The sequence below is a fragment of the Danio aesculapii genome, chromosome 7 (genome assembly GCF_903798145.1).
Source record: "Danio aesculapii chromosome 7, fDanAes4.1, whole genome shotgun sequence".
In the NCBI taxonomy this organism is placed as follows: domain Eukaryota; kingdom Metazoa; phylum Chordata; class Actinopteri; order Cypriniformes; family Danionidae; genus Danio; species Danio aesculapii.
The window spans coordinates 3,201,830-3,273,918 of record NC_079441.1 but is presented as its reverse complement, the minus strand read 5'-3'; the positions used below and the strand labels follow the sequence as shown (position 1 = coordinate 3,273,918).

Genomic DNA, 72,089 nt, shown 5'->3' with positions numbered 1-72,089 from the left:
ATATGCTGTTTTTAAAGCTATATCTGAAGTAAATGTATGTTTTTGCTATCAGAGAGTTATGTTAATGTTAGCAGGAAGTTGCTAGGCAAAAAATGCGTGCATATTTAAAGTCACAGTGAAAAGTAGCAGACATGCATGCAGTCATTTTGACCAATATGCTAATTAAAGGTAGAAATGCTCAGTTCTTTACTGCTTTGTAATTTAAAAAATAATAATGTTAGAAAGAAATTCACAGATATTCAGGAAACGTCAGGGTGTTATAGATATGCTAATTTTATTTCAAAGAGTTATTAAATTACAGAAATTAAAAACTCTCTGTGCATCTCTCCACTCGAGCCTTGCAGATGAGCGATTGATCCGCTGATGCATCAGCTGACTGATGATGTTTTTAAATGCTTTCTTGAAAGCTTGAAACGCTGTCAGTGATGTCATCAGCACACAAGCAGCCAATAGTGTTCAGCTCTTTCTGACGGCTCCTCCCTCAACATTTCATTGGCTGTGGTTTGGTAGCTTGACTGAGCTGTCGGGGTACTAGTTGTTGTCAGATCTTGTAGTGTGTGACCTCCCTCTTGTGGATCATTTACATAGTGTCGCGTAGTGTGAACACCACAACGATTAAAAGACACAAAATCAAGTCATGTAGTGTGAACAGCACAGCGATCTGCCGATTTTTAAAATCCTGTAGTGTGAACTAGGCATTAGATGAATACAGAGAGCTCCCTCATCCTCCATAGACGGTAACGGTTCAGATCCGCAAACCAAAGTCCATATTATGTGACTTCTGAGGTTCAGCTGTATTCAAATGAAGCTCCAAGAACAGATTTGTACATCAAAAAAATAAAAAAGCTGTAAAAACAACTTGGTCTTTTCTCCTGTGTCAGGTCACCAGGGTGTGTGTTTACTATAGTCAGTGTGATGTATTGTAATCAGAGTCATATTGTCCATAGTAAGCGTGCAACTTGATCTGATGCAGAAGATTTAGTCAAATGAAGTAATTTTTTGTTATAAGATATGATATAATGTTATGATATCTCTCCATTGATGGCTGTTCAAACAAAGCTGTGTTTTTAATTGCGTTATTAAAGTTTCAACCAGTGAAATTGTTTAAGTTTTTATGAAATAACAACATTTAAGAATTTGCACTTATTTATTTTCATGTGTGAACATTGGACAGCGGCACGGTGGCTCAGTGTTGTCTCAACAGGAAGGTCGCTGGTTCGAGTCCCAGCCAGGCCAGTTAGCATTTCTGTGTGGAGTTTGCATGTTCTCTCCATGTTGGCGTGGGTTTCCTCCGGGTGCTCCGGTTTCCCCCACAGTCCAAAGACATGCGCTTTAGGGGAATTGAATAAGCTAAATTGGCCATGGTGTATGATGAGTGTGTGTGTGAATGAGTGGGTATGGGTGTTTCCCACCATCTGGAAGGGCATCTGCTGCATAAAACATATGCTGGAATAGTTGGAGGTTCATTCTGCTGTGGTTAAGACTCTCTGAAATAGAGGCTAAGCTGAAGGAAAATGGATGAAAAACCATTATACCTTAGACAGAGTAAATCCTAAAGAGCGTATATTTAAAATGAATTTCTCTAAAGATACATTTATTAAAATGTGCATGTTTACACCACAATCAAGCAAAAGAGTAATGTCTTTTATATGATTTGGACATTCCCTTGTGCAATATTAGAAAGTTTAGCATTGATTAATCGATCGTGAGTACTTGTGTTTGTGTGTATTTCCCCCAACGCAAGCAGGAAATCTGACCTCATGATCTAAATACTCCACATTATTAATCATTAACCAACAGTGCTATATACAAAAGCACAGCCTTCACTGTTCTGTTCAGCGCAGGAGAAGCGATCATCATGGCTTTATTTCAGATCTTCTTAATGTCAGTGTTGAGTTTCTGTGCAGCACAGGACGATGATATCATGACTCCTGTGGTGAATATCTACTCTGAGCTAAATGAGCTTAAAGCTTCAATTGCTGAGCTAAAAACAGACCTGATCGCTGCTAAAAATGAACTACAAGAACAGAAAAGCTTGGTTCAGGACCTGCGGAAACAAATTAAAGGTAAATTTCCTTGTTTGATTCACTTTTACAAACATTATTTACACAGTAATACCAGCCTGATCTCACGAGAAAACGTAAGTATATTACGTTTTGTCAGTTTAGTGGCTAATTCGTACGAGTTCTGTCGTACGAAATTGTACGATTTTAAAAAGGAGGCGTGGCACCTAACCCCACCCCTAAACCCAACCGTCATTGGGTGATGAGCAAATCGTACTAAATTGTAAGAATTAGATCGTATGAATTCATACGAATTAGCCACTAAATCAAAAAGTTACGAATTGCTGTGAGATTGTGTTGGTAATACTCATTGAAACCACCTTGCATTTAACTTTTCAGGAAAAAATATTTGGTCACACTTTATTTTGATGGTTGTTTGTTGAATATAAATTGCATTGCATCTACATGCCAACTAATTCTCATTAGATTATAAGTAGACTGTTAGGTTAGGGTTATGGTAAGTGTAATTTGACATGTACTTCTTATAGTCAGTTAAAAGTCTGTTGAAGGAGCAGTATCAACAGATATTAAGCAGACAGTCACTCAAATGGACCATCAAAATAAAGTGGTAGCAAAATTGAGCTAAGTTTTTGGGATTGCACAAATCAAACTAACCACTATTCCTTCACAGAGAGTCCTAAAGTGGCGTTCACTGTCTCCATGTCAGAGACGGAGAGTGCAAGCCGAGGGCCGTACACTACAGAGACCAAACTCATCTTTGATAAAGTCTTAACCAATGTTGGAGATGCGTACAATCCTGCCACAGGTTTGTGTTTATTCAGACTCAATTCAGGTTTATTTGTATAGTCTTTTTAAACTATAAATATGGTTAGAAATTATACAAAAGGTTCACATTATTGTGACATTACAGATATATAGATATAGTTGAAGACTATATATATATATATACATATATATATATATATATATATATATATATATACACATATATATATATATATATATATATATATATATATATATATATATATATATATATATATATATATATATATATATATATATATATATAATGTAATAGAGGGCAGCTAGTAAGTGCTGTGCAGGTAAACCTCACTCCTCTAACCTCTAAAGGTGCTCTAGCGACAGATGCTAGAGGCCATGGACTTTAGCCTCCTGGGTAGAGCACCTGACTCCCATGCAGAGGGACGCCGGTTCAATACCAGCTCGGAGCAAGTTGGGTGGCGTAGGACATTTGTGCCGTGACCCGGATGGGAGTAAGGTTTAGGGGGGTGAGTGTAACGGAGGCCAGCTAGTAAGTGCTGTACAGGTAAACCTCACTCCTCTGACCTCTAAAGGTGCTTTAGCGACAGTTGCTAGAGGCCATGGTCTTTAGCCTCCTTGGTAGAGCAACCGACTCCCATGCGGAAGGTCGCTGGTTCGATACCAGCTCGGAGCGGGTTGGGTGGCGTAGGACCGGCGGGGTTACATTAAGAACAATTTTTTTCAACACATTTCTAATCATAATAGCTTTAATAACTGATTTCTAATAACTGATTTATTTTCTCTTTGCCATGATGACAGTAAATAATATTTGACTAGATATTCTTCAAGATACTAGTATTCAGCTTAAAGTCACATTTAAAGGCTTAACTAGGTTAATTAGGGTAAAGTTATGGTAATTAGGCAAGTCATTGTATAGCAGTGGTTAGTTCTGTAGACAATCCAAAACTAATATTGCTTAAGGGGGCTAATAATATTGACTTGAAAATTGGTTTAAAACAATTAAGAACTGTTTTTAAAGAAAGAAAAAATACAGGACTGCAAATAATTTTGCCTCACCTGTATTTATATGTAAGAGGCTAAATTATTATTATATGCGTTTGTTTACATGACAAAACATGTCTTTTTGACTCAAGAAGGTCCATACTGGCTCCAAAGGCAGATACTGATAAGATCAGGGCCTGGTATGTGGACTTTGGGGGTTTTACGATGTGGTCACATGTTGATTGGTCAGTTTGAATGTCTCAGTATTTGGGCTTTAGTCACATGGTCAAGAAAGATACAAAATAGGTGGTAAAACGCTGCTCTGGCTCTTTTCTTTTCCTGGCCTGTCTTTCCTGGTCTGCTTTCCTCCTCTGCTCCTCTCCTCCTCTGAATCTTCTTTGACTCTACTGCAGTCAGGCTAACTTCTGGGCCTGCTCTCTTTGTCTCTCTCTCCCTCCCCCTGTGTCTCTCCTTCTACCTCTGGTAACTTTAATTTTACATTTAAGCTGGGTACAATTTATATCATATGTTTTATCATTTCATATTTGATCATTTTATACAGTTATTTTGTAATGAATTCAGTTGTAACCATAGAGAATTATTGTCATTAAATCATCTCATTTTTAGTATTTGTGAATTCCTTTTGATTTAACATCAACACTTAACTGTTCCATATTGCAATACAATACAATCACATAATATCAACGCTCTCCCACATTTATAGCTATTAATACTGATATAAGATTGCAGAAGAATGGTTTGACTAGAATGTACAGTTTTTTACCATCAATACTGATAACTTTTAGTCATTCGGCAGAACTACAGTTCGAACCGCTGTAGTTTAAAACCCAATCCTACATATATAACCTACAATTATACAGGACATCATTTACTTTTCAAACAGGGGATCTATTTGTGTATAATACATTGTTAATTAAGTGTATTTGTGTATTACTCAAGAGTCTGTGTTGTCCTCAAAGTTCTTGATTGTGTTTTTAAATATAAATGATGTAACTGTCCTCTTCGTTATTTTGTAAATTATTTAGTGAATCAATTACCTTAAACCTTCCCTGCCCCCTTGAAAGGACTTTTGCACTCTTTAAATTCTAGCTCACCTGGACACTTCTTGCCTGCTGTTTTTCAAATACTGTAAATTTGGACATACAATACCACTCAGCTTGCATAGTGTATTTCACATACTACATAAAAGGGGAGTATGAGATTTCAGATGCACTGAATACAGGGTATATACAAGAATCAGTAAATGAAATTCAACATTTTAAGACCTCATCGCCACTTTAGGGTTTCAACTGGTAACATTGTAACTTGCAGTTTATTTACTAAACATTAATTGCAAGAAACTAAAAAAAAACATTATTAATATTCTGAATACTAATGCTAAGCAGGTGCAAATTTTAGCATACAACTATGCATTGTATATTAAAAAATGATAGAATTGAATACTTTGTAAATTTGCATTTAAGATTTTTTAAATAATTCTTAAAGGCTCTAAATTTCTCTTAATTGATTTATCAGCTTTTAATACTTTTGAAGACACTGCGAACACCCTGGAATATTTTAATATTATGCGCTTTTTTCAATACAGGCTTATTGTGGATACGAACCCATGTCTACATTTCTGGAGAGCGCGAATTATGTAGCCAGAGTTATGTCTGGCTGCATTTTGTCGTTAAAAAGAATGCTACAGGGCAGTATGATGCCACCGATGGCTTCTGTTGCTTTAGTGCTACCGCTGACCGATTACAACCATGTAGGACGGCTTTTCCGGTGTTACCTGTTTGCCCAGTCGCTCGCCGCATACATTAGCCACAATGACAGGGTTCGAGTCCGGCGAAGAGCAGTTCCCGAAACCAGGTAAAGCAAAAAATAAGTAAAAAACAGGCTGAAAGTGTGGTGAAATCACCAACATAGGCTCATTCTGAAAACATAGCCCTATATACATTTCTGGAGATCGCAAATTATGTAGCCATAAAGACGTATGGCTGCATTTCGTTTCATAAAATTAACACTATGGGGTGGTATGATGCCGAGTCAATCGGTGCTTTTGAAAACACCATTGGTTGGGTTTATGGAAGGAGGAGGGTGGGTCAGTTGATCTGTCGGTCAGTCAGTCAGTCTGTCAGTCTGTCGACAGCGACCTCTGGTGGATTTACACAATAACAGCAGGTATAAATGACACTCGCGAGAGAAATTTGACATCTCAAAAAGCGTACACAGCAGCTTCTGGGCCATTCGCGAAAACAAAAACAGCAAAAAAGACGTAGCTCCTGGGATGTATTTGGCACTCTCCAGAAATGTACATGGGGGTAGGTTTTCAGAATGAGCCTCAGTTGGAAACCACGCGGCCGCAACGGCTTTTCTATTTCTTGATTGCTTTTGAAAACACTATCGGTTGTGTTTAGGGATGGGCATGGGTGGGCCAGTCGGTAAACTGTGAGCTGGCCTGGTCGGCTGAAGTGTATATTGCACCCTCTGGTGGATTTATGCAAGGATTTTGAAATCGTCAAAAAGCATACACAGCGACCTCTGGTGGATTTGCAGAAACAAAAACTGGGCAGACGTACCTTCAGTTACTCATTTCTCTGTCTCCAAAAAATTTAGACCTGGGTACGTATCCGCAATGAGCCTGGGTTGACTTTTTGATTACAGACAGATTACAATGAAGGACATATGGATGTCTGTACAAACTGCAAATAAGACATTTTAAATTGATTTACAATGTTTACAGTAGTGATTTTGCTCAGCGTGTTTTAAAATGTGTCCATGTGTGTTGCAGGAGTTTTCACAGCACCAGTTAAAGGTGTGTATTACTTCAGGTACTCCGGCTCTGCATTTTCTACTCATGATATGGGTCTGAGCATCTTCAAGGGCACCAAAAGATTTGTGTCTTCATACGAGTATAACTCTAGTGATCGCAACGACCAAATGTCCAACGGAGCAGTGATGGAGCTGGATGTCGGAGAGCAGGTTTACATGAACCTGTGGATCAGATCCTGGATCTTTGTAGACCGACGATACAACTACTCCACTTTTACAGGATACCTGCTTTACCCACTGGAAACTGCTTGATCTGTGAAATACTTTGTAAAACATCAAAAAACGGTTGAAGTTGAGATCAAATGTGCATTCTGAGATGCCATACCACAGAAAAAAAATGTTTTATTAAACAGCCAGATTAGTTTGAATGATAAAAAGCCACCAAGTAAATAAACATCAAAATATTGAAAAAAAAATGTTGTCTGCTTTTAAATGTTGGGGGCGTGTCCACTGAGTGTTTTAGCCACGCCCACTCTCAGAGGATCACTACAAAGCTCTAAAGTGGGTTGAAGTAAACAAACCTTCTGCATCTGATTCAAGCTCACCACTTGTTAAGCCTCATTCACACCACAAACGACTCACAGCGACAAGCGACGGAGAGTGAGCAACTGTAAGCGACCTCCATCTACATGAGCAACAGTGACCGTTAGTGACCAGATGGGCGTGTCTTTCTTGAACGACAGCCAATAGGAGCACCAGTAGAGCTCGTGTGATCCTCTCTCAGCTCCTACAGAGGGTGGTTGTATTCTCCGGGCTGTAGACCTAGACAGACCTGCGTTTGCAGAAGATCGCCAATCAGTGGTGCATTTCCGAAAACCATCGTTAGCCAACTAAGTTCGCAAGTTGCGTCGTTACAAACATAGTTTGTTGATTTGGCATTTCGCAATCTATTGTCCCAACGAACATTCACAAACTTGTATGCTTACAATTATACCTCTAGAGGTGTCGTTAGAAGCATAGTTCGTGGCTGTGTTCTATTCCCAATTATCCCCCCTATGCCCTATTTTTTAGAACGTTCTAAATTTTTAACTTGGAATGATTTAAAAACAAACATTAAGTTCCTCTCTCTTAGGTGTAGTTTGCTTACAAAGTATTTATTTTTTTATATTGACAATTGCGTTCTCTTTGCAGTGCACTTTGAAAACATTCATTCATTCATTTTCTTTTTGGCTTAGTCCCTTTATTAATCTGGTGTCGACACAGCGGAATGGACCGCCAACTTATCCAGCATTTGTTTTACGCAGCGGATGCCCTTCCAGCTGCAACCCATCTCTGGGAAACATCCACACACACTCAATCACACTCATACACTACGGACAATTTAGCCTACCCAATTCACCTGTACCACATGTCTTTAGACTGTGGGGGAAATCGGAGCGCCCGGAGGAAACCCATGCGAACGCAGGGAGAACATGCAAACTCCACACAGAAATACCAACTGACCCAGCCGAGGTTCAAACCAGCGACCTTCTTGCTTCTTGCGACAGCACTACCTACTGCGCCACTGCGTCACCCGCACTTTGAAAACATTAAATGCAATTTTGAATGCAGCCGTGGCTCATGACCAAAGCTATGAATCAATGATTAAAATTAATTAGTAGTTATTAATTTTACTTAATGAATTAATAAAATCTCTTATATACCAAGAGTCTCCAAAGCTTCTGAAAACAAAAATGTATAGCATACCTTAATGATTTTAATTGATAGTAGGTTGTTTATTAAGAAATGTGTCACGATATCACATGGGCCTGTTGGTTAGAGCATTTCTGCAGTGGTTTGAATGTGTCAAGATGTAGACTTTACAATAAATTAGATAAAAATAAATTAATAGCAATAATTCATAATAGTAATTACTATTATTATTATTATTATTAAGTGGGATTTTTTAATTTTTTAATAAATAGCCTACTGTCTTTTACAAACATTAATGATTTATATATGATATTAGAATACGTGTTAGCTAGCTCATGTTTTAGAATAGAATATATAATCGATATATATATATATATATATATATATATATATATATATATATATATATATATATATATATATATATATAATTAAAAAGAATTCATATAATTCAAGAATTCAATAAGAATATATAATTGAAAGAATTCAATAATCCTTATAAAGGAAGCACAGGCCCTATATGTGCTTTTTGCATATTTCAATTAATATTAAAAAGCAAGTGCATGTTTTTTACCAAAACTAATATTGGATTTTTTTAAAAAGCATGTGCGTGTAAACAATATATTTTGCACAAATAATTATGAGTTTTTCTCTAAAGAAGTTGTCACTCCACCCGTTCAGAGCATCATTATGAACGTTTTGCGTTATAACTAATGTGGTTCAAACGATGGATATGGGTTTTACGAAACACTCATCACTACAGTAAATCGTTCTTTTCCCGAATCATGCATCGTGCTATGATAGTTAAGCCGCGAGTTATGGCGTTGTTTGGGAAACGCACTCTAGATCGGCAGGTTGGAAAATATGTGTAATATGCAAAAGAATATGGTTTTTGTTTGTTAGGTTATTTATTTATTTATTTTGAATAATGTGTGGGGCAGCATGATGGCTTAGCGGTTAGCACTGTCGCCTCACAGCAAGAAGGTTGCTGGTTCGAGCCTCGGCTGGGTCAGTTGGCAGTTCTGTGTGGAGTTTTCATATTCTCCCCGTGTTGGAGTGGGTTTCCTCTGAGTGCTCCATTTTCCCCCACAGTCCAAACACATGCGCTATAGGGGAATTGGATCAACTAAACTGGCCGTAGTGTGTATGTGAATGTGAGAGTGTATGGGTGTTTCCCAGTACTGAGTTGCAGCTGAAAGGCCATCCACTGAATAAAACATATGCTGGATAAGTTGACGGTTTATTCCACTGTGGCAAACCCTGATGAATAAATGGACTAAGCCAAAGGAAAATGAATGAACGTGAATGAACATGTGTTTGTTTCACGTTAAGAATCATATGGGTTAGTAAACTCCTGGTACACACTCCAGTCCAGTTGGTGGCGGTAAAGCTCCAGAAGCTGGTTGCAAAATGCCATAAAATCACAAGAAGAAGAAGATCATTACAACTTGAATAGATTCTTCCTCATGGTAAATTCAGCCTCCAAAGACAATTTAGATAGCATGTATATGTGTATGTGTGTGTGTATGTGTATGTGTATGTATATATATATATATATATATATATATATATATATATATATATATATATATATATATATATATTTAAATTTACTTAATTAATTTATTATTATTATATTGATAATAATATTATGCTTTCCCCTATCTTCTACTATCTTTTTCTCTATCTTGGCTGTGAAGGACCTGAGCTGTAGATGGAGGAGCTAAAAACACGCAGCAACATCGAAGGCTCGGGTTTTGAAGAGTCTAGAGATAAAAAAAAAAAATTTAATAATAAAAAGAAAAAAAGAGTCTCTGATCCATAACCCACAGTAGGTGGCGGTAATGCTCTGTTAAGAATGCGAACCGCCAATAAACACCAAGAAGAAGAATTTAGATAGCATTACTACCTGAAGATCAGCCCTGCTCAGCAACAGAATGGTAATTTAGTTTTTTCTCTTTTATGCAGTTCAGTTCATGTAATGTGTAGCTAGCATAACTTAGCTTAGTTAGGCAACTGACAAATAATGATTATGTGTCAAAATAATTGTTGTTCCACGTTATTTTTATATACAGTAGCCTAACTATCAGGAGTTTTCCTTGCTAAATATGCAATGCAATGCTAAATCATCAGCTAACTAGTAAAATCAGTATGGCTGCAAGTTTGATCTGTGATTATAGTCAAAAATCAAGCTAGCAGCTATCCTGGTTTTACTTGTTAGCTGATGATTTAGCGTCGCCTAAAAACTCCTGATAGGGCAATTGTGACAAAACTGTAAACGTTTAAGCTTATTTGACAGAATTGACAACGTATAAAGTGCTGTAAAAATTAAGATGCCTTGATATTAAAGTATTGAAAAGAGTGATATGCTCTAAGTGCTCTAAGACATGATAGAATGTAGTATTGTACAAATAAAGTATGAATGCACTCAGTGTGTATGTGATATGACTTTATTTACTTTTCAAAAGCAAGCAACAAAACAAGTATAAAATCTCGCATAAAGCTTCAGATAAGGTCACAAATAAAGCGATCCACAAAATATCAAAATAGAGATGCTTGATGCCAATTCATTGATTTTTCTGTTCTTTTTTTCCAAAAGCTGTAAAGTCTCTGCATCTCTCTCACTGTGGACTCCTCCACCAGGTGGCGTGTCCGTGAGGTAACGTTTCCTATTTTTTCCTCCGCTGTTACACAGCCTGATCTCACGAGGAAACATTTATTTTACATTTTGTTCACTTAATGGCAAATTCATATGAGTTCAGTCATACGAAATGTTTTTAAAAGAATGCATGGCACCAACCCTAAACCCAACCATCATCGGGGATGAGCAAATCCTACCAAGATGTAAAAAAGGGATCGTACAAATTTATACAAATTAGCTAAATCAAAAAGGTATGAATTTCCGTTCAATAGTATTGGTTACAGCGATACTTCTGTATTTAGGTACAAGAGTGTCTGCAGAGCAGGTTTCTCAAATACATCTGTCACAGGATCTGTCAAGGATCAGATACGAACAGCTACTGATGGATCAGCTGATAGACGAGGCTTTTTTCGGTGTCTGTGTCACTCAGTGTTTAAGAACTTTATAGCACTCAAAAATCAAGCTTGTTATTATTTACTTTTGTGTATTTGCACTGAATGCTCCTGTTGTTTTATGTGCCTGTTTTTGAGATTTGTTTCATATATTCAAAAATAGAAATAATGTTTTCTTTGAGCAGGTAAAGTTGAAGGTTTACATAACTACTATGTAGATATTGTGTGTGTGTGTGTCTGCGTGTCTGAGCTAAGTGTGTATGTGTGTGTGTACATGTCAGCGCTACATTTGTGTGTGTGTTTGTGTGTGTATGTGTCTGTGCTATGTGTTTGTGTCCTTGCTGTGTATGTGCGTGAACTTTGTAATGACATTGTGTGTGACTCATTGTTGCAAATCTACAAAAAAATGCATCAAATACTGATTGTTAAAGTTCTTACTGTAGTATTTCTCACACACGTTACGTGAGATCTGCTTCCTGAGGCAGCCGAGGGCAGCGATTGCTGACAGGCACGTGGGAACGGTGGGCGGGGAGGACTAGTCTTAAAGGGCCAGTACAAAAAAACAGCAAAACCTTTTTTCCAGCTATAATATAGACACTTCAAACAGCTCTAATAAATAATCTGATGGGTGTTTTGAGCTGAAACTTTACAGACACATTCTGGGGACACAAAAGACTTATATTAAATATGAAAAAAGGGGTAACCTATGTGCCCTTTAAAGAGATTATCCAGACTCTTTTGAGCTTTACTATGGCAATGTGTGGGTGTTTTTCTTCAACAGTCCAAAAGAGGTTCAATAAAATAAATGTAGGATATATACGCAGCACATGTGCCACTGTGTTTGCCTCTATATCTATATTGCCTCTATCTCAAAGGCGGATCCACTATGCATATGTGCTACGTCATGTGCCAGAAAGATGTCTTTCACCTAAAGAGATAGTTCACCCAAAACTGACTATTTCCTCACAATTTACACACCCCCAAGGGGTTTTCAACCATTATGGCATTCTTTTTATCTCTTGAATACAAATAAGATATTGATAAATGCTGGAAACCTGTAGGTGATTCACTGATAATCAGGTACTAAGCCGAAGGGAAATGAATGAATGAATGAATCGATTGACTTTCATAGTAGAAAAAACAAATACTATGGAAGTTGATGTTTCTTGGTTTCGAGTGTTCTTCCAAATATTAAAAAAAACTCAGAGGTTTGAAATGAGTGGAAGGTGAATAAATGATGCCAGAATTTGTATTTTTGGGTAGACTGTCCCTTTAATACTGAACCTTTACATTGCTGTGTGCATTGACGATGCCATGCGATTAGGATTTTCCTCTCTTACTTTCTAAGGTGAGCAGGTATGGGCAGCACACAGGCAGCTATATATGTGTTTGGGCCTGGTGTCTGGCTCAAATTCTCCCAGCATTCTGTATTAGGATCATAGCGATGCACCGATCTGGTGTCACTGTAGTCCTCATGGGAATACCCTCCGATTACGTAGATCTTCCCCTCTAAGACTGCTGAAGCTGACCCAACATGAGGCACTGAGAATGGCATAATCGCACTCCAGGAGTTGGCCACAGGGTCATAGACCTCACAGGCTAATTGATCTTCCAGACTGCCTTGTGCATTGCTTGAAACTCCTCCAGCCACGTAAAGACGGTCACCCAGGGTTTCCATGCAGTGCAGGGCTCTGTCCTTACTCATTTCAGCTAAGTAAGAGGATCTGAACTCAGGGTTGTACAGGATCATAGTTGACAGACAGTGGTACTGGCTGTTGAGGCCTCCTGATATAAAGATTTTGCCATTCCATATAGTAGATGCATGACAACATAGAGTGTGGTCCAGTGGATGGACAAATCTGGAGAGAGTTAAAAACAAATACTTTGAAGAGTCATGTTTGCAAACAATGTTTTTTGCTTGGGCTTGATAAAGTGGTCTTGACAAACCACCTGTAGAAACACTCTCTCACACATTCACACTCAAAAACTCTAGCATTCGTACTCTTGCACTAAATTCTCTGAGAACAAACAAGATGCGTTATATTAATAGCACATCTTGGGTATATTACCCCTTCTTGTTGAATCAATGAATGTCTCAGGAAGTTATAAGTTGCTTTGGATAAAGGCGTCTGATAAATGACTAAAAGTAAATGCTTGTTGATCCAGTATCATGTAGAGAAGTGTTTTCTAATCCTGTTCCAGGAGGCACACCAAAATGTCCTATTTAGGATGTCTCCCATATCTCACCCCTTAAATTTAAGTATTGGAGTCTCGTATAATGTTACGCTGACTTGATTTGGCTATTTTTGATTAAGAAAAATCTGAAAACATGTAGTGCTTGTGTACCTCCAGGAATAGATTTGGAAAACCGATGTAGAGTTTGGCATAATTTATACCGTTATTTGTTTACTCTACTAACCTCCAAGAGTTTTTGTTGGGGCAGTAGACTTCTACACTCTCCATGTTGACCTCAGAGTCTCTCTCTCCGCCAATTGCATATATTTGATCATTTAGGACCACTAGAGCAAAGCTTCCTCTTTTCTCGTTCATATCAGCCAACCTTTGCCAAGTGTTTTGCACTGGATCATATCTGGATAAAAGAACAAGGGTTTATGCATGAGAAACTAATCCTGGATAAAGTCAGAGAAAATAAATCAGGTTAAATCTTACCTGTAGGTGCATTTCATGGTATCATCTTTGCCATAATAACACCGCCCTCCAACTATATAGAGCTTCCCCATCATTGCACCAACTCCATGATTGAATCTTGGTTTATCAGGTAAAGTTCCCAACTTTCGCCATTCTACTTTCTTCACCAATCCCACATGGTTCTGCAAGGAATTGCTAAACCATATTTCCCTGCAGGGAAGTCGTTTGTCAAGATTATCAGTGATTCTTTCACCACCAACAAGGACTAGACTGTGGTTAGGCATGTAGGCTCTGAAATTTGACCGGACATCTGGAGAACCTGAGCAGAACTCTTCAAGTAGAGAGTTGTAGAGGTGTTTGGCACCAATCCTAGGCCAAGATGTTATGGACTTCACTTCTTTGAACTCCTTATAGGTCATGAGATGGAACTGGATGGTTCCCATCAGCTCTCTGGCAAGTTTCACTCTTTGTCTGGGAAAGGCTTCAATCCAGGCCAGGACTGCTTTGAACACTGACAACTCCGAGGGAACGCATAGAGAATCACTTTGAAGGTATTTCTTCAGCTTCTCAACAGGAAGGTCTTGGAATTTTGGAGTGATCGACACATCTTGAAAGTGCCTTAAGACAAAGTCATTTGCAAATGCATGTAATTCCCGCATCCCGTAGGCCTCTGCGAAAGATGCAACATCCAGGCAGTTGTGAGCATCAGTTTCTTGATGCAGGAATTTAGTGCATAGTGAGAAGGCAGTCTGAAACTGTAATTGGAGGGATGTACAGGCCAGATCAAACACACAGCTCCATCCAAGAGCAAGAGCCCCATTGTAGCAGTAATGCAAGAGGACCTCAAACTTGCGAGCCCTGATCAACAACAGAGACACCAATTCCTGCCTGCTCTCCTTCATGCCGCTGGTAAACATGCCTCTGAAGTAGTCACTGCTGGCAGCCAGAATCACCCGGTGAGCTTCATAAAAGTGCCACAAAAACAAAAGTTTAGAAGTGGTTTTGCAAATTAACCCCTTGCGTCACTGCCCCCCAACTGAATCATCACAAACTATTTACCATAGTAAAGGTTTAAAACTCCTAACTTATTTACCACAGTTTTGTTATTTTCGTAGTGTAAAATTAAAACTTCCGTATTGTCACCATCCAACCTGTATTTAAAAACTAATAATGACTAACTTTAAAAATGATAAAATTTAAGTTTAAAAGTTTAAAACTTAAAAAGTGTCCCTGATTTTTGACATATTGCGACAAGGTTACCCATCTGTAGAACTGGTGTCCAGATTGCTGGTCAAGCTCACCAGCAATCTGGACACTCACACAGCTGAAACTCATGTTCAATGATTACGTAGACTATAAAGATACCTCATTTTCACACACTTTGCTGAGTCTTGTTGTTGAAACACTAGTAAGCGTATTCTTGTCTAGTCTTTCTGTGTTTTGATCCTTGCCTTGTTTCATCGTTAGTTTTGTTTAGCCACCTGTACTGACCATTTGCCTGTTTTTTGAGTACATATTTTGGATTATCTTTTATGCTTCTGTTTTGACATTTTCCTGCCTGTTTTGACCATTGTTCAGCGTCCATCCATTACAAGAACTAAGGCAAAAATTATTGGAGAACTTGGTTCTGCGTGGATTCTGAGATCGCTATGCTCTCTTGAATCAATTCTGGGCATAGTTTTTAACAGCAGATGGTGCTCAAGGCTAGTTTTTACAGGGGATGGTGCTGTTGGCAAGTTTTTAATTGGAAATGGTGCTGTAGAATAGTTTTTAACAGCAGATGACGCTCTAAGCTTTTTTTTTTTTTTTACAACGGACAGTGCTCTAGGCTAGTTTTTAACAGGTGATGTGCTGTAGGCTAGTTTTTAAAAGGAGATGATGCTCTAGACTAGTGTTTAAAAGCAGATAGTGCTCTAGGCTAGTTTTTAACCAAGGAAGAGTCATTGCGTGTTCGGCTGAGTCATTTAATCTGGCCCCTGATTCATGTAAGGTGTTTGCATTTGAGACTGCTCACCATCAGCTTTCAATCAATAATGCGCTCACTGAACAAATGACTTGAATGCAAGGACTCGAAATGGATGAAATAATCCTTTCTGTTATTGGACTGACTCAGCCTGCCTAACTTCAGTGACAAACGGATCAGTGCACTACTCAAGGTGAGATAAGCTATCTAAAAGTGCCTCAAGAAGACACCCAAATAAACAATGAATTTATCTTTACTCTTAGTATGTCGTTTTTCTACAATTGATTTACTCTTTACCTCGAGAGTGGAAAAGTTGAAAGAGAAATGGCATTGGTATTAAAAGGGTCAGTTATAAGTAAACCTTTCTAAAGGTCTTACCATGAAACACTTGTCCCTCTGCTTCGAGCTCCACATCACATCCCAGTCTCTGTGCCCACAGCTGTCCAATATGCCGTAAACGAACATTCAGATGTTCCTCAGCTGAAATCCATTTTCTTTGCTCATTCGTCCCTCTTGTCTTGTCATCTTCTCTCAGTTTCTCCTCTCTGCAGAGTTGCAGAACATCCAGAGCTTCCAGGCTAGAAGCAGCAGAGCAAACCGACTCAATATTGTATTTGTTCAGATTGGAGATCGTTCCAGTGTATGCAAACTCAACTACCGCTGCCAACCCTGAACTCTGAACTTCAGGACCCAAGCACAATACAGTATTCCTCTCTTGTCTAGGCTTCAATCTGAGCTTTGCCTGAATATAGAAGCTGACTGCCGACAAGACAATTGAATGAACCTGGAATTGATGCCCATTTTCTGTGCACAGAGTCAAATCAGTGAGGACCAGATTCAGCATCATGTTCTCCAGAGTCTGGAAGATCACACTTGCAAATGCAGGATCAGAGTACAGCTTCTTAGGATAAACATCCTCATCATCATCATCATCATCAGAATCTTTAAAACTGTAAATTCCACCATATTCATTATCATCAGATGTTTGATCCTGTTCAGTCCGTTGCTCTTCATCTTGAAATGTTAAGTCTTTTCCAGATCCTCCAGTCTCAATAGTACTCGTGGAAGCGGAAGCAAAGAAGTCATCTTCATAATTTCCATATTTGTCAAACTCCTTAACAGGTCCTTTACTTTTATGAGCACACACAGCAACTAAGTGGTCACCATTTCCAGAAGTAGTAGGTAAACTTCTAGTATATTCTTCATTTGCGTTGATGTTGACATATTTACAAACCAAACCGCCACTGGTTGCAGAAGTTGCAGGTAAATTCTCCTCTCCATCAATGGTTTTATCATTTTTCATTGCTGCACTTAAACCGTCAGCTGATGTAGCGGGAAACCTAACACTAAGTTCCTCATCAACATCATAGCCATTTTCGTTAATTTTGCAAGCAGACATCAAACTTTCACTCATTGCAGATGTATCATGAAAGCTAAAAGTAGATTCTTCTTCTTCATCTTGAGATTCGTTAACATTACCACTGCCATAACTTGCAAATGCATCACTGCTAGCAACAGGCAAAGGATCGATGCATACATCAACATTATCGTTGTTGTCATTTGCACACATCGCATCTACATGGTTGCTGTTTGCAGAAAAAGCAATGCTACACCCTTCATAATCTTCAGCCTTCTCACATTCCCATGCAACTTGCATCTCTGTTTCTTTCTCCTGCTCATTGTCCCCTTCTTGATTCTGCTGATCATCTCTTCGCACATCCATCCATTCGTTTTCCCCATTTACATTTTCATCCTCTCTGTCAGATCTCCATGAACTTCTCCACTCGCTCTGAAGACACTGCTGATTTATTGCCATTGTGCAGAAAGCTCGATTTCCGTCCAAATACCAACTAGATCCTCACTTCTGTTCAAACCCCAGGAAAAAGCTCCATCTCAACTGATGTGGGACCTGGTACTGTAGTCAGGTATGCAAGAAAAGATCAGTGTATCATGAGCTCAGACCAAACATAGCGCTATTTTTACCTCCAGCATTCTGTAACATCACATCTTGAGCCATCTAAGAATGATGTGCTGAATTTAGTGTGGTCATGCTGTATATTTACCAGTGTCTAAAGCTGACTGATGGGCTGGTAGTTGTAACATTGATTTCAGGATGTGCTTTGTGTAAAATCTGATCTCCCATGTGAAGAAGTACTAGTACAAGTAACCATACTATAGCAAAGTATATTATACTTTTATATATTGTAGTATCTACAACTCTTTGTTAATGAATGTTCCAGCATACTGTTGTATTGTATACTTTAAATTTACTACAGTAAACTGTGGTGTATTGTAGTATAATACACTCTGTAGTTTAGAAAACTACAGTATTGGGTCATTTGTTTATATTATTACAGTTATTGTGCTACCATAGCAACTGTAGTATCACCAAAACAGATTTATTACTGTAACTGTTGTTACCCAAGCAACTGTGGAATCACAACAGTTTAATTTCTTAAGTGGTGTTACAGTAGCAACTTTAGAAGTATCACAACAGATTGATTACTGTAGTTGTTGTTAGCATAGTGATTGTAGAATCAACACAACAATTTAATTACTGTAGTTGTTACCATAGCAACTATAGAACCACCACAACAGATTGATTACTGTAATTGTTCTGTTACCATAGCAACTGTAAAATAACCACAACAGATGAATTACTGTAGTTGTACTGTTACCATAGCAACTATGGATTCATCACATCTTATTAGTTACTGTAGTTGTTGTTACTTTAGCAACTGTAGAATCACCACAACAGAACAATTAGTGTAGTTTTTCTGTTACCACAGCAACTCTAGAATAACCACAACAAATCAATATCTATAGTGGTGTTACCATAGCAACTTTAGAATGACGCAACATATTAATTACTGTAGTTGTTGTTGCCATAGCAACTGTAAAATCACCACAACAGATCAATTACTGTAGTTGTTCTGTTACAATAGCAACTATAGAACCACCACAACAGATCAATTACCGTAGTTATTACCATAGCAACTGTAAAATCACCACAACAGATTAATTGTAGTTGTTCTGTTACTATAGCAACTATGGAATCACAACATCATATTTATTACTGTAGTTGTTGTTACTACAGCAACTGTAGAATCAGCACAACAGATTAACTACTATAGATGTTGTTACCTTAGCAACTGTAGAACCACCAAAACAGATTGATTACTATAGTTGTTGTGTTACCACAGCATTTGTAGAATCACCACAACAGATCAATTTCTACAGTTGTGTTACCATAGCAACTTTGGTAACACAAAAATGGCAATAATTATTATGTTGTGGTGATTCAACAGTTGCTATGGTAACACAACAACTACAAAAAATAATCTATTGTCGTACTTCTATAACAACTGTGGAATCACCAAAACAGATCAATTTCTATAGTGGTGTTACCATAGCAACTTTAGAATTACCACAACAGATTAATTACTAAAGTTGTTGTTACCACAGCAACTATAGAGCCACTACAACAGATTGATTACTGCAATTGTTCTGTTACCATAGCAACTATGGGATCACCACAGCAAATTACTGTAGTTGTTGTGTCACCACAGCAATTGTAGAATCACCACACAGCAACTACAGTAATATGTTGTGGTGATTTCTACAGTTGCTATGGTAACACAACAACTTCAGTAATTAATCTCTTGTAGTAATCTTGTGGCAACTGTAGAATCACCACAACAGACTGATTACTATAGTTGTGTTGTTACCATAGCAACTATAGAATCACCACAACAGATTAATTACTGAAGTTGTTTTTACCGTAGCAACTGTAAAATCACAAAAGATCAATAACTGTAGTTGTTGTTACCATAGCAACTGTAGAATCACCACAACAGATTCATTACTGTAGTTGTTTTTACCATAGCAACTGTAAAATCACAACAGATCAATAACTGTAGTTGTTGTTACCATAGCAACTGTAGAATCACCACAACAGATCAATTCTTATAGTGGTGTTACCATAGCAACTTTAGAATAATCACAACAGATTAATTACCATAGCTGTTGTTTTACCATAGCAACTGTAGAATCACCACACAGATTAATTCAAGTACTTATAGTATTTTTTTTTTTTTTTGCTTAAAGACATCCCGACATTAACACTGACATTTTGTACTTTTATTTTGAATGTTTCTGGTCTTTCTCACCTTTTTTTTAATGTTTTTTGGTTTGTTTGTTTTTTTTTCCAGAAAGCAGTCACTTCATCTACCATTGAATATCTTCAATGTCACCAATTCCTCTTATTTAAATATTAATAAAATTATATATAATATGCTGTGTTGAATTTAATAAGATCACCCTGCCTGAAAATGGATTACTGATCTACTTTTGAAAATATTTCCACTTACACTGTAAAAACAAAAACAAACGCAGGCTTCCACACAATTCATTCATGTTGTGCCAACACAAATTAAGTTAACTTAACACTTTTATCAAATTTATGTGGATTGAACATAAACAGTTAAGTAGTTCCAATAAAATCTCAAGAATTGTGTTGTTTCAGCTCATCTTAATTAAGTAGTTTGAACAAGTAAAAAAAAAATATATAATTTGAGTGTGTGTTCTCCTCAGCCTTAAACATCTTGAAAAAAAATCACTTGTTGCAATAATCTCAGACCTGTATCTTTTGCACAATTTTGTTTTTATTTAGATTTTTATTGGGTGGGTTGGTTCAGCTGTTCCGTGATCTTTCTCTTGCCGGTGTCTGACTGTTCTGGCTCATTCTGGGCCATTAAAATCTTTGGAGTGAGGCTTGGAGCATGTGACAGTGGCTCAGGGCATTAGATTCTGATCCCGTCAGTAGAATCATGTTTCTCCTCCACAGCCTGGGAATGTTATCTGGGTCAAGGAGGCCACAGCTGATGCAAACAAGCAATTTATAGACTTCAAGGCTCTTATGTTTTTCCTGCTCTCTCAGTTTTTAAAATTATTAATAACAAACAAATTTATATATATATATATATATATATATATATATATATATATCATTAGTAATATTATTAACAGTTTTCATTAAAATCGCATATTACAAAATATGATTTGGTTTTCATATATTAAGAACTATATTGGTGGCACAGTGGTGTCGCACTGTCGCCTCACAGCAAGAAGGTCGCTGTTCCCCGGCTGGATCAGTTGGCGTTTCTGTGTGGAGTTTGCTTGTTCTCCTCATGTTATCGTGGGTTTCCTCTGGATGCTCCGGTTTCCCCCACAGTCCAAACACATGCGCTATAGGTGAATTGATAACCTAAAGTGGGCGTAGTGTATGGGTATTTCCCAGTGCTAAGCTGTGGCTGAAAGGGCATCTATTGTGAAAAACGTACGCTGGAATAGGTGGCAGTTTATCCCGCTGTGGTGACCTCTGATAATCAGACTAAGCAGATGGAAAATGAATGAAGAACTATATTTGAATATATATTATAAATAAAAGAGACTCTGACAGGTTTATATATATATATATATATATATATATATATATATATATATATATATATATACACATACATACATACTGTGCATGCAAAAATATTTTTGTTAAACCATTTTTGAAGATATCATTTGAGAAAATGACCTAAACCTGACACTCTGACAACAGAATGATTCTTTTTGTGAACCTCTCAAACACCAGCAGGAGGCGCTACAATAAAACCATCATCCCTGCAAACACATTAATTCCAGGAAGCTGCAATTTCTATACTAAATCCGAGTCAAATAAATCAACATTTAAACACACTTTAATATATTCACTACATTAAACTTTCTGATTACTGTGATGCTGGAGAGACATTAGCAAATAAACAGGAGGCAAGAATACTGACTGTATATCAGTTTATTTCATCTGATGTTCTGTTTGGTTCAGGATTTAGGATCAATCACATTTTACACCCAAACTTCTCTTCTGCCTTCCTGAATAAAGCAGATTTGATTCAGCTGAGACACAAATCAGGATTTACTGAAGATCTGCTGCTCACAGAATCACATTCAGCCAGTCATTTATATGATCAGAGCAACACATAAAGAGACCAAACACCAGCAGATCTAGAAAACAGTTTCTGAAAACACACACACATCACGTCTAAAGAATCTCAAACAGAACAACCTTAAACCTTAATCTTAAACATTGGTGTTAAAACTTTGACAGCTCATTATATTATGATAGATAAATGCAGAAATAAATAGTAAATTCACTCAGAACCTATAAAAAAAAACAAATCAAACATATAAAACTAGAGAACAAAGTCAATGAAAGTAAACAAACAGACACATCTCGATTTACTCAGAGATAAGCATGACTTACAGTTGGAGCTCTGTTGGCATCATTTGGAGCGTGGAAAAGATAATAGATAAGTATGAATGAGCTTCAAAATCTAGATCTCTTCACTCTCATTATACACTACTTGACAAAAGTCTTGTCGCCAATCCAGGTTTAAGGAACAGCAAATAATATCTTGACCTCTAGTTGATCATTTGGTATCAGAAGTGTCTTATATGAAAGGTAAAGGCCTCTAGATGAGGCTTTTTTGAGCACAATAAAATCTGATCATGTCTTGATTATTAATGATTTGATTAGGACAGTAAGGTCTGACTCTGCTCAGACTAAAGTCTGGTCACTGAACCTTCAATAATGTCCGGTATAGAATATGTGGTCATGCTGCAGTGGAAACAGAATGAATATTGTGTCTGACTCCATCATGAGCTTGGAGGACTGCATCCATACATCTCTGCAATGACTCAAATCACTGATTAATAAAGTCATCTGGAATGGTGAAGAAAGCCTTCTTGCAGGACTCCCAGAGTTCATCAAGAGTCTTTGTGTTCATCTTCAACGCCTCCTGCTTCATCTTAGCCCAGACATGCTCAATAATGTTCATGTCTGGTGACTGGGCTGGCCAATCCTGGAGCACCTTCTTTGCTTTCAGGAGCTTTTGATGTGGAGGCTGAATTATGGGAAGGAGCGCTATCCTGCTGGAGAATTTGCCCTCTCCTATGGTTTGTAATGTAATTGGCAGCACAAATGTCTTGATACCTCAGGCTGTTGATGTTGATCATCCACTCTGCAGATCTCTCGCACGCCCCCATACTGAATGTAACCCCAAACCATGATTTCACCTTTATCAAACTTGACTGACTTCTATGAGAATCTTGGCTCCATGCTGATTCCAGTAGGTCTTCTGCAGTATTGGTGATGATTGGGATGCAGATCAACAGATGATTCATCAGAAAAATCGACCTTCTGCCACTTTTCCAATTGATCAACTAGAAGTCAAGTTATTGAATTTGTTAACTTACAACAAAGATCAATGACAAGACTTTTGTCAGGTAGTGTAGACCTTAGGAGAACAAGAATATTTATAATTTTGATTACACCTACAGACGACTTAAGGTTGAGTAAATCATGAGCTCATTATTTTTATATTTCTGTCTGAATCATCCCTTTAAACATTTGTAAAATAATAATAGTATGTCATAAAACAGGGAAAAACAGACTTCTGTCCACATTTAGACAGCTGTTTCTGCACACAAAAGCAAAATCCCTTAAACTTACTTAAAAAATCAAATGCTTAAAAGTAAATGAGGATAAAATAATGCAGTGTGAAAACAGTTAATGGAAGTAAACGCCAACAATCTCACGTCTTTTCTCTCAGTAGTTAGTGCAGATGAAGTTGAGTCTGTGAGATTCAGGAAGGCTGATCCAGGTCTGATTTTTTCCAGATTGAACTGCTCCTTTTATGTTCTCTAGTTTGCAGTTTTCCGGTGTGCTGCCATTCCCTGGAGCCCAGTTCTGATAGCACACCATGTCTCCATTCACCCAGAGCCACATGTTCATGCTGCAGTAGTTGTGTAAACCCAACCACACCGCCTCAGTAGACGCCAGTTTAACCACGTTCATCACACGACGCTGCATCTCCACTGACTGAACCGAGACCAGATCCACATGATTCTGTCTGCAGTATCTCAGAGCTTCAGACCACGACAGATTCTGCTGGATCACAATCAGTTTATCTGAACACAAAACAAAGCAGAAACTAGAGAGAGACTGATCAAAAACAACATGCAGAACAAACACTGTGGAGGAATTTGTCATGTCAGACATGTAGAGGCAACTTTAAGAGATCTGGAGCTGATGATGGATTGAGTGTGTTTGGAGGATCTGCTCACCTTCATGACACACAAAAGGAAACTGCCATCTACCATTACACAAGTAGTCATCCCATTGTCCCTGAGCACTCTTTTCAACAGCTGCACAGCGTTTATCATCTGAAGCTCGAGGTGCACCAGGTTTCCAGTATCTGAATGAGGAGTTGCTCTGATCTGACCACTGCCATGTGTCTCTGAACAGACCGATCCAGACTTCATGTCCAAATGTCTGACTGTCATTAATGAACTTCTCCAGCTGTTGATTCTCATTCTGGTTCCTCACACTGACCAGATCAATGTGATTCTGTCTGCAGTAACTCTGAGCATCTCTCCAGTTCATCGTCTGATTGACAAACACCAGTCCTCTGCTCACTTTAATGAATGAAAGAATGGAACAGAAGCTTCATCAGAAATACTTTTGTTACCAATGAAGTGAGTTTATATACATAATAATATCACTGAGGTCTGCCAAAACAGAACATCTGACATGAATATATACAGAACCATATAATGTGTTTATTCATCAGGGGTCACCACAGCGGAATGAACCGACAACTATTTTAGCATATGTTTTACGCAGTGGATGACCTTCCACCAGCAACCCATCACTAGGAAACACCCATACACACTCATTCACACACATACACTACGGACAATTTAGCTTACTCAATTCCCCTATAGCGCATGTGTTTGGACTGTGGGGGGGAAACCGGAGCACCTGGAGAAAACCCACACCAAAACAGAGGGAACAAACAAACTCCACACAGAAATGTCAACTGACCCTGCCAAAGCTCGAACCAGTGACCTTCTTGCTGTGAGGCGACAGCACTACCCATTGTGTCACCGCAGTGGGTTATTATTTATCATTTCAAGATTTTGACAATACATTTACACATGTATAATTATGTGATTTATTTTCAGTAATACATTAATTTATTACTGCATGGGATGACTTATGCTGCTTCTGTAGAATCTACTGAACATGTTCATACTCATGCAGTATACTTCAACAGGTGATTCTACTCTTTAATATTTAATGCCAAATATTTTCATCACATATTTGATGTTTTCAGAAATGCAGCTTGTTAATCAATAACACACGCAGTATGAGCATAATAATTATTATTTATTATTTTTTATTAGAAAAACAATATATAGACTTAAACATAGACTTATACTCTGCTCTTCAGTTCAACAGTAACATAAAAACTTAAGACATAACAGAAAACAAATTTCCTCTAGTTTTTCATAAAGGAAAATGTACTGTAATATAATATATATATATATATATATATATATATATATATATATATATATATATATATTTAATGTAATATATCACATTTTCTAGCATAATCTCATATATATTTTGTTTTATAGAGGTTTGTACTCACTGTTGTAGCAGATGAAAGTCCAGATGGCAGTACATGCCCCCACTAACCACTGTCCATTTTTTATAACAGTACAATTATCACCACTGTATGGTTGTCCAGATGCCCAGTTCACAAAGAGCACAGGATCACCTGAAGACCAATGCCATTTATAATCAATTGTACCCTGAAGACCAATCCAGACACCATCATTATTCACTTTCACACTCTTGTTCAGCTGGATCACGTCGTTCATGTTGTCAACAGTGGCCAGATCTGTGTATTTCTCTCTGCAGTATCTCTGAGCTTCAGCCCATTCCTTCTTCTCATTTATAAAGTGATACTGACGCTGAACACATTCAGATATGGAGCAGAGAGCTGTGAAAGAGACACTTTGCTTTAATGCTTTTCAGATCAGAGTCAAACCTAATGAAACTATAAACCATAAATAAAACTACAAACACACTCACCAATGAGGAGAAGAGGGAAATATAGAGTTTGAGCCATTTCTGTAGAGGAAAAAAATCATTTCCATTTAGCAATAAAGCATTTCAGTAAAAGAGAAGCATTAATCCAGAATACACAATCAATAAGAGCATCAGCAGATGTCAGAAGTGTGTTTGTGTGTATAATGTAGATGTGTGTGTTCTGACCGCGGAGCTGGTGTGTTTCTGTCCTCAGTCTGATGTTTCTGTCTGCAGCTTCAGACTGTGATTAATCTATATCTGCTCTCATCTGTCATTCAGCACGTCACATCATTTGTTTATTACTGTAAACAAAGGACTTTTTGTCCTTTGCCAGTTTTCTTCCTCATTCACATGTTTCTGTACTCCTGCAGCAGGATGTTCATTTGAATGTGGTCAAGAGTCTGTATGTCATTCATAATGCAGCATTTCCATACTGGCTACAGTGGAAAAACCCACCATAAACTTAGCATTTCCTTTTATTATCATTCTTATTGTAATATTCTATGAGGCAGTAGAATATGGAGGCCGATGGATGTTATTTGAAGCTGTTTATTTGACAGATGCTGCACACAAAATACATGAGGTGGATCCGACTAGAACAACAACACCCTGCTCACTCGAACTCTCAGCGGACGGCTTCTTATTAGCTAAGGACCCCCTCTAGCGATCACACTACCTCATGATCCGTTATTGCTAGTTCATTACATCCCCTTCCCCCTGATAACAATAGTCCCGTAACAACTTAATCAAATATACTAACAACATTATGATTTTTTATTTATTTATTTTTTTTTTACACAGTCTAAGCTAGGGACTTCGGGTAGACTGTCTCCATCCCAGTGAGTTCCAGGACGCATTCTTGCCCTGTGGCTGGGGAACTCACCACTACTCTAAGCATAGTCTTTTAAGTAACTGGGCAACTTCTTTGTCCACGCAGACCTTCTAAGTTCCGGCTGCTCCTCTGCCTTCACAGTCCCTGACACCGTAACATCGGGTGTCATTCCACTTGCCTGCTGTCCAACACTGTTCCCTGATGGTACAGGGTCTACTAATTCAGGCAATGGCCACTCCTCCAACTCTTGCAAGGAAGTATCCAACCCCACAGCTGTTTCAGCCGGAGATGCCACCTGTCTGGTCCTCACCTGATCAATGTGCCGACGCACTATCTGGCCATTACCAAGTGCGATGGTACGACAAGGGTCCCGTCCTTTTCTGCACTGTTCCTGGAATCCAGGTAGGTCCTAAACTGAAGTTCTTGGTATACACATTTTCACCAACACTCACATGTCTCTCTTTTGCATGCAGATCATGATACCACTTCTGCTTCAATTGCTTGTTTTGCACTTGACTTTTAAAGTCAGGATGAACAAGATCCAGGGTAGACCTCAGTTTGCGTCCACACAACAGCTCTGCAGGTGATTTTCCCGTAGTCGACTGTGGTGTAATTCGATAACTGAACAACACTCTAGCTAGCCTGGCCTCAATGGAATCTCCTGTGCTCTTTTTCATCAGCCTCTTGAACGTTTGCACAGCTCATTCAGCCAAACCATTAGAAGCTGCATGGTATGGTGCCGTGGTTATGTGCTTGATGCCATTACGACTCATGAATTCCTGAAATTCCTTACTCGTGAAACAACTGCCATTGTCCGACACCACTATTTCCGGTAACCCATGCTGGCTAAAACTTTGTCTCAGGCACTGGATGGTAACAGCAGATGTAGAATTATTCAAAGGAAACGCCTCTATCCATTTAGAGTACGCATCCACCAGAATCAGAAACATTTTTCCTTGCCACGGCCCAGCATAATCAATATGGATCCTTCTCCATGGCAGCTGTGGAATTTCCCAAGGGTGTAAGGGTGCACAAGGAGGGGTGTTCCTGCTCTCCTGACATCTGGTACATGCTTTTACCAGACCTTCCACAGCAGCATCCATCTGGGGCCACCATACATAGCTCCGTGCCAACCCTTTCATTCTGGTTATGCCTGGAAGGCCACTGTGTAACTGTCGGAGTATGGCTGCCCGGCCTTGGGGTGGAATTACTACGCGGGCACCCCACAATACACATCCTCCCTGGACACTCAGTTCATCCTGTTTTTTAAGGTATACTCCAAAAGCTGGATCCTCCACTGTCTTGGGCCATCCTCTAAGCACGTACTCCCTTACTCGAGCCAACACAGGATCTTTAACAGTTCATTTTTCCACCTGCTCTGCTTTAACCAATGAAACATCATTCTCGTCCAACAGTAGCACTCTCTCCTCCTCTGCTGGGGTTTCCACTCCTTTTTCCGACAGTGGCAACCGGCTCAGCCCATCAGCATTTTGATGCTCACGCCCTGCTCGATACACAATAGTGTACTCATACCCCCCTAAAGTCACAGCCCATCTTTGAATACGTGGAGAAGCCATCTGTGGCACTTCTCTGAGCTCATTAAACAGTGCTATCAGGGGCTTGTGATCAGTCACAATGGTAAAGGGTCTGCCATACACATATGTGTGGAATTTCTTTACCCCGAACAGGATGGCCAAACCCTCCTTATCCAATTGCGAGTAATTCTTTTCTGCTGCATTTAAGGTCCGTGATACAAATCCTATTGGTCTGTCAGTCCCGTCTTCCATCCTGTGAGACAAAACAGCCCCTACCCCATATGGCGAAGCATCACACGCCAAGATAAGAGATTTGGTAGGATCGTAGTGCACTAGTAAAGCAGATGACTGGAGAAGCTCTTTTGACTTCTCAAAAGATTCTTCCTGCTCAGAGCCCCATGTCCACTTTGTTTCCTTCTTCAACAACCTGTGCAAGGGTGCCAACATGGACAGACTGGGCAGAAACTTATGATAATAGTTTAACAAGCCTAGATAAGCCTTCAGTTCACTCACTATCTGTGGAATGGGGGCTTCCTGTATCGCTTTCACCTTTTCTGCGACTGGCTGCACGCCTGCAGCACTGATGCGGTGGCCCAGGAATACCACTTCCTCTCCCAGGAACTCACATTTGCTCCTTTTTAGTCTCAATCCACTCGATTTTAGTCTCCTCAGAACCTCCTCCAGATTCCTCAGATGCTCTTCATCATTAGCTCCTGTGACTAATATGTCATACCACAACGTGCTTCACGTTTTGGAGAATTCCCTCCATGGTGCAATGGAAAATGGCTGGACTTGATGCCACCCCAAAAGGTAGTCTACAGTATGTATACAGTCCCTTGTGTGTGTTAACAGTGACATATTTCTTTGCACTTTCATACAGCATAATTTGCTGATACGCATGGCTCATGTCCAGTTTGGAAAATTTCTGACCTCCAGCTAACTGAGTGAACAAATCTTCCACTTTTGGAATGGGATATTGTTCCACACTGGATGCTCTATTTACTGTGAGTTTATAATCTCCACAAATTCGAATAGAGCCATCTGGTTTCCTCACCGGCACGATAGGAGCTGCCCACTCCGCAAACTGCACTGGTTCAATAATTTTCTCCTCAACCAGTCTCTGGAGCTCAGCCTCCACCAAGGGCTTGACTGCAAAAGGAATAAGTCTGGGCTTAAAGAATCATGGTTGGGCCTCGGGGGTGACATGAATTTTAGCTGTGGTGCCTTTGAGCTGCCCCAGCTCTTCTTTAAACACCTCTGCGTGTCTATCTAACACATCTGCTATCTTCCATGTCGGCACTGCTGTTACTTGATTTACCAGTTGTGGCAACAGCCCAAAGTCTTTCAGCCAGCTTCGTCCCAACAAGTTAGGCCCTTCTTCATCTACCACGACCATTGTCATTTCTTTTTTTACATTTTGGATTTCCACCATTACTGTAGCTTGACCCAGCACTTCCATCCTTTCCCCTGTATAGGTCTTTAGTTTCATACTGCAGGGTCTCCATTCTGGCATGTCTGTTTTTTTCCACAACTTAGAATATTGCCCTCTGCTGATAATTGTCACTCCACAACCCGTGTCGACTTCAAAGTCCACTTCCGCCACCTCATCAAGATGGCGCCGCGGATGGCCGCTTCGGTGTGGGGCTCTCCAGTGTTTGCACTGTTTTTGTTAGTCTGTCCTGTTTTATGTTTATCAAACACGATCAGTTACACCAGGGACGAGCTGCTGGACATTTGGCAGTGCACACCAATTAATCAAGAACTGGATTTTGATTTTTGTGGCGTTTTGCGGAACATTGTGGTCGGCGGAGCAGCCGCATTGTGGAAACGCTACAAGACGCCCAAGCGTGGGAAGCGAGCCGGCGCGCTCGTCAGGCTAAGACAGCGCGGCTTCAGAACGGCGCTGCCCAGCATTCACTTGGCGAATCTCCGCTCTCTTCCTAACAAAATGGACGAACTACTTCTGCTCACATGCAAAAACAAGAACTTTAATAACTCTGCTGTCCTGTGTTTCACGGAAACCTGGCTAAACGAAGCCATTCCGGACAGCGCATTAAACCTACCGGACTTTCAGCTGTACAGAGCAGATCGCCTTTTATCATACTTGGGGACTTTAATCAGGCAAAACTCACACATGAGCTGCCTAAATTCAAACAGCACATTACATGCCCCACCAGAGACAATAACATTTTGGACCATTGTTACACCACAATAAAGGATGCATATCGCTCCGTCGCCAGAGCAGCTCTAGGACTCTCCGATCACTGCCTGGTTCATCTTATACCAACTTACAGGCAAAAACTTAAAACTACTAAGCCAGTATTAAGGACTGTCAAGAGATGGACCAACGACACAGAGCAGGTCTTACAAGCCTGTTTTGAATGCACTGACTGGAATGTTTTTGAAGCTGCAGCCACAGATCTGGACGAGCTCACAGAGACTGTAACATCATACATCAGTTTCTGTGAGGAGTTATGCATCCCTACCAGGACCTACTTGTCATTTAACAATGATAAACCATGGTTCACACCAAAACTCAGACAGCTTCGTCAGGCCAAAGAGGATGCTTACAGGAGTGGTGACAGGATCCTGTACAATCAGGCCAGGAACACATTGACAAAGGAGATTGGTGTGGCTAAGAAAAGCTATGCCAAAAAGCTGCAAAACCAGTTTTCAGCTAACGACCCTGCATCAGTGTGGAGAGGCTTAAAAGATTTCACTAATTACAAGACACCGTCCCCCAGAATCGACAGCAATGAACATATTGCAAACGAGCTGAATATGTTCTACTGTAGGTTTGACACCTATGACCAGACACCTCACACCCGCCCGGACCATCTCCCCACACAGCCATCAACACCACATCAACACAGCCCGGACCATCTCCCCACACAGCCATCAACACCACATCAACACAGCCTGGACCATCACCCTACACAGCCATCAACACCTCCAGCCATCTTCCTCTCCCCCCCCTGCTCTACAGATCAGTGAAGATAATGTGTGTCAGATCTTCAGTAAACAGAAGAGAAGGAAAGCACCAGGGCCAGATGGTGTCTCACCAGCCTGTCTGAGAACCTGCGCTGACCAGCTGGCTCCCATTTTCTCCCATATCTTCAATAGATCACTGGAACAGCGCAAAGTTCCATCCTGCTTTAAGCGCTCCACCATCATCCCAATCCCAAAGAAGCCAAAGATCACAGGACTCAATGACTACAGACCTGTTGCCTTAACATCTGTGGCCATGAAGTCATTCGAAAGAAAGGTGCTAGCATATCTGAAGGACATCACTGGACCCCTGCTGGACCCCCTGCAGTTCGCCTATAGAGCAAACCGGTCTGTGGATGATGCAGTCAACATGGGACTGCATTATACCCTACAACATCTGGACAAACCAGGGAACTACGCAAGGATTCTGTTTGTGGACTTCAGTTCTGCCTTTAACACCATCGTCCCATCACTGCTTGAGTACAAACTGGCCCAGCTCTCTGTTCCTAGCTCTGTCTGTCAATGGATCACCAGCTTTCTGACAGATAGACAGCAGCTAGTCAGAATGGGCAAAATCACATCCGACAGCCGCACCATCAGCACTGGTGCCCCCCAGGGATGTGTTCTTTCTCCACTGCTCTTCTCCCTGTACACCAACGACTGCACTGCAAAAGACCCCTCCATCAAACTCATTGAGTTTGCTGACGACACTACTGTTATCGGCCTCATCCAGAACGGTGACGAGTCTGCATACAGACAAGAGGTGGAGCGGCTGGCGTTATGGTGCAGATACAACAACCTGGAGCTGAACACGCTAAAAACAGTGGAGATGATAGTGGACTTCAGGAGAAACCCCCCTGCTCTCCCCCCAATCACCATCATGAACAGCACTGTGGCTGCAGTAGAGTCATTCAGGTTCCTGGGCACCACCATCTCTCAGGATCTGAAGTGGGACATTCATATAGACTCTATTGTGAAGAAAGCCCAGCAGAGACTGTACTTCCTTCGTCAGCTGAGGAAGTTCAACCTGCCACAGGAGCTACTCGTACAGTTCTACTCAGCTGTCATCCAATCCATCCTCTGCACTTCAATCACCGTCTGGTTTGGCTCAGCTGCCAAACCCGACCTCCGTAGACTACAGCGAATAGTCCGGACTGCTGAACGAATCACTGGCACAACCCTTCCTACACTTCAAGAACTGTACTCTTCCAGAGTGAGTAAAAGGGCTCGCAAAATCACTCTGGACGCCTCACACCCAGCACACTACCTGTTCGAACTGTTACCGTCTGGTCGGCGCTTCAGAGCACCGAGCACAAAAACAGCCAGACACAGGAAAAGTTTTTTCCTCAGACTGTCTACCTTATAAACAGTTAAATATTCCCCTACTGTGCAATAAATATGTGCAATACTTTCTCATACGCACTTGTACACAGCACCTTATATCAATATACAATGCAATACTTTCTACATTCGCACTTGTACACAGCACCTTATAACCTGTATATTTCTAACAATCTGTACATACAACTCAACATCCAGGTTTCTTCACTAACCGCATCTGTTTAATGTTCATCATTTTTTTATTATTATTATTTTATTTTTTTCAGATTTATTTTGTGTTGTCACTTGTCACTTTATGTACACTGGACGCTTCTGTAGCCAAAACAAATTCCTTGTGTGTGTGAAGCACACTTGGCAATAAAACTGATTCTGATTCTGATTCTGATTCTGATTTACACTCACTTCCTGTGTTATAGGGCCCACTTTTGGCTGGACTTGGGATACACTGTATATTGTGTTAATATCACTGGTGTCTTCCCTCTCGTTACTTTCCTCCTCTCTAACGAGATAAGTCCTCCTACCTTTCTCTTTTTTCTCTCCTTTTTGTCTTTGCCCCCCCCAGCAGCTTTTCTTGCCCTGCATGCGCGTTTTATGTGCCCCCGCTTTCCACATTCATGCCAGAGCTCATTCAAAAACTTGCATTCCTCTGGTGCATGTTGTCCTTTGCATCTGTAACACCGTGTCTTTTTGTCGACCCTTCTTCTCAAGTGTGTACACTCTATGCACTGCTGCCGGTCCTTTAAATGACTCCATGGTTTGTGCTGTGTCCTCCATTAACAATCCTTGCAAATCTTGTACATTCTTGTTTGCAGACTCCATTGCCTGGCAGATTGTCAGTGCCTTTTCAAAAGTTAACTCCACTTCCGATAGCAGCCTTCTCTGCATTCGGTCGTCGTTCACTCCACAGACGAGTCTGTCTCGCAGCATTTGTGGAAGTGTAGCCCCGTACTCACAGTGCTGTGCTAACTTTTTCAGTTCTGCCACAAAATCAGCAACAGTCTCACCATCTTTCCGTGTACGAGAGTTAAACTTAAACCTTTGCACTATCTCACTTGGCTTAGGATTGTAATGAGTCTTTAGCACCGTCACCAGCTCCTCATAGGTTTTGTCTCCTGGCTTTTCAGGGCAGATCAAACTTCTTAATAAACTATATGTCGATGCCCCAACACCATATAACAGCACCGCTTTCTTTTTCTTAGCACTGTCAATTCCATTGGCTTGGAAAAAATATTCGAGCATTTCGATATATTCATCCCATAACTGCGATGCATTATCAAAAGGACTTACCATCCCCACCAGTGAAGTCATTTTGTCTTGATAATCGCCGATATACTCTGCCAGTGATGTCGAGCGATCTGTTTACTCCAGCCTTTCTCAGCAATCACTCAATTATGTCCTCTGACACGCCACTCCTTAAATCCTCGTCGCCAATTATGTAATATTCTATGAGGCAGTAGAATATGGAGGCCGATGGATGTTATTTGAAGCTGTTTATTTGACAGATGCTGCACACAAAATACATGAGGTGGATCCGGCTAGAACAACAACACCCTGCTCACTCGAACTCTCAGCAGACGGCTTCTTATTAGCTAAGGACCCCCTCTACGGTCACACTACCTCATGATCTGTTATTGCTAGTTCACTACACTTATTTTCACTTTTTCTTGGGTACAGGGATGATAGTGGAACATTTAAAGCTGGCAGGGTCTTTGCAAAATTCCAGTGATCTGTTTCATGGTCAGGGTGAAGACTGATAAGAGCTGGAAATCTGGGCCTTCCCTTTCCTTGTCTTCTTGCAGTGAGGGAGGGGGTGAGTGTGTTAATAGTTGTGTAGGATGGAGGTCAGATTGGGTATGGGGTGTGAGACCGCGTAATAAAACTCATTCAGGTTTTCAGCCTGTTGTTGATTCGCAGCAGTGCTGGGGGATGATGGCTTGTAGCTGGTGATGGTTTTCAATCCACACCAAACAGCTGAAGAGTCATTTCAGCTTTTCAGAGTAGCTCTGCCACTCTGATCTCCTTTGTCGGTGTGTTTTTGTCATGTTTGTTCAAGGCTTTATCCTTGCATGCTCTCCCTGTGCTTGCGTGGGTTTCCCCCGGGTTTCCTGGTTTTCTCCCATCGTCCAAAGACATACACCATAAGTAAACTGACCACTCCAAAATAGCATCTTAATACAACTCTTAGCCAACTCTCACCTAGCCATATCCCAGCACGTTCACAAGCAGTGGAGTTCTCGAGACCTACCTGTGCTCAAACTCCCCTCTCACCTTTGAAATGAGAGGGACCCCCGCAAGGTTATTATAGTTAACGAAAACGAACGAAAAAATGAAAACTAAGATGTAAAATAATTGTCGTTTATTGAAATAAAAATAAAAACGAGTTAAAAAAAAACAAAGAACTAACTAAAACTGTATTGTGTACATACAAAACTAACTGAAACTAACTAAAACTATAATAAAAACCTCCTTCGTTTTCGTAACTGTTAATGTATTTAATACATAATTCTACTGTAAGCCTTTTAGAAGTAAATATAATCCGCGCTGCAGGTGTTTGACCCTTTCGGACCTCAGAGTCTGTAATCCTGCTGCCATTGGCCAGATCGAGCCAGTTCTCCTCCAGTCATTCTCGCTATTGTTGCTCCCGCGACAAAAACAACGAGTGGACATGACAGCAGCACGGTGACAGCATTAAATACAGACACTTTAAACTATAACTTTAACACATTTGTGTGGAAGCCTGTATGAATGCACTGATTACTGTACGGTTCTATACCACCTTAAAGGATATATTATCCAGTTGATGTCCAAAGAATAGGAGAAGAGTAAAGAGGTCAGACACATATTATTTTGTTCAAACAATGTATTAATTTAGTTATGATTAATGCATAAACATAATCATCAAAATACCAATCAAAGAAAATAAATAAATACCGTAGGCCCACGTAAATAACAACAATTATCATATAAGAATGACAATAATTACAATACTGAGAAGTTGTAATATAGTGGTGAAATAATTCCAATGAAATAAGTCCCAATAGGTTCAGAGAATAATGGTGAAATAAATTCCAATGAAATAAGTCCCAATAGGTTCAGAGAATAAGTCCACCTTATACACAGGAGGTCCAGTGATCACTTCAGCAGTCGATCCGTAGAAATGATGTCATCAGCCAGTATGCCACATTTTCCCGCGTCTTCTCTTCATAAGCCATAAATGTATAATGTATAATGGGGAGTGAGTGTGTTAAAACAGGTGATCAGATGAAGTTAAATGTTTCTGTATATGTTTATGTTGTTGTGTGTGATTGTGCATGTATGTGTGGTTCTATAATAAAGAAAAAAGGCTTAATTAGTTCTCAAACTATTCACGCAGAAAAATGCTGCGTCATTATCACTACACATGAATATACACGTGAAAGATCACGAACACATAACATAATAAACGTGTAGTTCTAATACAATTGCAAACTATAAATATGCATATCGATGTATGTAAATACACATCAAAGGATAATTAAAGTTTAATTATGAACTATGAACACTCACGTTCTGCAATGACGCACATCATAAAGTTCTGTCGAACTCCGAAGCAAATCACACCACATCTACATCTCATCTGATAATATTCAGCCAAACTGCTTGCTCTGGGAATGCTGTAGTTGTGATCCTAACAGTTTTTTGGCTATAATGCTCCAAACTGGTGACTGAGCATCACAATGCGCACCTGCCTTTTCCTCTGTTCGTCTTTCATTTCCGTGTCCAATACTCTCACGCTATTCATTGAACTCGCGAGCGGACCTCTTAACCACGCCCACATAATAGCGTAACAGGTAAAGAATGAATTAACAGTTATCAAACAGTATAATTAAACAATCTTTTGTACAGCCGCCCTCAAATTTGCTAAGCAAATTTGCCATTATCGAGTTTTTGATGAATTCTCCGGCTCTTCAGGTAATGATGGCAGTTCAATTAGTTTCACAACAGGTCTTGTATATGTCTGATCTTTCACTTTGACTGCCACCGTTCTGACCCTGCCATCTGCACTGGGAATGACGGACGAAACTGTGCCAACTTTCCAGCATGCTCTTGGAAGCTGTTCATCAACAATGAGTACTACTGTACCAACCACAATGTTCTGTCTTTCACTGTGCCACTTTTGTCTTGACTGTAAGGACGGCAGAAAGTCATGAATAAAATGCTTCCAAAAATGGTCGCTAAGGACCTGGCTATGTCGCCATCTTTTCTTACTGAGTAATTCAGAATCTGAATAGACAACCTGAGGCAGAGAAGAGTCAGGTCTCCCCATTAGTAAGGAGTTCGGAGTTACTGGGTCGGGATCTGCTATATCACTCGAGACGTAGCCGAGAGGTCTGGAGTTAAGAATGTTTTCGACCTCAGTCAAGATTGTCCTTAATACCTCTTCGGTAACAGTCTGCGCACCCAAGGTGCTTCTTAAGGCAGTCTTAACCGACCTCACCTCTCTTTCCCAGGACCCTCCAAAATGAGGCGCACTGGGAGGGTTGAATTGGAACCTGATTTGTTCCTTGGCCAACAGGTCTCGAAGGATGGGCTGAATCTGATTGAAGGTGTCTTCTAGCTCATTAGCACCATCCTTAAAATTTGTTCCTTGATCGGAAAGGAGTTCGTGAGGCTTCCCTCTCCGAGCAATGAAACGCCTTAGAGACATCAAAAATGAGTCACTGTCCATGTGATACAGCAGATCGAGATGCACAGCTCGTGTGGTGAGGCATTTGTAGATGATGCCCCACCTTTTCTCAATGCGGCGTCCCATCTTCACCAGCAGTGGCCCAAAACAATCTACTCCAGTAGAGTAGAAGGGAGGTTTGAATAATCTTAGACTTGATGGTGGTAGGTCTGATAATTTTGGGACAACTGGCTTGCCTCTCCATCTCCTGCAGTCAAGGCAGTTGTGTTGATGCCGTTTGATTGCCTCTCTTCCTCGCAAAATCCAATACTTGCGTTGTATCTCTGCAAAGACTCTTCCAGCTCCCGGGTGATGCAGTTGTGCATCATAATGTTTAATTAGAAGCTTGACCACATGATGGTCTGGGGACAGAACTATAGGGTGTAATACTTCTTCATTCAGGTGAGGGCATCTACGAAGTCGCCCTCCAACTCTGATCAAATCCAAGTCTTTGTCATATTCAGGAGCAAGTTTGAGGATTCGACTACGTGTGGGAATGGCTTTACCTTCTCTGAGCAAAGCATATTCTTCTGGGAAGTCATGTTTCTGACATTGTCTAAGGATAAACAGTTCTGCTTGTCTGAAATCATCTGCACTTGGTGAAACTATGCTATCGGCCGCCCCGTGAAGAGATCGTGCAGTAGCCTCTAAGAACTCAGGATAGCTACTGAACTGATGGACATCAGGCTCATTTTTCTCTTTAATCTCATCCACTAATCCACAAAAGACGGATTTCTTAAGCTCCTGAACTTCTTCAGAAACGGGACCTTCAGGTAATTTTGGCCAACAGCTATTAGGCTGCCTCAAGAAGTCTGGACCAAGTTTCCATCTTGAATTTTCAGCTAGCTGAATAAGTGACAACCCACGAGTTACATCATCAGCAGGGTTTGTGGCTGAATCAATGTAATGCCAAGAACCAGGGTCAGAAAGTTCCTGAATTTCTGTCACTCTCACTCCTACGAACACTCGGTATCTACACGAATCAGATTGCAGCCAGTTAAGTACGGTAGTGGAATCTGACCAATATACAAATTGATTGATGTTTAGGGTCAGCTCTCGTTTTAGAACATCTCCAAGCTGTGCCCCCGTTAGTGCAGCACATAGCTCTAAACGGGGAATTGAGATTTGTTTTCGGGGGGCAACCCGTGACCTTGCCGCAATGAAAGATACATGTCTATTGTCTTGTTCGTCTTCAGAGCACAAGTATGCAACAGAACCATAGGCTCTTTCAGAAGCATCACAAAATACATGTACACAGTGATGTTTGACTGCATACTGAATGTGAGCCGTGTAACATCTTGGCAAGCATACTTGAGACAAGTTTGGGAGTTCATTTTCCCACTGATGCCAAATGGCCAGTAGATCCTCAGGGAGATTGGGATCATCCCATTCACGTTTCTTGTCCCACAACAACTGCACAACAGTTTTAGCTCTTGTAGTATATGGTATGAGAAAGCCTAATGGGTCATAGAGCTTGGCCAAAGTACGATAGATTTTTTGCATTGTAATCTCACCATCTTCTCGCTGGTAAGGTTTGTATACTAAGTTGTCCGCTTTGCAATGCCATATCAATCCAAGCGCATTTTCTTGTGGGTTATCCATTCCTTGGCTGAGCCATATCTCCCCACTCTTGGACTTCAAGTCATTAGGAAGGTGCTGAATCACCTCGGGGATGTTACATGCCCACTGTCTGAGCTCAAATCCACCATCCATAAGATGACCTTGCAGTCGGTTCACTAGATTTTTGGCTTGAGCTTCAGTTGGAACACTGCTTAGACAATTGTCTACATAGAAATTTCGCTCGACTGTTTGACGCACCTCATCAGTAGGTTCAAGATCCCCCTTTACATGAGACTGGAGTGCAAAAACAGCACAACAGGGACTACAAGCAGTGCCAAATGGCAGGACTTCCCATTGATGCACGACTGGCAGTTCTGATGGTTTTCCCTGTCGCCACAGGAATCGTAAAAATGGCTTGTCCTCTTCAAGCAGGCGGACCTGGTGGAACATGCCCTTCACGTCACTACAAATAGCCACAGGATATTCACGAAAGCGAAGAAGGACTCCTAAGAGACTTGATCCTAAAGTAGGGCCCGGCAGAAGATATTCGTTCAAAGATTGACCCTTGTATTCAAAGGAGCAGTTGAAAACAATACGGTTCTTCCCGTTATGTTGAACCATGTGGTGTGGTATGTACCACGACCTTCCACTTGAATCACTTTCCGCAGGTGTCAGCTGAGTGACATAACCTGACTGCAGTAGCTTCTGAATCTCGGATTCATAGGATTCAGCTTTCTCTGGTTCTTTAGACAGTTTTCGTTCAGTGCTACGTAACAGACCCATGACAGCTTCTTGGGGTGCGTTCAAGGGCGGAGGTAGCTGCTTCCAGAGCAAAGGGGTGGCATATCTCTTTACATCCTGTACCTCGATCCTGATTGTTTTTTCCTCTAAGATACGAATTGCTTCTGAATCCTGGCGAGATCGACTGATAATCTTCTCTGAGCGGTAAGGAAGGATATCCAACTTCCAAAGATTTTCAACCTGTCGTAATAACTCCGCTTCAGGAGAAAGGCAAGAAATGAAGAGACATTCCTGAGGACGTAAACAAGACTTGAGAAGACTTGAAGGACCTTGTAAAGTCCAGCCAAGCTTGGTATGGACAGCCGCAGGACCTCCAGGGGGCCCCAAACGCACGGGCTCCAATGGGGTAATCAAGTGTGGATAGTCGGACCCAATAAGAACAAGAGGCTGAGCTTTGTTGATCTCATGTAAGGGTAAGTCACGTAGATGCCGGTATTTCATCTGGAGGTCAGAAATTGGGTATGTATGCTGGACCAACGCGAGCTCTTTGGCTGTAAAGGCACCCTTAATTTGATAAGATCGATCAGGGAATGAAAAGGGAGCAATGGAAAAGGAAACCACTCTTCCCTGGATGGTCTGAGCCTCCTGTTTCACCGTACGAAGAGCCAGGTCTTCACTGTCTCCTTGAAGACCAAGACGTTGAGCAGCTTCATACATTAGAATGGTGCGTTCTGACCCATCGTCAAGAACTGCATATGTCTCCAGTGACTTATTGCCATTCCGAATGATGACTCTGCTCAGTTTCAACAGCACTTGTTTCCCACAAGTAGGCCGATCCAAGTACAATGTCTGAGAGGTAGGCCCTTCTGAATCTGTACTTTTCTGAGGAATCTTCTGATTACTTTTAATCATCATGTATGCACTAGCATTTGCATCATGGAGGACATCAAGATGCCGTCTGTCACAGCGCTTGCACTTGGCCTTCAAAGTACATTTTGACGACAAATGTCCTCGTCCACAACGCCAGCATCTATTGCCTGCTCTAATCCAACTTTCTACCTGCTCCTTGGAGAGAAGCTTGAAATTAGAACACTGATTCATATAGTGCTGGAATGAATCACAGAAAGGACAGTACTTTTTTGGCTTGTCTGGTGGCCGGTCTGCTTGAGCATGCTCCTTCTTTATGTTCTCTACTGCTCCTTCCCTTTGTTCTCCTCCATGTAGCACTGTAGTAAATTTCCGGGGTGTAAAACTGGGCCGCTTGTCTTTGCGTGAAACGGGTTTTTCATATTCAGGATGGGATCCATACTGGTTTCCATCTACTTGCACACGCACTTCATACTCCAACCAGTCAGCAAACTCAAGCAGAGTTGGAATTGGTGTCTGAATGGGGTTAATAAATCTTTTGAAGTTAGCTCTTAGGTCATGTGGCAACTTAGCTAAGAGGCGAGATACATGTGAACCACATTTTAGTTCCGTCCAACCTGTGCTACCTAACTGGTTTAACATTCCAACCAATGCTCGGACACGTAGAGCAAATGATTTAAAAGACTTAACGTCTCCGCTCCTAATATTAGGCCCTTCCATCAAATTTGTAATCCTTTGTAAGGCTAATTGATGTGGCTGCCCATACATATCAGTGAGCGCTCTCATTGTGTCGCTGAATGGAGTACGGCTGTGACTATAGGAGTCAGCTACAAGCAAAGCGTCTTCCAGCTTAAGATGGTCCACAAGTATTTGAAACTTGAATGACTCAGAAGCATCGTGGGGAAGAACATTGTCTAATGCGAGTTTAAGATGAGCAAACTCGCGGGGGTCATCTCTGCTAAAATTTGGAATGGTAGGAGTAGGGCCACGATATTGCACAGGTTGAGTATATAAAGTATGAGGAGGCTCAGAGTATGGATGGTATGCACTACCAGGTGGTTGGAAATGTCTATTCTCTCGATTATACTCTTGCTTTCCATCATTTGAAAAGTACTCAAGACGATCTCTGGCATTCTTTGATAAGTAATGTGTCCTGTCATTCACACAAGGATAGTAAGGATCAGTTCTTGTTCGATAAGCATCAGAAGGTGGCATGCTTAACCGCAACACTGGAGAATCATCTGTACTACGATAATGGAGGCTAGGCAGATTAGGTTGTCGAACGGGGATGTTAACATCACTAGCGTTATTGCGTAGAGGTGAATTACTATTGCTATTATGAGGGTCATGATAAGAGGGTGTTGACATACCTGAACCAGGCGGACTGTTATTTAACCTGCCTACTCTTTTTAGACTCTCTGTTAGCTCCTCAATGAGCTCTCGGTCACGACCCTGCACTGCGAGGAGGGATTCATCTCTTGGTGGCACCAAAGGGGTATGTTCTATCTGGCGAGGATTCTCATAATCCTGAAATGACGCCAGCATACCAGTAGACTTTGGTGTGGATGACAACCCAGCCTCTTTCTCTCTAGGCTGGTGCACAGCTACTGGATCTTGAGAAGCTAAAACTGGAGAATTAGCAATCACATCTGATATGCGTCTCACCTCCTGCCTTAACTGCATATTCTCTTCCCTCATTTCACGCATACACATAAGCATTTCTGCCTGCTCATCTGCAAATGTAAGATGTTTGTTAGTGTAACCTACTTCATAATCACGTAGATATGCTGGTGGTCCGGTAATTCTACGCTGACGTACAACATCTGGCTCTGAAACTCCTGCCCTATTTCTGGACATCATGGTTAAGGTAGTAATAAATCTCCGGCTCGAAGGACCATTAAATGTGTGGAAGCCTGTATGAATGCACTGATTACTGTACGGTTCTATACCACCTTAAAGGATATATTATCCAGTTGATGTCCAAAGAATAGGAGAAGAGTAAAGAGGTCAGACACATATTATTTTGTTCAAACAATGTATTAATTTAGTTATGATTAATGCATAAACATAATCATCAAAATACCAATCAAAGAAAATAAATAAATACCGTAGGCCCACGTAAATAACAACAATTATCATATAAGAATGACAATAATTACAATACTGAGAAGTTGTAATATAGTGGTGAAATAATTCCAATGAAATAAGTCCCAATAGGTTCAGAGAATAATGGTGAAATAAATTCCAATGAAATAAGTCCCAATAGGTTCAGAGAATAAGTCCACCTTATACACAGGAGGTCCAGTGATCACTTCAGCAGTCGATCCGTAGAAATGATGTCATCAGCCAGTATGCCACATTTTCCCGCGTCTTCTCTTCATAAGCCATAAATGTATAATGTATAATGGGGAGTGAGTGTGTTTAAAACAGGTGATCAGATGAAGTTAAATGTTTCTGTATATGTTATGTTGTTGTGGGTGATTGTGCATGTATGTGTGGTTCTATAATAAAGAAAAAAGGCTTAATTAGTTCTCAAACTATTCACGCAGAAAAATGCTGCGTCATTATCACTACACATGAATATACACGTGAAAGATCACGAACACATAACATAATAAACGTGTAGTTCTAATACAATTGCAAACTATAAATATGCATATCGATGTATGTAAATACACATCAAAGGATAATTAAAGTTTAATTATGAACTATGAACACTCACGTTCTGCAATGACGCACATCATAAAGTTCTGTCGAACTCCGAAGCAAATCACACCACATCTACATCTCATCTGATAATATTCAGCCAAACTGCTTGCTCTGGGAATGCTGTAGTTGTGATCCTAACAGTTTTTTGGCTATAATGCTCCAAACTGGTGACTGAGCATCACAATGCGCACCTGCCTTTTCCTCTGTTCGTCTTTCATTTCCGTGTCCAATACTCTCACGCTATTCATTGAACTCGCGAGCGGACCTCTTAACCACGCCCACATAATAGCGTAACAGGTAAAGAATGAATTAACAGTTATCAAACAGTATAATTAAACAATCTTTTGTACAACATTTGTGCCCAATAATGGGTTTTATCTCTGTATCGCGATCGCGAATGAATCTTTTTAACTGGATCTTCTAAGTGAACCGGTTGAACTAGTTCACCAAATCAAACTGAATCATTTTAAATGATTCGCGTCTCCAGTAAGCACTTATCCACAAACTACTTACTTTTTAACAAGCCTAATACTCCCCCTCTGACTCTAAATAATCCAATATATACTCTCATTCAGTTATTAGAACAGTAACGTAACATTAAGAAGCGGTTAACCGATAATACTGCGCATGCGTGATTCAGTGAACCAAACACAAACAGTACAGCCTGCTGTGTGACTGAACTAAACTTGAACAACTGCAGCACGGGTGAACTGATGGCTTAAATGAGAGGATCTGGAGAAAAACGTAAGTTTATTTCATAACAGACAATCATAATGCAATTTAAATAAGTGAATCATGCTTTAGTTGGGTTGCAAAACTTTACTGTAAGACATTTTTTCAGATCATGGTGGTGTTTTAACTGACTGAAATTACTATTGCTGACTATATAATGTTGAGTCCTAAAATATCAGAACTGTGTGTCTAACCTCAGAAGCAGCCTTGCACACATATGCCTACAGAAAAAAAACTGCTTAAACCAGCCTAGGCTGGTTGGCTGGTTTTAGCTGGTCAACCAGCCTGGTTTTAGAGGGGTTTTGGCCATTTTCAGGCTGGTTTCCAGCCATTTCCAGCCTGGTCTTATCTGGTCAGGCTGGAAAATGACCAGCTAAAACCACCTTGACTAGCCTAGACAGGCTGGGAACCCAGCCAAAACCAGCTATGTCCAGTTTAAACCAGGCTGGTCAAGCTGGTTTTAGCTGAATTTAGCTGGTCATTTTCCAGCCTGACCAGCTAAGACCAGGCTGGAAATGGCTGAAAACCAGCCTGGAGATGGCCAAAACCCAGCTAAAACCAGGCTGGTCAACCAGCTAAAACCAGCCAACCAGCCAAAGCTGGTTTAAGCTTGATTTTTCAGCAGGGATTGTACTTAAGGCTGCTGTCTTGTGGCCTGTTGTATTTGAGTTTGAGGATGTGTAGATGGTTGTGGTAGATGATAGAGTTCATGTGTTCTCTTAATACATGTTTCAGAAAATGTATGGCTGAGTTTTTATAATACAATATTTATTTCGATGATTTTGAATCTTGCACCTAACAAATATCCTCAATTAGAAAAAAAAAGCTAAAACTGAAACTAATAAAAACTAAACTAAAACTGAGTCATTTCAAAATATAGAAACGAATAAAAACTAGTAAATCTGCCTCTAAAACTAATTAAAACTAACTGAAAAAAGTCAAAACAAAATAGAAACTAAAACGAATGAAAAATCCCAAACAATTATAACCTTGGACCCCCGGGCTCAAGGATATTATGAGCTCATATCTCAGGACAGCATGCCAAACAAGCTTTATAATCAATCATCAGCTAAGTGTAAACTCTTGAAGTCCATGTAGGAATGCACATGTCCTCACAGAAACTGATGTTCAGGAGCTTACGGTGTCGGTGAGCTCATCCAGATCAGTGGCTGCTGTGTCCAATCAGTGCATTCGAAACAGGCTTGTAAGACCCGCTCTGTTTCATTGGTTCGTCTCTTTACAGTCCTTACAGTAGGTTAAAAATCACTACTGAGAGTCCAAACACTGAAGAGCAAATCCAACGATGCGCAGCTCTACAGATCCCAAACCATGCAAGCCAGTGGCGACAGCGGAGAGGGAAAAAAAACTTCACTAATTGGCAAAAGTGAAGGAAAAAACCTTGAGAGAAACCACTCAGTTGGGCACAACCATTTTAATTTCTCCGCTGGCCAATCGTCTTGTGCAGAGCTGTCAGCTGCTGGTGTTCGTCCACTGTGTCTTATCAAGGGCAGGGTCAATGCAGCTAGCTATCAGGAGAGTTTGGAGCACTTCATGCTTCCATCTGCTGAAAAGCTTTATGGAGATGAAGATTTCATTTTTCAGCACGACCTGGCACCTGCTCAAAACCACTGGTAAATGCAAATGGTTTACTGACCATGGTATTACTGTGCTCAATTGGCCTGCCAACTCTTCCTCAAGAAGCTGTGGGATATTGTAAAGAGAAAGTTGAGAGACGCAAGCCCCAACACTCTGGATGAGCTTAAGGCCACTATCGAAGCATCCTGGGCCTCCATAACACCTCAGCAGTGCCACAGGCTGATTCATGCATTGAAGCAGTCATTTCTGCAAAAGGATTCCCGACCAAGTATTGAGTGCATAACTGAACATAATTATTTGAAGGTTGACTTTTATTGGTCGGATGAAATATGCAAATTTTTTGAGATAGGAAATTTGGGTTTTCATGAGCTGTATGCCAAAATCATCAATATTAAAACAATAATAGGCTTGAACTACTTCAGTTGTGTGTAATGAATCTGAAATATATGAAAGTCTAGTGTTTATCAGTACAATACAGAAAATAATTAACTTTATCACAGTATGCACATTTTTTGAGAAGGACCTGTATACATTTAATTATCATCAAATAATTCAGTCAAATTTTCATCTTTTTGTGTGTTTATTCTTATAAGTTATTATGTTCATTTAATTTCAACCAATTTTCCGGGGCCAGGACGCGGGGCAGCAGTCTTAGGAGAGACTTCCCTCTCCCCAAGCACTTCCTCCAGCTCCTCCGGGAGGATCCTGAGGCGTTTCCAGGCCAGCCGAGAGACATAGAATCCTTCCAGCATGTCCTGGGTCTTCTCCGAGGTGTACTCCCAGTGGCACATGCCTGTAACACCTCCCTAGGTATCTGAAACAGATGCCTGAGCCACCTTAGCTGACTTCTCTTGATGTAGAGGAGCAGGGGTTCTACTCCGAGCTCCTCTCGGGTGACAGAGCTTCTCACCCTATCTATAAGGGTGCGTCCTACCACCCTGCGAAGGAACCTCATTTCGGCCGCTTGTATCTGAGATCTTGTCCTTTCAGTCATGACCCAAAGCTCATGACCATAGATGAGAGTAGGAACAGAAACTGACCGGTAAATCGAGAGCTTTGTCTTTCGGCTCAGCTCCTTCTTTACCATAACGGACCGGTACATCAACTGCATTACTGCTGCCGCTGCACCAATCCACCTGTCAATCTCACGTTCCATCCTTTCCTCACTCGTGAACAAAACCCCAAGATACTTAAACTCCTCCACCTGGGATAAGGACTTTCCTCCAACCTGCAGATGTCAAACCACCTTTTTCTGCTGGAGCACCATGGCCTCGGACTTGGAGGTGCTGATTCTCATCCCAGCCGCATCACAATCGGCAGCAAACCTCCCCAGTGCATGCTGAAGGTCCATGTTTGATGAAGCCAAAAGTACAACATTGTATGTGAATAACAGAGATGAAATCCTGTGGTCCCCGTACCGGACCCCCTCCAGCCCAAGGCTGTGCTTTAAAATTCTGTCCACAAAAATTATGAACAGAATTGGTGACACAGGGCAGCCCTGCCGGAGTCCAACATGCACTGGAAACAGGTCTGACTTATTGCAAACCAAACTCCTACTCCGTTCATACAGGGAAGAGACTTTCCCTGAGCACCCTCCACAGAGTGCCACAATGGACACGGTTGAATGCCTTCAAGTCCACATAACACAAGTGGACTGGATGGGCATACTCCCATGAACCCTCAAGCACCCTGGTGAGGGTTTAGAGCTGGTCCAGTGTACCACGGCCTGAACAAAAACTGCATTGTTCCTCCTGGCTCCTAGGTTCAACCATCGGCTGGATCCTCCTCACCAGTGCCCTGGCATAGACTTTCCCAGGCAGGCTGAGTAGTGTGATCTCCCTATAGTTAAAGCACACCCTCCGGTCTCCCTTATTAAAAATGGGAACCAACTCTTAAAGTTAAATAAACATTTGTATGAAACATCTATTTTTTTCTTATTATTTGTCATTTCAGTTTTAAGAAAGCACATATAGTGTCTCTCTCTACAGTCTGGTCATCTCTGTTACATCAGTTGTAAAGTGGCAGATCAATCTGTAAAGCACTGACAGAAAAAGCATGTGACTTGCTGCAGGTGATGTCACTTCCTGTGGTGGGAAACTTATTCTTCTCTCATTAATTTGTCCAAAATGGATTTACCGACAGTAGATTAATTGTAACGCTGTTACTGATATTTCAGGTAGTTTCTCACAGTTTTTTCTCTAAATCGTACTATGATGAAAAGTGCATAAAATGGGTTTTAGCCATGTATAGTCTGGTTTGAGAGAGAATTTTGAATGAAAAATGGAGGAAATGGTGGAAAATGTCAACTTTGTTACTGGTTTAAACAGATTAATAATCAGTTAAACAACAATTAGGAACAGAAATAAATGTTCTCTTATATTTAAGCATATTTTACATTAATAATTGATTCAGTTTACTGTAAAATATATATTTGTTGTTTGGTATTTCAGTTTAATGAAAATTAATGATAAATGCAACCTGTACCTGTAATTCTGGAATGAGTCAAACACAGTCTGACTGACAGGTTTATATATATACACACACACTGTGCATGCAAAAAACATTTTTGTTGAACCATTTTTGAAGACATAATTTGAGAAAATTACCTAAACTGGACTTCATCAAACCCTGAGAGCAGAATCCTTCTCTCAAACACCAGCAGGAGGCGCTACAATAAAACCATCATCCCTGCAGAAACACTCATTCCAGGAAGCTGAAACTTCCATACTAAACCTGAGCCAAACAAATGAACACACTTTAATATATGCACTACATTTAATAAACAGGAGACAAGAATACTGACTGTAGATCAGTTTATTTCATCTGATGTTCTGTTTAGTTCGGGATTTAGGATCAATCACATTTTACACCCAAACTTCTCTTCTGCCTTCCTGAATAAAGCAGATTTCATTCAGCTGAGACACAAATCAGGATTTACTGAAGATCTGCTGCTCACAGAATTATTTAGATCAGTGTTTCCCAACCCTGTTCCTGGAGGCACACCAACAGTACATATTTTGGATGTCTCCGTTATCTGACCCCTTAACTTCAGGTTTTGGAGTCTCTTCTGATGTTATGATCAGTTGATTCAGGTGTGTTTGATTAGGGAGAGGTTGAAAATGTGGACTGTTGGTGTGCCTTCAGGAACAGGGTTGGGAAACACTGATTTAGATGATCAGAGCAACACATAAAGAGACCAAACACCAGCAGATCTAGAAAACACACACATCACATCTAAATATCTTAAACTAAAGAACCTTAATCTTAAACAATGGCATTAAAACTTTAACAGCGCATTATATCATGACAGATCCATACAGTAATAAAACATTTAGCAAACTGCAGATTCACTCAGAACCTTTAAAAAAACAAATCAAACATATAAAAGTAGAAAACAGTGAGTGCGAGTGAACACACAAACACATCTTGATTTACCAAGGGCGTAGATTTGCTATAATATTGCCATCTATGCACTTTAAGCTAAAAGATGACTTCACATGTCCATGTTCTTTTCCTTGTCTGAGCGTGCAAACAAAAACGGCACATTAAAAAACTTTAATAAATAAAAAATATATATACAATTAGTAATAAAAACAACATTAAATCAAGTCTAATGGTGCAAAAGTAAATTTACATGATTTTACTTTGACAAGGAAATGATTGCAGACTTCTGGTAAGAGGGACGCATATGACACAATAACCATTTTATCTCGATTTTTGATTTTTCATAATCGTCGTGGAGGCCAGAATCAAAACATTTTTTATTAATTGCACATCCATGGTTAGTGTTGTGGTGGACTTGTAGCGAACTTGACTTTAAGAGACGGACGCTCTTTAAAATGTAGCTGCTTATGTTCATGTCTCACCTAAGTCTTGCACAGTAAGCCTGACTAGAAAATGTTGACAAAACATTATTAAAATGTTCCCACCAATAACCTAATCACCTCCAAATAAATAATATGTTAATATTGGTGCGGACATCCATCCATCCATGCTAATTCTACACCCTTGTGATTTACTCAGACATAAGCATGACTTGCAGTTGGTGTTGTTTTGGCATCCTTCACTCTCATTATACAATATCTGACACAAGTCTTGTCGCCAATCCAAGTTTTAGGAACAGCAAATAATATCTTGACTTCTAGTTGATCATTTGGTATCAGAAGTGGCTCATATGAAAGGCAAAGGCCTCTAGATTACGCTTATTTGATCACAATAAAATCTGATCATGTCTTGATGTTGACTGATTTGATTAGGACAGTAAGGTCAACCCATCTCTAGGAAACCCATCCATACACACTCATACACTAAGGACAATTTAGCATACGCAATTCACCTGTACCACATATCTTTGGACCTGTGGGGAAACCAAAGCACCTGGAGGAAACCCACGCGAACGCAGGGAGAACATGCAAACTCCACACAGAAACACCAACTGACCCAGCCGAGACTCGAACCAGCGACCTTCTTGCTGTGAGGCAACAGCACTACCTACTGCGCCACTGCGTCGCCTAATAATAATTATAATAATAATAATAATAATAATAATAATAATAATAATAATAATATTAGTATGTAACAGTTTTTTAAAAGACTTTTGTCCACATTCAATCAGCTGTTTTCCACAAACCAAAGCAAAGTAAAAAAAAATCCAACACTAAGAAGTAAATGAGGATAAAAATAATGCAGTGTGAAAACAGTTAATGGAAGTAAACACCAACAATCTCACGTCTTTTCTCTCAGTAGTTAGTGCAGATGAAGTTGAGTCTGTGAGATTCAGGAAGGCTGATCCAGGTCTGATCTCCTCCAGACTGAACTGCTCCTTTTCTCTTCTCCAGTTTGCAGTTTTCCGGTGTGCTGCCGTTCCCTGGAGCCCAGTTCTGATAGCACACCATGTCTCCACTGACCCAGAGCCACATGTTCATGCTGCAGTAGTTGTGTAAACCCAACCACACCGCCTCAGTAGACGCCAGTTTAACCACGTTCATCACACGACGCTGCATCTCCACTGACTGAACCGAGACCAGATCCACATGATTCTGTCTGCAGTATCTCAGAGCTTCAGACCACGACAGATTCTGCTGGATCACAATCAGTTTATCTGGACACAAAACAAAGCAGAAACTAGAGAGAGACTGATCAAAAACAACATGCAGAACAAACACTGTGGAGGAATTTGACATGTCAGACATGTAGAGTCGACTTTAAGAGATCTGGAGCTGATGATGGATTGAGTGTGTTTAGAGGATCTGCTCACCTTCATGACACACGAAAGGAAACTGCCATCTAACACTACACAAGTAGTCATCCCATTGTCCCTGACTGAATATTTCAACAGCTGCACAGTGTTTATCATCTGGAGCATAAGGTGCACTAGGTTTCCAGTATCTGAATGAGGAGTTGCTCTGATCTGACCACTGCCATGGGTCTCTGAACAGACCGATCCAGACTTCAGATCCAAATGCCCGACTGTCATTAATGAACTTCTCCAGCTGTTGATTCTCATTCTGGTTCCTCACACTGACCAGATCAATGTGATTCTGTCTGCAGTAACTCTGAGCATCTCTCCAGTTCATCGTCTGATTGACAAACACCAGTCCTCTGCTCACTTTAATGAATGAAAGAATGGAACAGAAGCTTCATCAGAAATACTTTTGTTACCAATGAAGTGAGTTTATATACATAATAATATCACTGAGGTCTGCCAAAACAGAACATCTGACATGAATATATACAGAACCATATAATGTGTTTATTCATCAGGGGTCACCACAGCGGAATGAACCGACAACTATTTTAGCATATGTTTTACGCAGTGGATGACCTTCCACCAGCAACCCATCACTAGGAAACACCCATACACACTCATTCACACACATACACTACGGACAATTTAGCTTACTCAATTCCCCTATAGCAAATGTGTTTGGACTGTGGGGAGGGGGGGGGGGGGGGGGACCGGAGCACCTGGAGGAAACCCAAGCCAAAACAGGGGGAACACACAAACTCCACACAGAAATGTCAACTGACCCTGCCACGGCTCGAACCAGCGACCTTCTTGCTGTGAGGCGACAGCACTACCCATTGTGCCACCATAGTGGGTTATTATTTATCATTTCAAGATTTTAACAATACATTTACACATGTATAATTATGTGATTTATATTCAGTAATACATTATTTTATTACTGCATGTGATGAAATATGCTGCTTCTGTAGAATCTACTGAACATGTTCATACTCATGCAGTATACTTCAACGGGTGATTCTACTCTTTAATATTTAATGCTATATATTTTCATCACATATTTGATGTTTTCAGAAATGCAGCTTGTTAATCAATAACACACGCAGTATGAGCATAATAATTATTATTTATTATTTTTTATTAGAAAAACAAAATATAGACTTAAATATAATGTAATATATCACATTTTCTAGCATAATCACATATATATTTTGTTTTATAGAGGTTTGTACTCACTGTTGTAGCAGATGAAAGTCCAGATGGCAGTACATGCCCCAACAAACCACTGTCCATTTTTTATAACAGCACAATTATCACCACTGTATGGTTGTCCAGATGCCCAGTTCACAAAGAGCACAGGATCACCTGAAGACCAATGCCATTTACTATCATTTGTACCATGAAGACCAATCCAGACAACTCCATCATTCACTTTCACACTCTTGTTCAGCTCGATCATGTCGTTCATGTTGTGAACGGTGGCCAGATCTGTGTAATTCTCTCTGCAGTAACTCTGAGCTTCAGCCCAGTACTTGTTCTCATTTATAAAGTGATACTGACGCTGAACACATTCAGATATGAAGCAGAGAGCTGTGAAAGAGACACTTTGCTTTAATGCTTTTCAGAATAGAGTCAAACCTAATGAAACTATAAACCATAAATAAAACTACAAACACACTCACCAATGAGGAGAAGAGGGAAATATAGAGTTTGAGCCATTTCTGTAGAGGAGAAATATAAACAATCAGGTTCATTCTAGAGTTTAACCTTTCAGCAGGTAAAAGAGAAGCATTAATCCAGAATACACAATCATTAAGAGCATCAGCAGATGTCAGAAGTGTGTTTGTGTGTATAATGTAGATGTGTGTGTTCTGACCTCGGAGCTGGTGTGTTTCTGTCCTCAGTCTGATGTTTCTGTCTGCAGCTTCAGACTGTGATTAATCTATATCTGCTCTCATCTGTCATTCAGCACGTCACATCATTTGTTTATTACTGTAAACAGAGGACTTTGTCCAGTTTTCTTCCTCATTCACATGTTTCTGTACTCCTGCAGCAGGATGTTCATTTGAATGTGGTCAAGAGTCTGTATGTCATTCATAATGCAGCATTTCCATACTGGCTACAGTGGAAAAACCCACCATAAACTTAGCATTTCCTTTTATTATCATTCTTATTTTCACTGTTTCTTGGGTACAGGGATGATAGTGGAACATTTAAAGCTGGCAGGGTCTTTGCAAAGTTCCAGTGATCTGTTTCATGGTCAGGGTGAAGACTGATGAGAGCTGGAAATCTGGGCCTTCCCTTTCCTTGTCTTCTTGCAGTGAGGGAGGGGGTGAGTGTGTTAATAGTTGTGTAGGATGGAGGTCAGAATGGGTATGGGGTGTGAGACCGCGTAATAAAACTCATTCAGGTTTTCAGCCTGTTGTTGATTCGCTGCAGTGCTGGGGGATGATGGCTTGTAGATGGTGATGGTTTTCAATCCACACCAAACTGCTGAAGAGTCATTTCAGCTTTTCAGAGTAGCTCAGCCACTCTGATCTCCTTTGTCGGTGTGTTTTTGTCATGTTTGTTCAAGGCTTTATCCTTGCATGCTCTCCCTGTGCTTGCGTGGGTTTCCCGGTTTCCTCCCACTGTCCAAAGACATACACCATAAGTAAATTGACCACTCCAAAATAGCATCTTAATACAACTCTTAGCCAGCTCTCACTTAGCCATATCAGCACGTTCACAAGCAGGGGAGTTCTCGAGACCTACCTGTGCTCAAACTCCCCTCTCGCCCTTGAAACGGGAGGTACCCCCGCAAGGTTATTATAGTTAACGAAAACGAACGAAAAAACGAAAACTAAAATGTAAAATAATTGTTGTTTACTGAAATAAAAATAAAAACGAGTAAAAAAAAAACCAAGAACTAACTAAAACTGTATTGTGTACATACAAAACTAACTGAAACTAATTAAAACTATAATAAAACCTCCTTCGGTTTTGTATTTGTTATTGTATTTAATACATAATCTTACTGTAAGCCTTTTAGAAGTAAATATAATCCGCGCTGCAGGTGTTTGACCCTTTCGCACCTCAGAGTCTGTAATCCTGCTGCCATTGGCTAGAAAGAGCCGGTTCTCCTCCAGTCATCCTCGCTATTGTTGCTCCCGCGACAAAAACAACAAGTGGACATGACAGCAGCACGGTGACAGCATTAAATACAGACACTTTAAACTATTACTTTAACACATTTGTGCCCAATAATGGGTTTTATTTCTGTATCGCTAACGGATCTTTTTAACCGGATCTTCTAAGTGAACCGGTTGAACTGGTTCACCAAATCAAACTGAATCTTTTGAAATGATTCGCGTCTCCAGTAAGCACTTATTCACAAACTACTTACTTTTTAACAAGCCTAATACTCCCCTCTGACTCTAAATAATCCAATATATACTCTCATTCAGTTATTAGAACAGTAACGTTACATTAAGATGCGGTGATTCAGTGAACCAAACACAAACAGTACAGCCTGCTGTGTGACTGAACTAAACTTGAACAACTGCAGTGCGGGTGAACCGAGGACTTAAATGAGAGGATCTGGAGAAAAAGGTAAGTTTATTTCATAACAGACAATCATAATGGAATTTAAATAATTGAATCATGCTTTAGTTCCCTACTGAAAAAAACAGCTTAAACCAGCCTAGGCTGATCGGCTGGTTTTAGCTGGTCGACCAGGCTGGTTTTAGAGGGGTTTTGACCATTTACAGGCTGGTTTCCAGCCATTTCCAGCCTGGTCTTAGCTGGTCAGGCTGGGTGTAAAACCTGCTTGACCAGCCTAGCCAGGCTGGGAGCCCAGCCAAAACCAGCTATGTCCAGCTTATACCAGGCTGGTCAGGCTGGATTTAGCTGGTCATTTTCCAGCCTGACCAACTAAGACCAGGCTGGAAATGGCCAAAACCCTTCTATAACCAGCCTGGTCAACCAGCTAAAACCAGCCAACCAGCCTAGGCTGGTTTAGGCTGGATTTTTCTGGGTGGGTTGCAAAACTTTACTGTAAGACTTTTCAGATCATGGTGGTGTTTTAACTGACTGAAATTACTATTGCTGACTATATAATGTTGAGTCCTAAAATATCAGAACTAGGGATGCTCATTTCGGTTAATTTTGCTAACCGACAACCGCCGCTCATTAATCGGGTATTAACGGTTAACTGGTCAGATTACTATTAATTTTATATTAAACAAATTGACGTGTCTATTTTGTGTCTGACACATTAAATATTGCATTTTAAAATACTGATTTATTTTTATATGCTAGCATATTAATAATAGAACAATACAACAGAGCATTTTCACGCACCTGCAGTGTTTAGCACAGAAGAGCAGACTAAACTAATTAAAATGAATAAAATAAATAGGACTGCCCTAAATTATTTTGCACTTAAATAATTAATTTATATTACAAATCGAAAACACTGACTGATTATTTTTAATAACCGGCATAGGCCGGTTTTTTTTCCAATCATATTTTTGTCTTCCGTCAAATAAAAATAGCAGACTTCCTCAAATCGCTCGCTCCATGGAAAATATGCATTTATTTAATGCCCCGCTGTTATTATTATAATCACAAAACCTTTTTACATTTTAATAGAAATCATTTTTTTAAAGATTATGTCTTGGTTTCCTTTCTCTCCCTCGCGGTTCAAGTGCGCGCGCTGCGTGATGAAAAGACAACACGCGCGCATATGTTGACTTTTTGTAAACAGTTTTGTTGTTTAAATATGATATTGCATTAATGTGCATACATGCTTTATAAGCTGTAAAATAAAAGGTAAAGCCTATTTGTTGCGTTTATGACGCAGATCCAGGTCAACATCAGCGCTGGTTTGGTATCAACACGTCTGTTTCAAACAGCAATATTCTTCTTCCATTTTGCTTCTTTGGCAAATGTGTCTGTAGCCACGGGTTATAAGTTATCGTCCCGCTAGTTAAGTATGTCTTGCAGTTGAACAAGTGGCCGAAACAGCTAACAAGCTTTTTTCATTCCAAAAACGCGAGGCGCACCTCACTGCCTTTATATGTTGACAAGGAAAAAAGAAGAGAAGAAGCGCGGTCCTCTTATGAAACGACTGAATCAGCTGGGTATCGATTGTGCATAAGTGTTGCTGTCTGTGTTGTTACAGTTGTAATATTTAATACTATTGTGATATTCAAGATTTGTAAATTCATAAAGCTCTGGATTACTTAAAACAGCGATTAGAACTTCAGAGCGGTGTTAATGCGTCCTGGAGTAAAGCGAAACAGCTATAAACTCCAGCAAGATAGAGTGATTATATGCAGACTCATACTTTATCTATAAATAAAGTATAACTATAGAAACTGTGTTCATCTTAACTAAACGCTTCGTTGAGTTTGCTGGCCTCACGCATCGCGCACCTGTCAGTCAGTCAGCACGTAACGCCAAAGAATTAAACAGATAGCGCACAGCACTATACGATTACAGAAAAGTTTGCGCTGTTTTAATTCACTTACCTTTTAATACGTTTTGGTGCGATTATAATCCGCTATTAAAAACAACAACAATAACTGAATGTTTTGAATGGGTAATGTAGCCGTGGCGAGATGCATTTTGGTCCCCGCCATGGAAGAATGAATGTAGCGGAAACCATGCTCTTTAAAAGTTCTCTGTAGTTGTCTTGACAACACAAACTGCTGCTCTGGGATGAGCCTCATGCAATAGATGCCCCTCTTAACGCAAAGGCGCATTCAATCGGCCCCTTATGCAGCCAAACAAAAAATATACAAAATAATGATTTTAATCGTTTAACTGATAGCATTAATCGGTTACAAACGCACCCTTTCGGTTAACGGTTAATCGATTATTTTGAGCATCCCTAATCAGAACTGTGTGTCTAACCTCAAAAGCAGCCTTGCACACATATTGTACTTAAGGCTGCTGTCTTGTGGCCTGTTGTATTTGAGTTTGAGGATGTGTAGATGGTTGTGGTAGATGATACCCACAAAGCAAAATTTCTCTGGTCCAGCTCTGGCCCACACAATCAGCTTTTGCTTGGCCCACATGCCGAAGTGAATTACGGTACATGACTGGACCAAGTCTGAATTCCAGACAAAGGCCAAACATGGACCATATTTGAGCCAAGTCTTAGCCAAGTTAATAACCCATAGCTGGGCCTGAACTGGGCCAGATATGGTGGTGCATCACGACTGCTATAAAATTGATAAACCCATGAAGCATTGCATTTTAGGCACACTATGGGCTTTGTTTTTCTCAAAGTGACCAGATTGGTAGAATTGTTTTTCTTTATTTGGAAATAATTTAAGTTTATTTTAAATGTGGGTCAAGACAGGCCCAATTTACATGGCCCACATCCCAATTCTCAACATCTGGGCCAAATACTACATTTTTATATTTGGCCCAAGTATTGTGTGCCACCTATAAGACAATGCCACCTCTGCCAAACCCGGGCCACATTTGGCCCACATTCTGTATGCCAGTGCCAGATGAATGCCTGCTGTGCCAGCTTTATGCCAAATCTGGGCCAGAATTCATTGCTACCTGGGTAGTGTTCATGTGTTCTCCTAATACATGTTTCAGAAAATGTGTGGCTGAGTTTTTATAATACAATATTTATTCTGATGATTTTGAATCTTGCACCTAACAAATATCCTCATTTAGAAAAAAAAGCTAAAACTAATACTGAAACTAATAAAAACTAGTAAATCTGCCTCTAAAACTAATTAAAACTAAATGAATTTGAAAACAAAAAGTCCAAACAAAATAGAAACTAAAACTAATGAAAAATCCAAAACTATTATAACCTTGGACCCCCATCCTTTAAAACAGTGTAGCAGTGGTCCAGTGAGTTACTGTCTTTGGTGTGATATGTGATATGCTGATGGCCTGGATGCTCAGCAACATGCGCCAAGGATCAGAGTTGGAAAAGTGCTCCTCTAGCTTTAGCTTGTAGCAGTGCTTAGCCTTTTTGATGCCAAGATTAGTCCTGGAAGTGCTGTAGGCCTGGGAGTGCCACCTCCTTGTTCATCCATGGCTTTTGATTTGGGTATGTGGTGATTTACTTCTGGGTTGTAACACTGTCTATGGTGGTGTCGATGTATTCCAGAACAGAGAGACTGTCAATGTCTGTGTGAGAGCCACATGTGGCCTGGGAAGCAAACATACTCCAGTCTCTGTGTTGAAAACTCTCCTGGAGTGTGGAGTCTACCCCCGCTGGCCACATCTTGATGGTCCTCACTGATGGCTTCACACGGTTGATGACGGGTGAGTTCCTGGAGCTATCGATGAATTGCAGTTTTAGTTTCTTCCGTACTGGTTTAAGGGAGAGCGAGAGGTTGCTGCTTGGTTCTAACCGAAGGCGGTGAGAACGTGAAAGTTTGCTCTGGCCTACCCTGGCGACAAAGCTGCCCACCTTCACATACATTCCCACATAAAACATGCTTTCTAGTGTGAAAATGTTGTAAGGTGTAGCATGTGGTGTTGCTTTGCTCCACTTGTCCAATGTGTGTCTGAAATATTCTGAAGCAGCAGTACTGATTTGTAGGAGATTCCCGCTTTTTTTAAAGAAATATAAATCTAACATTAATGCACATCAGTAACTCGGCAGTAACTTTTTTAATGTATGTTCCTGTAAGGAAACATCGTAAATAGGTTTGGGTCGATAGACAATACCATCGCCATCGCCAATGGTGGATAGAGATCACGATGCTGAGCAGGCATCGAAATCCTCCGCCCCGCCCGCATCGCAGCAGCAACCCGTGAAGAAGATTTTATTTACTAAACCTATATGAAGACATTTAATTGGGTGAGTGGAGGGCCCTACGAATCTGCCGTTATATGTCTTTGAAAACAGGTGATAGGTTAAGGCAAAGGGGTCATAAAAGAGCATGAGAGAGGACTTGGGGATGCATTGAGAACCATCTGTGTCAGAAAGGCATGAAATGTAAACAACACATTGACACTGTCATGTATATTTGAAAAGACACAGACTGTATGGGAGAGAAGAGTCCAGTTTAGATGTTTGAATCATAGATACTAGTCATGATTACCAAATGTGAACTGTAAGTGGAAAAACAGTGATGATTATATTAGATCTGTACATTATAAGGGCCAACAAGAAGAGGGGTCTTTAAATAGGGGTCGTAAAGGACTAGGAGCTGGGAGAGGCCTGTTGAACCAGTAAACAGCTGTGAAAACACAAAGGTTGGAGGAAGCAAGGATAAAGGGGATAGCAAATTTGAGACTGGACATTGGATTTGTCCTGGGGAGAGACTGAGATGGGTCTGCTCCAGGCGGTCTCTGCTTCTTTGGGAAATATTCCAATATAGTATATTCTTCTGATATTCATAACCCCAGTCTGAGCTTGATTCAGTAAGAGGAAAGCCAGAAACCACATCACCCGCTCGCGAAAAACACACACTTAGGCCCCGTCTACAGTAATACGTCTTAGTTTTAAAATGACGTTTTAGAATGAAAATGATCCTCGTCCACACTGGTGTTTCATCTAGCATTTCTGAACAGCTACACTATACTGCTGAACACGCACATCATGTGACTACACACCAGATGTCGCGTTAGACTTTCTCATTGTCTGTTGTTTTGACGGAGAGGGTTGTAAAAATTCCGTCATAACCTATTATTGCCCGTCCTTTAATTAGCATATTGTCTAATCACTTTTTTCATTCATACTTTCATCATTAACTTGCACAACGAGCATATAGGCTAAATTATTCATTTATTTATTTGACAAATGAACAAAAACTCCATCAAATTCGTTCAACAGTTTCATGTGTTTTTTTGCACTGACGGTGGAGGGAATAAAAATACGGCCATTTGTGCCTGAACACAAGCAGATTTAAACAACAAAATATATTATAAAATATAATTCCGACTAATATAAGAACATAACTTGAAATACAATTCAGACGATGTTCTGTAGGACTATTTGCCTTAACTCATATATTCCTCCTGGTCCGCGTCGACCTGAACTGGGTGCTTGCCTGTGCGTAATCAAACGCATCACGGGAGGCTGATGCAGAGGCAATTGTCATTAAAATCTGTGTCTTTGCCTCGGGAAGTCGACTTCTCGTGACAGTTTTAATTTTGTTCTGGAGGCTGAAGCCGCGTTCTGCTACCACACTGGAGACCGGAATTACTAGCGCCACTTCAGCCAGTGTTTTGTAGTCAGGAAACATTTCTCCTTAGGAAGTGATCAGAAGTTTGCAGGATTCTCTGAATGTGGGATTTCCCGATCCTGCAAGCACTCGTTTCGCACGGCAAAAATCCTGCAGCACGCGCTCTTTCCCCTCCGCGTTCCGTAGTGCTCACAAACGCGCTCCAAATCATCCAGTCCATAGCTCTTCAACGCGCTGTCAGTAAGGAATTTGTTCTTCATCGTCCACTGCAGCACTTCCTCTTTTTTCACCCTTAATAATAATATCACTATTTGGCCGTTTAAAGAAACTTCTCACACTCAGCTGCCGTGACATTTTTGCAACAACTGTACGCAGCGGTGAAAAAGAGGAGACAAGACAAGACAATTGCTAATTAATAAGGGCAATCGCCATCAGCTGGACAGGAGTGGGAATTACAGCTATCTACACATTACAATAGATCGCCCTCAGCATAATCTGTCAAAATGACCGATCACCTTCAGATTTTTGCGTCACTGCTGAATAAAATCCGTCATTGACGGAAAATATTCGGTTAACGCGATCTCTGCCACACACACACACTCTGGCATGCACTTCAGCAGAATATGTGCACGTCTGAGCTCCAGGCAGTCAGTATGGGGTGCTGTGAGCACAAAACCCCAGAGAGCAGTGCACGTCAGACAGTTTATCAAGGATGTACCGCTGGATGGCGTCTCACTATAGTTGTTAAAGGTGATATTTAATAATTCTTGTCTCTATCTAACGACTCTTCGGTCTTTTGAATCTATCAGGTAATGCTTCACAGCGTCAGTACACTGCTTCCATCTTTCGCTTTCACGCTTGTACTTTGGTACTGTTGACTGGTTGCTGTTGGTTGTGCACCTTTTTTACCAACCAAGTTTGTCGATGCCATTATAACGACACAGATCACTGCCTATTCATGCCAGAGTCCCACAGAAAAAGTGATTGACAGGTGGTAATTTGTGTGTAACTTCTCTTTATTTATGTATGATTTGGTTATGGGTAAAACAACAAGCATGCGGGTCAAGTAGTTGAAACGGTAGGCCACAAATAATGAATTCCTTATGAATGAATGAATTATTCTTAAATAATTAATTCACCGCCGCCTACAATGACGATGTCATTAGCCATCGCAATGTTTCACATTAGACATCATACGATGCCAAATTGGTCAACATCACCCACACTATTCATTCATTCATTCATTTTCTTTTCAGCTTAGTCCCTTTATTAATCCGGGGTCGCCACAGCGGAATGAACCGCCAACTTATCCAGCACATTTTTACGCAGCGGATGCCCTTCCAGCCGCAACCCATCTCTGGGAAACATCCACACACACTCATTCACACTCATACACTACGGACAATTTAGCCTACCCAATTCACCTGTACCGCATGTCTTTGGACTGTGGGGGAAACTGGAGCACCCTGAGGAAACCCACGCGAACGCAGGGAGAACATGCAAACTCCACACAGAAACGGCAATCGAGGCTCGAACCTTCTCGCTGTGAGGCGACAGCACTACCTACTGCGCCACTGCATTGCCGCTCGCCCACCCTAATCGTAAATAATTAGAAATCCGGCAACTGCAAGAATCCAACCTTTGGGAACAACTGTGGTCTAAACCAAAGTTCACAGTGACTGTGTTCCCCTGAATCTTCTCAAGTGGTGGACTTCTACATTCAGATTGCTTGCCCGCATAGCGCATTACCATAAAGTTGACTTGATTTCAACTCTCCTCAAAGACGCGCCACGCTGCTCCTCGTGCAGTACCTTAGTAAATAAGTACCTTTTTAAAAGATACTGCCTCAGCAACAGTCTTTAACTGAGAGGCCTAAATACCTTACAGGGACAGAAGAAGCTGGCAGCACACAAATATCTATCACCAGGAAGACTCTGATACAATCTGGTTGGTCAAATGTAAAGAAAAACAACATGAGTTTATCTTCCTCGTTTGTATGACGGTGACAGTTTACCATAGCTTATTGAATGTAGTGTTGTGTAATATCAAGGAAATGCAAATATTCTGCTTGCTTATTTGTTTACTGCATGTTATTTTGTTTTCCTAAAAATGCCTTTTATTGTTTACAGTATATGTTAGTCGTGTTTCTGAGGTTTGAGTGTTGACAGTAAATGATGACAGTCTTTTCACAACCTTAAATGACCATCAGACCTCTATATTCAGAACAGAATCTTAGAAATGACAACATACATCAGTGAAGAAGATGATCTTACATCTGTGGTGAACACCAGAAGGATTAATTATTAGTTTAATCAGCTTTTGTTAATGCTTATAAGAGTGCGACACGGTGGCTCAGTGGTTAGAACTGTGGCCTCCCAGCAATAAGGTTGTTGGTTCTTGTCCCGGCTGGACCAGTTGGCGTTTCTGTGTGGAGTGTGCATGTTATTCCCGTGTTGGCGTGGGTTTTATCTGGGTGCTCCGGTTTCCCCCACAGTCCAAACACATGTGCTACAGGGGAGTTGATTAACTAAATTGGCCGTAGTGTATGAGTGAATGAATGTGAGTGTGTATGGGTGTTTCCTAGTACTGGGTTGTGGCTGGAAGGGCATCCACTGTGTAAAACATTTGCTGGAATAGTTGGCGGTTCATTCCACTGTGGTAAACTCTGAAATAGAGACTAAGCCGAAGGAAAATGAATGAATGAATGAATGAATGATGCTTATAAGCCCAGAACTAATAAGGAGAATCTCGAAGCTGAAGATAAGCAGATCAGAGCTGACTTTGACTTTGATTAAAAAAATATGACTATTGTGTTTCATACTTCAGTCATTTGTACTTCATTGGTTGTGTACCATTATATACCTGTGTATCATATACCTAAGCGTTGATTTACATATTTAAGCAAGAACGTACAGTTCCACAACTGGCCATATTGGAGAACAGAATGTAAATAATTCAACTGAGCCAAATTTGACTAGCAAACAGTGTTGCCATATTGGGCCATATTGGGCCATATTGTTGCCATATTGACTATTGCCATAGTCAATTTGTTTTTGTGGGTAAAAAAGGACATAGGTGGGCAGTGAAAAATTGGGCGGTTTTGCAACACAAAGCCCACCCCATGGAACATAGGGTTCCCACCCACTTTGCGTGATTCTGCCTACCATCACAACCCCCCACCCCACCCCCCACTGAGCGTGATTCTAGCTTTTGGACATCTGGCAACACTGCTAGCAAACTACTGTCAAGTTTCAGCATTTGAACCAGAAAAATAATAATTTTACAGTATCACAGACTACTGAAGCTCATAACACAGCGATATTGGGATTTAATAACAGCAGTTCAGACTGTAGTTCTGCCGAATAACTAAAAAGTTATCAGTATGATGGTAAAAACTGTGCAGTTCTAGTCAAATGATTCTTCTGCAATCTTATACCAACAACAGACATGATGGCAGTTATAATAGCTAAAAACATGTGGGAGAGCGGTGCTATTATGTGTTATTGTATTGCAATATAAAGCAAATATGTGTTGATGTCAAATCAAAAGTAATTCACAAGCACTTGAACGTGAAATGATTTAAAGACAATAATTAATGGCAAATAATTAATAAAGACTTTTGCACAGCACTGTATATGACAATATTTAGATGAGGTGCAACTATCTGCAAACCTGGAATTTGAGGGTTCAAATAAATCTAAATATTGAGAAAACATCTTCAATATTGAAATTAATTTCTTAGTAAAGCATGCTACTCATCAAAAGTTGATTTACAAAACGTCTTGATGGAACATGATCTTTACTATCTATTTCCTAAATTTATATTCAACTAAAGAAATGCTCATTTGCATAAGTTTAAGTAGGAAACAAGTGTTTACGTAAGAAAGCTAAAATTATTAAATGTATAGAAGTGTTATTGTCTGTATTAAGATATGGGGGGGGGGGGTTTCAGTAGTAATAATTCCCTACATCTTTAAAATGCTTTTCTGGACACTCAAAGCACATTTTTCACATTTTTGTAGGGGATTTCCTCATCCACCACTAGTGTACAGCAACTGGATGACGCAACGGCAGCCATTTTGTGTCAGACAGCACACCAGCTCTTTGGTAGAGAGGAGACAGAGTGATGAAGCCTATTATGATATGGGGAGGGTTAGGAGACCATGATGCAAATTTGGTCAGGATGCCAGGGTAACACCCTTACTCTTTTTCGAAGGACATCCTGGGGTTTTTAATGACCACAGAGAGTCAGGGCCTCGGTTTAACATCTCATCCAAAAGACGACGCTCACTGAGCAGTATAGAGTCCCCTTCACTATACTTGGGCGTTAGGACACACATTGACCACTGGTTGATATATATAAACCAAAAAAAAAAAAAGCATTTTTGGTGGATTCACTTGAGAGGAATGAATACTTTTCCTCTTTTATTGGAATTTATATTTGATTCATATTAAATGGTATGCAAATCGTTAAACATTTTAATAATATGCATCTAAATGACTCATATAAATAGAGACAGGCTTCTCCATGTGTTTTGTCTGTCCGTGTGTTAAGCATAAATGCGCGAGACAGCAGATGGAAACACAGGGTGCTTTAAGTGCTTCAAACAGAGAGCAAATGTCACTGTCAGCCTTGGACTGAAAACCTGCTGGAGACGCCAAGAGGACACAGAGACTCAGACTCAGAGAATCTGCTCATACTGTGACTCTATTAATGCCTCTGTTAATCTTCATCAGTCATACTATTACTCCAACATTATCTGGATATTAACCCTTGTGCATTGTTCGAGTGGACTACCCTTTCGTTATGTTGGTGGCTGTTTGTGGCTCATTGACTTCCATTATAACCATATTTTTTGATGGCAAAGCCATGGCAGCATATGATTATGCATTCTTGATTGTTTCATCATCCCTGTTGGAAAGAGGTAAAACTTTTTACTGTTGATCATCAATTGGCAGCATAACCAAAAAAGAGTTGGGGCTTTTATATGGAGTCCTATGGAGTAAAACAACATGTTACTGTGTGTGTGTGCATAAATACACTTACCATGTTCTCTATCAAGTTCTGAAAGCGGAGCTGAGCAGCCCAAAAACCCAAGGACACACCCCCTCTTCTGCAGAAAGTTGAGTGATTCTATTGGTTCAGAGAGCTGTCAATCAAGCAGACTGTAGAGACGCCCCCTCTGCTGTATAAAGTTGAGTGATTCTGTTGGTTCAGAGAGCTGTCAATCAAGCAGACTGTAGACACGCCCCCTCTGATGTAAAAAGTAGAGTGATTCTGTTGGTTCAGAGAGCTGTCAATCAAGCAGCCCGTGGACACGTCCCCTCTTCTGCATAAAGTTGAGTGATTGTATTGGTTCAGAGAGCTGTCAATCAAGCAGATCGTAGACACGCCCCCTCTGATGTAAAAAGTTGAGTGATTCTGTTGGTTCAGAGAGCTGTCAATCAAGCAGACCGTAGACACGCCCTCTCTGCTGTATAAAGTTGAGTGATTCTGTTGGTTCAGAGAGCTGTCAATCAAGCAGACTGTAGACACGCCCCCTCTGATGTAAAAAGTTGAGTGATTCTGTTTGTTCAGAGAGCTGTCAATCAAGCAGACTGTAGAGACGCCCCCTCTGCTGTATAAAGTTGAGTGATTCTGTTGGTTCAGAGAGCTGTCAATCAAGCAGACTGTAGACACGCCCCCTCTGCTGTATAAAGTTGAGTGATTCTGTTGGTTCAGAGAGCTGTCAATCAAGCAGACTGTAGACACGCCCCCTACGCTGTATAAAGTTGAATGATTCTGTTGGTTCAGGGAGCTGTCAATCAAGCAGACCGTAGACACGCCCCCTCTGCTGTATAAAGTTGAGTGATTCTGTTGGTTCAGAGAGCTGTCAATCAAGCAGACTGTAGACACACCCTCTCTGCTGTATAAAGTTGAGTGATTCTGTTGGTTCAGAGAGCTGTCAATCAAGCAGACCGTAGACACGCCCCCTCTGCTGTATAAAGTTGAGTGATTCTGTTGGTTCAGAGAGCTGTCAATCAAGCAGACTGTAGACACACCCCCTCTGCTGTATAAAGTTGATTGATTCTGTTGGTTCAGAGAGCTGTCAATCAAGCAGCCTGTGGACACGCCCTCTCTGCTGTATAAAGTTGAGTGAGTCTGTTGGTTCAGAGAGCTGTCAATCAAGCAGCCTGTGGACAAGCCCCCTCTGCTGTATAAAGTTGAGTGTCTCTTGAGTGATTCACTCACTCTGGCTCTCGGCACAAGGACAAGTGCAGTGTGTCTTTAATGACAAACAGAAGCAGAGCAACACCTACAGACTACCAGTGCACCATCAGTGCACTCAGTGAAGAACTGCATAGATAGATAGATGGAAACAGCAGATAGATAGTTGCATGAATGGATGGAAAGATAGATCTATAGATGGATGCATGGATGGATAAATAGACGAATGAACAGACGGATAGATGGATGGATTGACGGATGGATTGATAGATAAATGGATGGATAGATCGATAGATGAATAGATGGAAACAGTAGATAGATAGTTGGATGCATCGATAGACAGATCGATATATGGATAGATGGATGAATACATAAGATAAAAGGATGCATGGATAGATGGATGGATAGATGGACAAACGAACAAATGGACAGATGGATGGATGAATACAGTTTATAGATGGATGGATAGACAGATTGATATATGGATGGATGAATGGATGGATGGAACGATAGATAGATAGATAGATAGATAGATAGATAGATAGATAGATAGATAGATAGATAGATAGATAGATAGATAGATAGATAGATAGATAGATAGATAGATAGATAGATAGATAGATAGATACTCAAGTAATTTCCTGTGATTTTCTAGGCAGAAAAGGAGACACCGTCTGTCAAACTAAACTTTTAATTCTATGAAAATCTAGACAGAGACTCGTTTTACAGAAACATTTACACAATCCCTTATTCAGAGGGAAGAAAAGGACAGAAGATAAACAGGAGAATAAGTGAACGTGAGCTGTAAATAAGCCAGACAGAGGTAAAGACAGACACAGCAGTAGAGAGAACGTGTCGAAGCTCAGATGATGCATGATGGGAAATGAAGCAGACTCAGAGTTGTGTTTCTGTCAGTCAGTATTGTCTTCAGATGAGGGGAAAACAGCAGCAGAGCAAAGGCAGACGCACACACAGATGAACACATAAACAGACTATTTACAGAATATTTACAGCCAAACAAGTTGGTAAAAAGATTGAGGATTTTGCATAGTTGATTTCTCCATGTTCAGCCCACATGTGGCGATGGGCTATTGGCCTGATGTGCTTCTCTCTCACCCACACACACACAAACACACACATATGGCTGTATTTCTGATGACACTGAGAGACACTCATACACTTCTGCAAGATGCTTTTGCCGAGTTGAAAGTCAACATGGAAGCAAACCTACTTCACAAATATACTAATTGTGTGCCACTAAAAATCGTTAATGTAAAATCCCCGTCCAATGCTGACTGCTGAAATGACTTTATTTAGTGTTGTGCTGTTCAATTAGACAAATATATCACAGGGCTGTTGAATGCTTGATTCTGATTGGCTGAGGATAATTATAAGTGTTAAAATGTGTCCTATAACAAAAACAACTCTGAAATCTGAAAAAAAGGGCCCTTTGACACACTCTTGCCCTCATCCCTGAACGTTCCTTCCCCTCTGGTATTGATAAATACTCAGGTGTGACTAGTAATGAGGTATTGTTCGGTATCTTTGATCAATTTTGATTAAATCCCAACAGATGAGTAAATCTTTAAAGGGGCACCTATGGTAAAAAGTCTACTTTTCAAGCTGTTTGGACAGCCATATGTGCATGTATGGTGTATAGACCGTCATATTGGGGTGATATAAGCACACCCAGTGCTTTTTTACCCAATTTAACAACATAAAAACGGTGGACCACTTGGAGCGGTTTTCAAACCGACCGCAACTTTACGTAAGAGTGCGCTCCCCCCGCCCACCAATATTGATTGACAGGCGCGTCATCATATCTTCAGTTTGTTGATTCACGTCCGCCATTTTCAGCGTGAGTCGAAGCGATATCACTAAAGGAACACGCTAGCTCTATTTTTAGATGCAAGGCTCATTGGGCTCAACACAAGATCAATATTCTCCACATTATCACTCTAATCAGAATTATTGGTTGTATCTTTAGGTAGGTTTGCAAACATGTGCACTTCTCATCGAGTCTACCTTATACTTCAGCCGTTTGCATTTCTCGCGATCCCAGAAGCTCCCTGTGATCTTAACTAGGTGCTGCTACACCTGACGTTGTGCCATTTAGAATTCTAAACATAGGTTTCTATCAGGGTACACACAACGGCGCGACGATTCGGGACACTTCATGTTTCTGCCGCGCCACAGAGAGTGTCTGGTGTGCCGTGTCGCGGCTTCGAGCGGCGCATCCCGTGCCTCAGTCAAAGTTAATTCAGTGTGCGTGGTTATTAGTTTCTGTGTACAAGCTCGGCACTTGAAACTAGCACACAGTTGGCTGTAAAACTGTACAAAGACACAAATGATTTTGTACTCTCTGCTTGGTCTGTGTCTGAGTCGTATATGTACGACTGAATGTGGATCCTCTCCTCCTGCTCCTTTTCTCTGTCTGCCCAAACACAGAGCGGGTGAGCTCATGGCTCCGCCCCCTTGTTACGTTGGGCGGGAAGCTGAAACTAATCTACATGTGAAGCAACACACCCCTAAATCAGCGAACTGTGGACACGCCCCCAACATGACACTTTTAACACATTATAATAAAAAAATCTGAATTGTGTTTTGAACTGAACCTAAACTGGCACACTCAGAACCATAATATTAATATTAAATCATAAAAAAGAGGTAAACTATGTGCCCTTTAAGTCACTAGTTAACTTTGACAAAATAGACATTACTTTCATAGGGTATTTAAAGAGAAGGACGAAATGTCTCGGGGTCGCAAGTCTGTATTCAGGATATGACTAGTAACGAGGTTTTGTTCAATATCTTTGATCAATTTTGATTAAATCCCAACAGATGAGTAAATCTTTAACAAAAACAGGGCTATCCAGACCGGCCCGTAGTGAAGAGCTCTCAAGCTCAACACTATGTATAATTTGGACTTCCATCTATACTCTTAGGGTGCTTTCACACCTGTGAATCGATTCTCTTGTTCTGAAACAGGGATTAAAAGTGTTTCAGTGTTGATCTTTGCTCTTGATGCGGTTCGCTTTCACACGGCAAAGTTTCTAAACGGACCAAAATAGCTAAAACAAGTCACGTGCGAGTAAACTCTCCACTGTTTATTTTGATTTTTGCCGCTCAGCTGTCATTCGTCCTTATTTTAATTTCTGACGATGAGCAGTAAGACAATATAAGCGAAAAGCTGCACTTTAATTTTGAATGGTGACACCCACAGACATCGTCACCAAGTATAAATTAGAGGTAAGACTTTCAAATACACAGCAGACATTATAGAGAGACATAACAGATAAACTAAGACTGCAGTTTGGTCAATTTTCCTAACGGATAAACAGCTCTCGTTAATATTTCAGCATGCTTTCACTTTCGTATGTGACATGACACACACATTTACCGGTAGGAATGACATCCCACCCCACTCTTATGTCTCTTTTTTTATAGCCGTATATATGCCTATTACATATTAATAATACTCTGTGATATAGCCGAGCTCGGATCGTATAACTTTCTCACTACAATCGAACCGAGACCACCTCATCCAGGCGATCTCGGACCGATTGTTTTGGCGCATATCCGAGCGCGATTGCTGGATTCACACATGCCAAACGAACCCTGCAAACTGCGCAAACGAGACAGGTTCTGAAACAAAAGTCTAGGTGTGAAAGCACCCTTAGATTTATCTTTGAGTCATTGATATTGTGCATTTACTACCGAATCGGCTTTTATTGTTGGATTCTGTAACTGGCAAGATACCCTGTTATCTGGAAAATAAATGTTAACCATTTTGATTGATTCTGGAGTCTTCCGAATTCATTATATCCAGTAGATTAAGTCAAGTATGCGCTACCTTTATGATTCCACATAGATTTCATTAAGAGATGCATCTGACTGTACGAAGCCGTTTTGGTGCGACAGCTAAAGATCTTTTAATCATCTAATCACTAAAATTAGCATTGAATTGGTTAAATCAACTACTCTTTTAGGATGTGTGAGTGGTTTCCAACCAGACTATTTGAGTATTAGTTAACCCTGCATCCTCTAACTTCAGAGTGTCGACATACACGTGAAAAGACACGCAAAACCCGGGGCGTGAAACTCTGAGCGGCATCTGGTCCCTAATGAACGAACAATTAAGAATATCAGACTCAAGAAAATATCTAAATCTAAATTTCACCACAACTACTAATATGATCAGCTAAAAATATAAATGGCAAATTTAGAATGATCAAAATTGGAGTCGGATTAAGTTACGCGCAAAGTCAGAAGCGCCCGAAAAGGCATACACGCAGAATTCCTTCGACCATGACACTGGATTCTGTCATTGAGCCGGTGGGTGGAGTCTTACATCAGGCATGACGTTATTTTCAGATAAACGGACAGCTAAAGCAACTTTATTCACAAATGTTATTTGAATTAGAGTTTTTAAATTTGAATTATGCACAACAATACATTGAGCTCGAAAGTAAATAAAACTAACCTTGATTAACCTAGTTAAGCCTTTAAATGTCACTTTAAGCTGTATAGAAGTGTCTTGAATAATATCTAGTCTATTATTATTTACTGTCATCATGGCAAAGATAAAATAAATCAGTTATTAGAGATGAGTTATTAAAGCTATTATGATTAGAAGTGTGTAAAACAGAAATTGGGGAACAATATACAGGGCGGCTGATAATTCAGACTTCAACTGTAGACTGTTCACGCAAAACGTAATGATTTGCACCTTTTGTTAAGCTGCTTTTGAGTGATAATTATTGAAGATAATATGAAAAGAGCTACACAAATAACCTTGAATTGAATTAAATCTGAAAATTTGTTCTATATGTAATTGCTTTCATTTTTGTTTGACGTCAAAGCTGCTAAAAAGCATTCAGCTGTTCCTGTGTGTGACTCAGTGTTTCTGAATCTCTCTGAACATATTTTAATGGCTAATGCAGGAAGGATTGCAGTGAACCAGGAGAGATTTCGCTCTTGTGGTGAATTTGACCTTCATCCAGTTCAAAAAACCTCCTCAAACTCAGCAAACGCCCACTTTACAGCATCACACCGCAGCCTGATAGAGAAAATCTACTCTTTTATGTTGTTTTCTTGCTTACTCGGAATAACGCACCATTTTATGAAGATTTTACAGTCGATATAATAGCAGCTTTCCTTAAATCTTTCTGATTTTATAGTGCAAAATTAAAAAATTAAATATTTTTATTATATTTTAAATATTCTATTTTATTCCAATTTTGGTGAGACAATAGTTTTTTTCTAACAAAGAACTATATTGACAGCGTATACAAACAAAAATATACTTTCATTGCAATGTTTAAAAAAAAGTTATATAATATATATATATATATATATATATATATATATATATATATATATATATATATATATATATATATATTAAACAGTTATAAAAAAAATATATATATATATAATTTAAAAAATTATGAATATATTTTAAATATAATTTTTTATAAATAAAAAAAATAATTTTAATAAATTTTAATTTATTTTTTTATATACATTAAAAATAAATATATTTTTAAATATAAATATTTAAATGAATTATAAAAATAATAATATTATAAATTATAATTAAATTAAAATGTTAATAATATTTTGAATAATTCCGTGTATATATATATATATATATATATGTATATATATATATATTTTTTTTTTATTTATTAAATAATTAATTACTTTATTAACATTTTTAATTTAATATATTTATTATTTATATTATTATTCTTATAATTCATTTAAATATTTATATTTAAAAATATATTCATCATTAAAACAACATTTTCCACAATCTACAACAACATAAACAAAATATGTCATTTTAAAATGATGAGTAAAAGTGTTTGAAACAGATTTCTTTTTTTCCTAATATCACAAAAGTTCAAAGATTACATATGTTTATGAAATATGTTTTAATCAATATTCATATGTATAGTATTGTAGACCGT

General features: G+C 40.1%; 4 protein-coding genes and 1 long non-coding RNA gene across 5 annotated transcripts; 1 reads left to right on the top strand and 4 right to left on the bottom strand.

Annotated features, from left to right (window-relative positions):
- Positions 1 to 1,820: 1,820 nt before the first annotated feature.
- cbln11 (cerebellin 11) lies at positions 1,821 to 7,039 on the top strand. The gene is made up of 3 exons (XM_056462639.1): positions 1,821 to 2,066; positions 2,695 to 2,829; positions 6,589 to 7,039. Exons 1-3 carry the CDS (start codon positions 1,859 to 1,861, stop codon positions 6,879 to 6,881), a joined length of 636 nt encoding a protein of 211 aa, XP_056318614.1. The 5' UTR covers positions 1,821 to 1,858; the 3' UTR covers positions 6,882 to 7,039.
- A 5,384-nt stretch (positions 7,040 to 12,423) lies between these two features.
- LOC130231542 (kelch-like protein 33) lies at positions 12,424 to 17,813 on the bottom strand. The gene is made up of 4 exons (XM_056460889.1): positions 16,285 to 17,813; positions 13,965 to 14,904; positions 13,714 to 13,884; positions 12,424 to 13,153 (listed from the first exon to the last, which is right to left on the bottom strand). The coding sequence occupies exons 1-4, from the start codon at positions 17,720 to 17,722 to the stop codon at positions 12,631 to 12,633; spliced, it is 3,072 nt and encodes a 1,023-aa protein (XP_056316864.1). The 5' UTR covers positions 17,723 to 17,813; the 3' UTR covers positions 12,424 to 12,630.
- A 3,969-nt stretch (positions 17,814 to 21,782) lies between these two features.
- LOC130231544 (C-type mannose receptor 2-like) lies at positions 21,783 to 25,788 on the bottom strand. Its single transcript, XM_056460892.1, has 3 exons — positions 25,458 to 25,788; positions 24,081 to 24,435; positions 21,783 to 23,951 (listed from the first exon to the last, which is right to left on the bottom strand). The coding sequence occupies exons 1-3, from the start codon at positions 25,687 to 25,689 to the stop codon at positions 23,567 to 23,569; spliced, it is 972 nt and encodes a 323-aa protein (XP_056316867.1). The 5' UTR covers positions 25,690 to 25,788; the 3' UTR covers positions 21,783 to 23,566.
- A 9,751-nt stretch (positions 25,789 to 35,539) lies between these two features.
- LOC130231546 (uncharacterized) lies at positions 35,540 to 36,474 on the bottom strand. Its single transcript, XR_008838059.1, has 2 exons — positions 36,143 to 36,474; positions 35,540 to 35,921 (listed from the first exon to the last, which is right to left on the bottom strand). It is a non-coding gene; the product is annotated as an uncharacterized LOC130231546 (long non-coding RNA).
- Positions 36,475 to 50,057: 13,583 nt separating this feature from the next.
- On the bottom strand, positions 50,058 to 52,330 carry LOC130231545 (macrophage mannose receptor 1-like). Its single transcript, XM_056460893.1, has 3 exons — positions 51,991 to 52,330; positions 50,760 to 51,114; positions 50,058 to 50,630 (listed from the first exon to the last, which is right to left on the bottom strand). The coding sequence occupies exons 1-3, from the start codon at positions 52,220 to 52,222 to the stop codon at positions 50,246 to 50,248; spliced, it is 972 nt and encodes a 323-aa protein (XP_056316868.1). The 5' UTR covers positions 52,223 to 52,330; the 3' UTR covers positions 50,058 to 50,245.
- Between the last annotated feature and the right edge of the window lie 19,759 nt (positions 52,331 to 72,089).

Coding starts and splice junctions, on each gene's coding strand:
- cbln11 (XM_056462639.1), top strand. CDS start 1,859: ATGGCTTTATTTCAGATCTTCTTAATGTCAGTGTTGAGTTTCTGTGCA. Junction 2,067..2,694: donor CCTGCGGAAACAAATTAAAG/GTAAATTTCCTT, acceptor ATTCCTTCACAG/AGAGTCCTAAAGTGGCGTTC. Junction 2,830..6,588: donor TGCGTACAATCCTGCCACAG/GTTTGTGTTTAT, acceptor TGTGTGTTGCAG/GAGTTTTCACAGCACCAGTT.
- LOC130231542 (XM_056460889.1), bottom strand. CDS start 17,722: ATGGCAATAAATCAGCAGTGTCTTCAGAGCGAGTGGAGAAGTTCATGG. Junction 13,885..13,964: donor ACCATGAAATGCACCTACAG/GTAAGATTTAAC, acceptor TCTTTTATCCAG/ATATGATCCAGTGCAAAACA. Junction 13,154..13,713: donor CCCAACAAAAACTCTTGGAG/GTTAGTAGAGTA, acceptor AACTCTCTCCAG/ATTTGTCCATCCACTGGACC.
- LOC130231545 (XM_056460893.1), bottom strand. CDS start 52,222: ATGAACGACATGATCGAGCTGAACAAGAGTGTGAAAGTGAATGATGGA. Junction 51,115..51,990: donor GACTTTCATCTGCTACAACA/GTGAGTACAAAC, acceptor CATTCATTAAAG/TGAGCAGAGGACTGGTGTTT. Junction 50,631..50,759: donor TTCGTGTGTCATGAAGGTGA/GCAGATCCTCTA, acceptor GTCTCTCTCTAG/TTTCTGCTTTGTTTTGTGTC.
- LOC130231544 (XM_056460892.1), bottom strand. CDS start 25,689: ATGAACGACGTGATCCAGCTGAACAAGAGTGTGAAAGTGAATAATGAT. Junction 24,436..25,457: donor GACTTTCATCTGCTACAACA/GTGAGTACAAAC, acceptor CATTCATTAAAG/TGAGCAGAGGACTGGTGTTT. Junction 23,952..24,080: donor TTTGTGTGTCATGAAGGTGA/GCAGATCCTCCA, acceptor GTCTCTCTCTAG/TTTCTGCTTTGTTTTGTGTT.